Source organism: Acipenser ruthenus, chromosome 6, assembly GCF_902713425.1.
Source record: "Acipenser ruthenus chromosome 6, fAciRut3.2 maternal haplotype, whole genome shotgun sequence".
Lineage (NCBI taxonomy): Eukaryota > Metazoa > Chordata > Actinopteri > Acipenseriformes > Acipenseridae > Acipenser > Acipenser ruthenus.
The window spans coordinates 28,705,656-28,766,652 of record NC_081194.1 but is presented as its reverse complement, the minus strand read 5'-3'; the positions used below and the strand labels follow the sequence as shown (position 1 = coordinate 28,766,652).

At 39.1% G+C, this 60,997-nt stretch overlaps 1 protein-coding gene across 1 annotated transcript; it reads right to left on the bottom strand.

Annotated features, from left to right (window-relative positions):
* Positions 1-8,358: 8,358 nt before the first annotated feature.
* LOC117410600 (N-lysine methyltransferase SMYD2-like) lies at positions 8,359-36,576 on the bottom strand. The gene is made up of 12 exons (XM_034017268.3): positions 36,151-36,576; positions 33,014-33,077; positions 23,391-23,501; positions 22,190-22,250; positions 19,850-19,974; positions 17,940-18,007; positions 16,495-16,597; positions 13,403-13,513; positions 13,078-13,198; positions 12,387-12,561; positions 11,087-11,195; positions 8,359-9,255 (listed from the first exon to the last, which is right to left on the bottom strand). The coding sequence occupies exons 1-12, from the start codon at positions 36,324-36,326 to the stop codon at positions 9,175-9,177; spliced, it is 1,305 nt and encodes a 434-aa protein (XP_033873159.2). The 5' UTR covers positions 36,327-36,576; the 3' UTR covers positions 8,359-9,174.
* Positions 36,577-60,997: the final 24,421 nt, after the last annotated feature.

The following is a 60,997-nucleotide window of genomic DNA, read 5'->3' as shown; positions in this document are numbered from 1 at the left end:
CTCTGAATAATTGTACTGGAGATGAGCGATCTTTAAAACAGAGTAGTGTTGACAAATTTGCCAAATTGACACAAAGCGAGACGCTATCTATCCTCTTTTATTTTAGTTTATTCATGGTTATCTGTGTTAACATCCTATTTAAAAATATTTGCATTGCGTATTTAAGAATAAGCGCAGCACGCAAAATTACTGTCTGAGACTTGGCCTTATCAGAGTGAACCAAGAATAACTCTTAACACTAAAACTCTATATATAACATTATACTCTCTGTGATATGTGTATATGTGTATATATATATATATATATATATATATATATATATATATATATATACACACACACATACATATTGCATATACAGTGCCTTGCATAAGTATTCACCCCCCCTTGGACTTTTCCACATTTTGTAGTGTTACAACCAGGAATTGAAATGGATTTAATTGGGATTTTTACCATTTGATTTACACAACATACTTAACACTTTGAAGGTGCAAAATATTTTTTATTGTGACACAAAAGGTAATTAAACAAAAAAAAGACATTTGTTGGTTGCATAAGTATTCACCCCCTGAGTCAATACTTGGTAGAAGCACCTTTGGCAGCAATTACAGCTGTGAGTCTTTTTGGGTAAGACTCTACCAGCTTTGCACATCTGGATCCTGCAATTTTTGCCCATTCTTCTTGGCAAAATTGCTCAAGCTCTGTCAAGTTGGATGGGGACCGTTGGTGAACAGCAATTTTCAAGTCTTGCCACAGATTCTCAATCGGATTGAGGTCTGGGCTTTGACTAGGCCATTCTAAGACATTCAGGTTCTTTTTTTTAAACCAGTGTAGCTTTGGCTGTGTGTTTAGGGTCATTGTCCTGCTGGAAGGTGAACCTCCGCCCCAGTCCCAGGTCTCTTGCAGACTGAAACAGGTTTTCCTCTAGAATTTCCCTGTATTTGGCTCCATCCTTCTTGCCCTCAATCCTGACCAGTTTCCCAGTCCCTGCCGATGAAAAGCATCCCCATATCATGATGCTGCCACCACCATGCTTCACTGTGGGAATGGTGTTCTCAGGGTGATGAGCAGTGTTGGCTTTGCTCCACACATAGCGTTTTGCGCAAAGGCCAAAAAGTTCAATTTTGGTCTCATCAGACCAGAGAACCTTTTTCCACATGTTTGCTATGTCTCCCACATGCCTTTTGGCAAAATCCAAATGGGATTTGATATGGGTTTTTTTCAGCAATGGCTTTCTTCTCGCAACTCTTCCATAAAGCCCAGCTTTGTGCAGCGTCCAGATTATAGTTGTCCCATGGATGGTTTCTCCCATCTCTGCTGTGGATCTCTCCAGCTCCTTCAGAGTTACCATTGGCCTCTTGGTTGCTTCTCTGACTAATGCCCTCCTTACCTGGTCACTGGGTTTTGGGGGACGGCCTTCTCTACGCAGAGTCGCGGTTGTGCCATATTCTTTCCATTTTTTAATAATGGATTAAACGGTGCTCCGGGGGATGTTCAAAGTTTGAGATATTTTTTTATAACCCAACCCTGATTGGTGCTTCTCCAGAACTTTATCCCGGACTTGTTTTGATAGCTCCTTGGTCTTCATGATGCTGTGTTTTTAGATATGCTCTCTAACAAACTCTGGGGCCTTCCAGAAACACGTGTATTTAATTTGAGATCATGTGACACTTTAATTGCACACAGGTGGACTCCATTCAACTAATTATGTGACTTCTGAAGGCAATTGGTTGCACCAGAGCTTATTTAGGGGTGTCACAGCAAAGGGGGTGAATACTTATACAATCAAGACTTTTCAGTTTTTTATTTGTAAATAATTTTGAAAAATATATAGATTTTTTCTCCACTTCGACATTATGGACTATTTTGTGTAGCTCAGTGACAAAAAATCCTAATTAAATCCATTTTAATTCCAGGTTGTAACACTACAAAATGTGGAAAAGTCCAAGGGGGGTGAATACTTATGCAAGGCACTGTGTATATATATATATATATATATATATATATATATATATATATATATATATATATATATATATATATATATATACTGTATATGTCATGGGAAGGCAGTGTTTAAGATAAGAACCTATGCAATAGTCAGTGTGCCCACAAACAGCCAAGTAAGATCAATTTATGCCCATGCCCAAATTACTTTGAGGACCGCTGCTATTGACCAAGCCCACAAGCAAAATAACAAATCTGTTAAAGGAGATGGGGGAGCAGTTGGTCTCACTGAAAACACATCTCAGCTGCTATGTTGGATGGTGTCTGGGACAGAGATGGCCGGAGTTATCAATGAGTTTGAGTCATCCAAAGAGCTCATCAAACACAAGCAGAGCAAAGGGCCGGACATTCGCCATCATGAACAAGTGAAAGGAGTCCAGGTCACATTCAGGAAGCAAGTGAAAGCTTTGCGTGACACAGTTGAAGAAATTGGCAACCCATTTATGGAACACAGTGAAGGCCTATTGGTGTTGGACACATGTGATATAGTAGATTGTCATGTGGCAGAAACGGTTTGACACATTAAGAAAATGGATCAGGAACAGTATAAGAAGCTTTGTGGATGAGCGACTTGACAAGAGAACCAAGTCTCTCTTTGTTTCAATAAAAAGAAACAAGTTCCCCCTATTCAGTTCCTCTCCACCTAGAACAGTGTCTAAAAAGAAACACCAGATTGCTTCACTGAAGCAAAATTGCTCTTTGTTCTCATAGCTTTATGTGTCCTGCCAGGTTCGTGATGGAGATTTGAACTAATTTTTTCGTCATGAAAACCAAACTTTTCCACCTTCACTGTCACAGTTTGGAAAACTATGCTCTGGATGCAAGTCAGACTTGTTGCAATGCCTAGAAAAGCTGTCTCCTGCTCCAACAGAGGCCCCCGTTGTTGATGTTCTGCTTCTTGATGGTGCTGCCATTATCAACATGTTGAAGACTGGTGCCTCCAAGACATTTCAGGAATATGCCCAAAAGGTCTTCCTGCCATATGTAAAAAAAAAACAACTACAACATGTGAGCAGAGTAGACATTATCTGGGATGAATATGTACCTGACAGCCTCAAAGCTATGACACGTAGCAAACGAGGTAAAAGGTGTGCAGAGGCGTGTCCAGCCTAATACCAGACTACAAGGCAATTGGGAAGCATTCCTCAGAGTTCATGAGAACAAGTCTGAGCTCTTCAACTACCTGGCTGAGCAAACAGTCACAACTGAATGTGAGCAACAGCAGCAGGTGATTTCAAGTAAAGGACAAGAGGTGCTCTGCAGCAAATCAAGGGATGATACAAGTGACCTATCACCATGCAGTCATGAAGAAGCTGACACCAGACTCCTCCTTCATGTGGCTGATGCTGCCAAGCAAGGCTACAAAAGTGATGGTGCGCACAGTTGACACAGATGTGTTGGTGTTAGCCATTGCAATGATCCGACAGATGAACCTGATTGAACTGTAGATTGCATTTGGAGTTGGTAAGCACTTTAGGTACTTCCCTGTACATGCCATTTCCCATTGGGCCCAGAGAAAGCAAGATCTCTACTTGCATTTCATGCCTTCACTGGGTGTGACCAGACATCTGCTTTTGCAAGCAGAGGAAAGAAAACTGCATGGGAGACATGGAATGTGTTTGAAGATGTTACACCAGCTTTTGAAGCTCTGAGCAATGTCCCCAGGCAATATACCATAAATGAAGTGATGCCTTTGATAGAAAGGTATGTCATAGTTATGTATAACAGATGAAGCACATGCACAAGTGTAAATGAGGCTTGCAAAGAGGTCTTTACATACAAAGGCAGGTCAATTGATGCAATTCCTCCAACTGCTGCGGCTTTACTTTAGCACACTAAAGAGCTGCATACCAGGCTGGACACTGTTGGGGACAGACATTGGTGCCTTCTCCTCAGATGCCTTGCCCAGATGGATGGGGATGGATGAGAGGACCAACACAGATGTGGAAGCCTTTTTGGACTACACTTCCACAAGCATCCAAATCCTGTCTCGAACTTTTAAAGTGTGGATGCAAAGTGGATAAGGGATGTAGGGGGCACTGCAAATGTGTAAGAGCACAGGTGTTGTGTACAACACTGTGCAAATGTCGAGGACATTGTGAAAGCAAATAAGCATTGGAAGAACAAAACAGAATTACATCTGAAATATTGTACATAAAGACAAACTCTGTTCTTGAATAAAAACACTGTTTATCAATCAGTCACAATGGTCAGTCAAGTACATTATGTTAAAAAGCAAGGGGTATAAGACAAAGGGGATAATTACCATAGGGTCACATGTGAGATTTTGAGATTTTCAAGAGAGTCAAAGTGGAAGAAAGATACACTGTAGCTTTTTATTTACTTTGTGTAATTCTGGAGCAATAATTATATGAAATATGGAAAGTGCTCACTAATTATTGACCATAATCATTTTTTTTCAGATCTGCGGCAGCCATATTGAAAATAGTAACCATTAAAAAAAAAAAAAATATATATATATATATATATATATATATATATATATATATATATATATATATATATATATATAATCTCAATATCAGATTTTAATCAGTAGTTCATTGTCTATCTATGTGCACATTTTAACCAAAAACAGTGATCTATATGTAAAAGTAAACCAAACATCTGTAAAAGCTAAAAAACGCATAGTGACCATCTTGAAAATAGTGGCCATTTTGAACATTTCCAATTGGGTCCATATCTAATATTGTTAAGTAGGTCAAACTCTATATAAGTGCAAAATGTGGTGCTTTTAGCATCAAACCCACAATGTTTCACTATTTTGCTGGACTACCAGTCTTAGGGCTGTATTGGCTAGCCAGAAGCTATATAGGTGGGCATTCCTATATATTGATTCTTCGGTAACTGTAGGTGACAGACCTACCTTCATTCCTAGTGAACGAGGTTACCGTACCATGCCGTGTGCAACGTATCGTGTCTGCAGTACTAGGTGCATTGCACCACAGTGCTGTGTGAACCATACAAATTATACCGTATCGTACTGTACCATACTAGTGCATAGGCACTGTGCAGGTACTTAAGAGGACATTGTGGCATCCCGACCCGTCGAGCTTGCGGTTCTGGGTCTGGACCCTGAACGGCAACATTTGAGCCATCTGGGGTTATCTAATAGGGTCATTGACACCTTGCAGAATGCCACAATGTCGAGATGTTCCCAGTATGGGTACAAGTGGGGCGTTTTGCAGACATTGTGCCTGCCTAAGGGTTTTGACACCATGACCTGTCCCATTGCAGTTATACTGCAATTTTTACAGGACCTATTTGATGAGGGGAAATCCCCCTCTACATTAAAGGTCTATTTAGGTCTATTTATATTTAATTGATTCAGTCTCCCCAGGAGCTCATTTCCTAGCAGGGCAATTTTTAAAAGGGAGCTCGGTGGCTTCAGCCGGCTATGAAGGACATTGTCCCTCGTTGGAGGCTTGACGTGGTGCTGGAAGCGCTTATGAAGCCCCCCTTGAGTCCTTGCATTCAGCTGAGCTGAAATACTTATCACTGAAAGCGGCTTTCTTGCTTGCAATCACATCTGCTAAGCGGGTGGGTGAGATGCAGGCATGTTTGATTGTGAAAGCCTGCTTAATTTTTGCAGAAGCCAGGACAAAAGTTATGCTTCGTACCAATCCTGCTTTTTTGCTGAAAACCATCTCGGCATTCCACATTATCCAGACTGTGGAATTGGAGGCTTTCCATCTGCCTGCTTTCTAGTCTGACAGGGAGTGCTTTGTCTGGTGCAGGCATTAACACTGCCCATTCCACCAGGGGCATGGCAACTTCATGGGCTTTGTTCCAGGGTGCATCTGTCAGGGACATTTGTAATGCAGCGGTGTGGGCCACTCCCCATACCTTTACGCGGTTCTATCAGCTGAATGTCATAGATCCACAAAACCCAGGCTTTGGACCAAGAGTGTTTAGGGGGCCTCAGGGTCGACCCTTACAACATAAACATTTTAGCCCTAGCTACTTGTACTGGGGTTCCTAATGGTAACGTGCAAGGTGGCCTTTTGTTTAGCCTTGTAGCACACCAGGTGGTCTGCAATATTGCTTTGCGACAGCTTTGATAGGGAACGTTAGGTTGTTAGCATAACCCTGTTTACCTGAAATAGAAATGTAACCATTACCATTCAAGGTCACTGCGTCAATGATTGCAGCAGTCTTGAAGGAAAAATGATGACGATGTTTGTGTCTGCAGTCCTTTTATACCCTTGGGACGGGCACGACCGCGTCACAGGCACTACATCACAGTCTTTAGGTTAAATACACATTAAGTAATGGTTACATTTCTATTTCAGGGAACCAGGGTTAGGATAATAACCTATCATATAATTTTATGACAAGACATGTTAGGTTTGAAACATTCCAAATGTTTTAAGAAGCAGAAGTGCTTTCCATGTCCTGAGTTTGTTGCCATTTTTCTTTAATCTTCATGTGCGTTTCCCAAAAATATTTCAATTTGTTTGAAGAGAATCGCTTCAAGAATCACTTACATGTGTGTTATAAGAAGGATTAGTACATGACTACGTTATTGAGCTCAAATAGAATTTCAAGAGACCCTGGAGGCACAAGAGTTTGTGAAACAGTAGTTTGCAAAAGTTACTAAGCACTCCCGTTTACCTTTACATAAGTTTTTGGCAAAGGGCTTATTACGCTTAGCCAGCCTAGATAGCTTATTCTTCACTTGCTATGACTTTACAATACTGAGTCTTCCACTTTTGTGTCTAATAATGAGTTAGCAGCTATCATCCTTTTGGAGGAGTGTCTTTTGTTCCATTCTATACTGCTTCGTTAGTGTGTTGCATTGGTAAACTACTATGGATAAGTTAACTAAATAAAAATGTCATAATAATATAATGAATCAGAACTGCAAAAACTGGTATATTACTGGATGTGTAAACCACATTTTTTCATGCAGTAATGCTGGAAGTACCTTCGAGATTCTGCAGTTCATCAAAGCTGTAAGTTCTGTATATGGGTGCATGGCGGGCTTGCAGGGCGAAAAAAAGTGGATGGCTGACGGCACTCATTTCGGAGGACGTGAGTGCTCATCTTCGTCTCTTCCGAGTTAGTTTGGGGATTGCAGCGGTGAGCCAGGTTGAATAATAATTGGACATTCCAAAATTTGGATAAAATTGGAAAAAAAAAAATTATATAGATAGATAGATAGATAGATAGATAGATAGATAGATAGATAGATATAATGTTCTGTCTTTTTTCATGTACAAATATACCTATTTAGAAACACTTCCTGTAAATATTATATAAAAGAGTATAGACCATTTTAAATAGGTTATTTATCTTTAAGCTTGAATGCATAGTTGGTTAACAACTTTTTCAGTAACTGAAATATTAGTCTTGCACTGATAAATAGAAAATAATTATGGTCATAGATATGGCATTGTAGTTTCCTAGGTCACTCTTCTTATTGTAGTTATGGTAGGTTTCCTATACTACAATAGCACATAAAGATTTTGGACAAGTTATCTTGCCTGTACCTGTATGTTTCTGTCCCCTTATATGATGGTGACTACATATATTTTTGACATTATTTTTACAAACTATCCCATCAAAGATGCCATTTCCCTTACATTATGGTTATGTATTTTTTTACTATGGTAGGTATGGTACAGTCGGTCTTCTTTATGGGGATGCCTCAGGAGAAGTAAAAATATCCAGAATAAGCAGCTGTCCCAATTAAACAAGAAGCATTTGAGACAACATTAGTCACACTTTTTAGTTTTTTAAGAATACAAGCACATCACATTATGATTAAATGTTAAATACATAATTTAAAATACAAGTCAATTGTATATTCCTAAACAAAATGAAATCGTTGTTTTTTATTTCTACATGAAATGAAAAAGAATGAAATCACATAGTAATCACAAGGCGAGGCATCTGCAATGTTGACAAGCCAACTTCAGCAGCCTGAGAAACCACAGGAGACTCTTCCTTCTTCAAGAGTTCAATGTGGTTTACGCAATTTACGCAAGTCACAGCGTAATTAAGTACTCACTGCACTGTGCTATGCGAAACTGTCTTGCTCTGAAAAGCGATCTTCGTTCATCATTTGAAAATATTGTATAACAATTAAACGAAATGACGTCCCAATTAAACAACATAAATAGCATTGGGAAGAACCGTCTCCCAGCGTTGTATACATTTATATCCCGATTATCAGGATCCCGATTAGGCAGCGCCAACTGTATTGTTTCAGGAAATTGATTGGACTTACTAAGATTAGCGCAATAAACAAATATACAATTCAAGAAACTACACTATTGTAATATTGTGAAAGGTTGCTTTTAAAACATAGCAAATACAAAAACTTGTTTTTTGTTTTTCATTCCAATTTTTTTATTGTTGTAGTGCACATACATACAAATAAAAACAACAACAATCAAACATAACTACTGTATGCATCCACTAACCTTCATGCCATATAGCCAGTACAAAAAATACATTAACAGCATTACTGTGAATATGCTGCCTGCCATTGTTAACCCTTTGCCTTCTATCAAACCAACCTGCAGCAAGAACAGGTCACTAAAGTTTTGGCTGGTTTAGCTTGTCTCCTGAATTCAAGAGAACTGTATCTTTTGTGATTTAAAATAATCCATCTGCACTATCTTGGTAATGTACACTGCTGCCCACCTCTTCATCACAGGCCTTCCAGCATATGGGACTTATCTGGGCCAGAAGGTCATTCCACAATTATACTATTGTCCTTTTTGTTTTTAGACCAAAACAGGGAAGGGGTCAACTAGCCATTCAAAACAGCAGACTGATCACCATTGGCAGTGTTAGCATTTTACATGACTGTCATGCCAAGGTTAACAAAAATTAGCCCTGTGGTAAAAAAAAAAAGAAAAAAATGTTGAATTTACAAAAAAAAAGAAAAGAAAAAAGGGTCCATTTACTGGTTAAAACAAACTGGAAGTTTCCCACAAAAATGTTACAAAGTTACTTTCCTCATAACAAATAAATATAGTAACAATTTACAAAGGCCTTGTTTTAGTAACATCACCACACCAGTCTAAAGTGAAATCTTTGACAAATAAAGCAATTGGCATTACAAGGAAAAAGGTTAACAAGTTACCAGGCCATAATTGTATTTTTAATTTGAAAAAAAAAGGAAGTTATTTTTATTTAGTGATCTTCAAGCTCTTTCTTGATCTCTGCTATGTAATGATGGTCCTTTCCATGGGCCACCTCCATAATCGCTATGGCCTAAAAGAAAAGGAAAACAAATACATCCTTTTTTCCACTTTACATTCACAAACATACATTAAAAAAGAAATAAAACACAGCTAGGTGGTGCTATTATAACTTTGGTAAGGTATTAAACTGTACTGCAGTGGTCCGCAAATGACATGCGGGCAGCCGCAGAGCAGGCCACTTGCAATACCCCCTCCCCCCGCCTAAAAAATGTGTTGCAGCATGACACAAGGCATACCGGCTCATCAATAAAAAAAAAAAGCTGGTCAAGCCAGTTGAAAACAAACCAAAAAGGAAAAAAGAAATAACAATTGTGATAGTATGTCTTTGTACCCTCCAAATAAATATTAGTAAAATAACATAGTACCTGTGTTGTATCTATTGAGGCAAATTAGTTTAGTTTAACATTCTGATATGTTGTAAGTGAAATGTTACTCAAAATGGCTCTTAATGATGACAGACTTTATTGTGCAGCTGAAAGACAATTTAAGAGCTCACGTCAACATTCCCAGGTACATAATCGTTTTTGTCCGTAAACCGTTTTCAATCAACCCCGATGGTGATTTCTTGTCCCATGCAAAGCAAGTGCCTGCAATCGACGAAGCAGCAACTAAAACTATATTTGCAGGCATCGTCGTTGCTGAAAACTGAATTCATTAACAAAGCAAATCTGGAATCATTGTGGTCTGCCTATATAGCAGATAACGACCGCTGGCTCTGTTTGTGCTCTCCGTGTTTGGATCTACTTACACATGCGAAGCGGCTTATTCCACAATTAATGCAATATTAAAAACAGATGCACGAAACAGGCTGACAAGAATCTTTGGAGGACTGCCTACGTATCGCCGTCACGTCTATCACACCTTGTACGAAAGTGCCATTTTTCTCATTAAATCTGTCATAACTGTAAAATGTATGCTACTTTTGAATTGTGTTTTATGTTATTCTGCGTTCCTGTCTATGTAGAAAAGTGCCATTTCTCATTGAATTTGTCATAACGCAAAGAAGCATTAAAAAAATAAAAATATGCTTCTTTTTAATTGTGTTTTATGTTATTATTATTATTATTTGTTTATTTAGCAGACACCTTTTATTCAAGGTGACTTACAGAGACTAGGGTGTGTGAACTATGCATCAGCTGCAGAGTCACTTACAATTACGTCTCACCCGAAAGACGGAGCACAAGGAGGTTAAGTGACTTGCTCAGGGTCACACAATGAGTCAGTGGCTGAGGTGGGATTTGAACCGGGGACCTCCTGGTTACAAGCCCTTTTTTTTAACCACTGGACCACACAGCCTCCTCTGCGTGCCTGTCTACCATAGCGAGGCATAAATGTATCATCACAATCAGCAAGTACTGTACTTTGGAATCAATATTGCAAAACTTACTCGCAAGAAATATATAAAGGTCATACGGAGAATCCCCCATGACAGCCCCCTTGCGGTAATATTAAAATGAAGTTCTGCTCTCGCTCAGCCCTTGATACAGCCCTGCAATGTCTGCAGGATTTGGCCCACGGGCTGCCATTTGCTGACCACTGCTGTATTGTGCTGTTCAAAAATCACTTGACCAGTTTACATGTGCCAGGGAAAAAGTATGAACCTGCAATAAAATGTCTCAAGTATCTTCAGTAGACCATGAGGGTGGTATGGGCATCACATTGCGTTAAAGTGGTTCTGTATCAGCATGACTACATAAGGTAACCACCATTTGACATAACCAAGACAATACACAGAAAAAGTTTCAATTTCTCACCTAGACCTTTGTGTTCTCAAAATGTAGTGTATTTTATATACATATTCAGCTGATCCTAGCACTGACGTGATTTTTTAATGACCTCACCTTTTTTAATGCTTTGACTCCCAGAGACTTCTTTTCCAATCCTATATACAGCCTTCCTAACTTCAGCCACATGGAGGCCACATTTAGAGAGTAGGGAGGATAATGCTTGCTATATATGAGAAACAAACAAAAAATAAATAAATAAAATCTTGTGTTTAAAACAATCTGGTTCACTTTCCAGTAATATGGCCATTAAAGACTGCTTACAAAAGTCCTATTTTTTGTCTAGGTTTCATTTAATAAAATACTCTTATTGGAAGAGTCCTTATCCCTTTAAGGGACATATATATCCCACAAATAAAATGATGCCAATGTTCTTATTTTACACTTAGGTGGACAAAACGGGTTTCAAATTTACTGATAGGTTGGATCTGGTTATCCAAATTGCAGAGTCACTCAAAACAAGCGCTCAATTCCTTGTGTACCTCAAGGGGTTAAGGAAACATTTTGGGGAAATACTAGATCATTCCTCCTTACAAGTCCCAAAAAACAGGAAAGCTTTAGTGGTGGCAATGTCATACTAAGATAGAAATATCATTAACATTGTTCATTTTGGTAGATGTTCAAACCACACTGTCTTGCATAGTCACCCGCATGCTACAATTATCTTTCCTGATTAGCAATTTTTTTTACTGAAACACAGAATTATTTACAAAATAAAACGTCTTGTTGTTTTTGATCATTTAAGCAAACCATGGCAATTGTATCCTTAACACAAAAAATCCACATAAACAAACTTCACTTAGGCAGGGATCCTGAGACTCCCTGCAATTAGAGCAGGTCCTGAAAATCCAAGGTCCTGTATATGCAATACATACAGGGCTATTCAGAGGTCACACAAATTACTGACTCCTCGAGCAATTGAAAGCAAATATCCACAGTGAAATCCTGCATGCAAATATCCAGTGCAATCATCCATGGACAGACTGTGGCACTTGGAACCAGGAGATTATTTCTCCATTTAATTTGCACTATGACATCAACTGAGTTTCTATTCACGGCTTTTTTTAAATTATTTTCCAGGAGACAATTAACAATTGTATGCCCTGTTATGCCCTACTTACTCTAATAAACAGAACAGCATTTTTACTTTGTCTTGTGTAAGTTATTGGCAATGACCTTGTCATTGACTACTGCCTAGGCATTGTCTCAGCCTTGGAACCAGCACTGCCTTCTCCATATGGTATGTGTATGTTTAAATGCAGATAGATATGTAGATCTGGTTGTACACTATTTTAGGTAATACACAGTTGCACAGACTAATGCTATTAAAAATAAGTTGAATTGAGAGTGCTTGTACCTGTAGGGTTTGATGATCTTCTCCCCATAACGCAATGCTCCCTCCCAGTCCTGCATGTAAAGGCACACCCCCATTGCCTGGTACATCATGTGCAGCATGTACACGTTTGTGTCCTCAAACGCATCACCCATCTTATCCAGACTCAGCTCGCAGATCTCCAGAAGATCACTAGGAGGTGCCAAAGAGTCAAGAAATAACAGCAATGGAAAGAGGCTGCAGCTGGGGTACAGGAGGCAATGCGGACTAGTACGGTACTAGTAGTGAACAGAAACAATGGGTTCCTAGTTTCAAAGCTAACATTCTTCAGAGGGGTTCACTCCACCTTACAGTGCAACAGCACCAACCAGCTCCAAGATTGTCGAACCTGCATCTTAAATGGGTTACAAACCGCATTAGCATTCGTCCCCCTACTGCTGCTTAATAATGCAAGGGTCAAAGAATGTTGACTAAAATGGGGAATTGAACTGTTGACTAGAGACCCACGGTATGAGAAAAAAAATCCATATCAAAACAATATTGATAATTTCGAAGATAGTGAGAATATATACAGCAAAAGAGTAACGGGGAGTAATACTGTTTTATACATTACATGGTGGTAGGTAAAGCTTTAGGTTTTGTTAATGTATTGATTTGTTGCATTCTAACCCTTACTATACCAAACACAATTGTATTGAGTTAAAGAAAAGGATATTTTTATAGTGCTTGGCTCTCCGGAACTCCTCGATCACATTCCTGGCATACTTCACCATGTCCCGGATGGTCTCAGGTTGTGGAGGCTCATTCATTTTCCTTGTTTCCATTTTTGCCTTATCCTACACAAAGTGGGAACCCATTAAAACACGTGTAGTAACAGTTCCACTACAAGTTGATTCTAAATATAGAAGCATTTTTTAAAATAATTGAAGCAATAAATCGATAGACAGATTTTATAATTTGGCCCATGCTGCACTATACAAGAGACTCAAGAACTATAGAAGATCTCAATAGTGAGCCTTAGGTCTTGCTTTAAATCTTACTTTTCCTTTGGTGGCACACTCCTTGCACTCGCAGTTGAAAAAGTATGAATCCTTCAATCTGTCATTCCTGTCGTCGGTGGGGTACAGCAGATCAATATAGCTGGTAAAGACCTACAAGTGATTAAAAAAAATCTATTATCAAGCATTCAAGGCATGACAAGAATACTTTTTTTAAAGCAGTGATTCATCTTAGAAATGTGCAGGTTTATCAGTTAAAACAAGAGAACAAATACATACAGACGTGCTCAAATTTGTTGGTACCCCTCCACAAAAACGAAGAATGCACAATTTTCTCTGAAATAACTTGAAACTGACAAAAGTAATTGGCATCCACCATTGTTTATTCCATATTTAATAGAAATCAGACTTTGCTTTTGATTTTTTATTCAACATAATATTGTAAATAATAAAACAAATGAAAATGGCATGGACAAAAATGATGGGACCACTAACCTAATATTTTGTTGCACAACCTTTAGAGGCAATCACTGCAATCAAACGTTTTCTGTAGCTCTCAGTGAGACTTCTGCACCTGTTAACAGGTAGTTTGGCCCACTCTTCCTGAGAAAACTGCTCCAGCTGTCTCAGGTTTGATGGGTGCCTTCTCCAGACTGCAAGTTTCAGCTCTTTCCATAGATGTTTGATAGGATTCAGATCAGGACTCAGAAGGCCACTTCAGAATAGTCCAATGTTTTGTTCTTATCCATTCTTGGGTGCTTTTAGCTGTGTGTTTTGGGTCATTATCCTGTTGGAGGACCCATGACCTGCGACTGAGACAGAGCTTTCTGACACTGGGCAGTACGTTTCGCTCCAGAATGCCTTGATAGTCTTGAGATTTCATTGTGCCCTGCACAGATTCAAGGCACCCTGTGTCAGGCGCAGCAAAGCAGCCCCAAAACATAACCGAGCCTCCTCCATGTTTCACTGTAGGTATGGTGTTCTTTTCTTTGAAAGCTTCATTTTTTCGTCTGTGAACATAGAGCTGATGTGACTTGCCAAAAAGCTCCAGTTTTGACTCACCTGTCCAAAGGACATTCTCCCAGAAGGATCCCATATGTCAATATGCATTTTAGCAAATTCCAGTCTGGCTTTTTTATGTTTTTCTTTCAAAAGTGGAGTCCTCCTGGGTCTTCTTCCATGGAGCCCACTTTCGCTCAAAAAGCGACGGATGGTCCGATCAGAAACTGACGTACCTTCACCTTGGAGTTCAGCTTGTATCTCTTTAGCAGTTATCCTTGGTTCGTTTTCTACCATTCGCACTATCCTTCTGTTCACTCTGGGGTCGATTTTCCTCTTGTGGCCAAGCCCAGGGAGGTTGGCTACAGTTCCATGGACCTTACACTTCTTAATAATATTTGCAACTGTTGTCACAGGAACATCAAGCTGCTTGGAGATGGTCTTGTAGCCTTTACCTTTACCATGCTTGTCTATTATTTTCTTTCTGATCTCCTCAGACAACTCTCTCCTTTGCTTTTTCTGGTCCATGTTCAGTGTGGTGCACACAATGATACCAAACAGCACAGTGACTACTTTTCTCCATTTAAATAGGCTGAATGACTGATTACAAGATTGGAGACATGTGTGATACTAATTAAAGAAACTAATTAGTTTGAAATATCACTATAATCCAATTATTTATTATCTTTTCTAAGGGGTACCAACAAATGTGTCCAGGCCATTTTAGAATATCTTTGTAGAATAAGCAATAATTCATCTCTTTTCACAGCTTCTTTGCTTTATTCTATGACATACCAAAGGCATGCAAGTATACATGATAAAATAGCTTTTAATTTCATCACTTTTCAGGAGGAATGAAGCATTATTTCAATGAGCTGTAAGGGTACCAACAAATTTGAGCACGTCTGTATTTACTAAAACATTTTAAACAACACTTCAAAAGTTAAAATTGACCACATAAAGGAAAAAGGTAAGGAAGGAACACACACTGTTCAGTATCAGTTTAAAATACTGCTATTACAATGAAGGAATGCCAAGCATTCAAATGTATTGACAGTTTGTACGTTTTGCTGCAATTTTAGCAATGGTAAACTTTTACAAGGGAGCTCAATGAATATATTTCATTAGCTTTTTATAGACTTTTAGGTTGTCTAAAAGCAGTTCCTTGGGTGCAGATACTATTAATATACTTTCGCCAATTTTGAAATTTGAGACATTTATTTGTAAAATGTTCACTCTGATAACATTCCTCTGGGCTATGTTTGCTAGGTTAATCTGCCACCATGGCCTACATTTTTTAAATATATAAATGAAGTCAGTGTTCTATAGATTCATCATAATGATAGAGGCACAATACAAAGATGATTAGCTTTTATATCCTTAATTACTAGGTGACTGTGCCTGACAGTTATATTACAGACAATGAAGTGCTGTATTTATGAACAATGAAGTTTGCTTTATCTATTCACATCTCAAAAAGCTCGAAACATGCTCACGGTCTGTCCTGTTTTAACAAAATGTTTGTGGCATAAATCCCACCCCAAGATATGTTGCCCCAGTCCCCATCCGGAAACAAATGGTAAGGGATCTACTGTAAAAGGCAGTGCAGGCACACTTAATGTGACCTCTGCAGGCAATACAAGGTAATAGGACATATGTTCCAAATAACAAAGGTTTCTGTGTTTAAGACACTAGCTTGGAAACCTTTGCCCTGTACAGTTGCACTCAAATGGGAAAAACAGACTCATCAGTTCATACACTGCTTGGACATTTTTTTTAGGACCTGTACTTAACATCAGGTTGGGCCAATGTTTGCCCCGATCACAGCCTTGACATGACAGGGCATGGACTCCACAAGGTGCTGGAAGGTGTTTGAGGCATGTTAATCCATTCTGTCATTAATATTTCAGACTGGACAGTCTGTCAGTCACAACTGTTTGCCACAGCTGTCTCTTAGTGACCACTTTCCCATCTTTTTGCTATTGCCGATACACTCTTATGACTGATGTCTTGAAGCAGAATATCAACATTACTGTTCTTGCTACTGTGGCACCTGCTTGACGTGCACCCAGAACTCTAATTTAGGGCTCTAACGAAGTGGCCAGGCAGTGTAGGTCAAAAGAGATGGTTCTTACCTCATCTCCAGCATTGATCTCCTGAATAGCCCTGACCTCTGCAAGGGTCCCTTTGTAAGTGACAATCACGTTGGGGCAACAGCTGTGGTTCATCAGGGCAACACTAGAGCACAGAGAAATTATAGGTCAACTCTCAATCATAGAGAAAACAAGAGAATTTCAAACACCATTAGAAGATGAATGAGTGCCCAGGTTTCAAATAATATTATACATAAAAGCTTCTGTCATGATGAAATATAAAAAGATAAAGGGTTTTAAAATGCATGTTAAGTGCTCCTCTAGTAGACCCTATAAATTATGTTGTCACATGAAGGATACTTCTTTTTTTTATGCAGAAGCAACTACCGGATTATAGATTCTCCAAAAGTAATATGTTATCAAAAAAGCCCCGAGGCATCTGGATAAATGGGATTGTCAGCATTAGGATAGATGTACAGGGGGAAGCTTTGAGAATATCAATTCCTGCAGAAGTGTCAAGATTTTGTTTTATCAAAGGAAAGGATTCAAAGTTCCTTATATTTCTTCCACAAATGCAATACATTTGAGATCCAACAATAAATTCGATTTTTGGGCTCTATATGTTGTTTTATAGCCTCTACAGTCTATAGCTTCAAGTTATTAATATATTGGTTCAGGATCCCTGTTGAGAAAAATGGGTACTGCAAACTTTACCAGAACTTATGCGTATTGGCACTGTAGTTCTAAATAACACTGAGGAGGTGAATATTTTCCTTACCAAAATGAATCCCCCCGCCCCAATATCTTTCTAAAAAAAAAAAAAGCACTGAAATGTTTTGAGAAAACTAAGCGTTCACCTTGGAGTGTTGCATAAGATGTTAACATTTGATTCTATGTTTTCAGATCTTTCCAAAAAACTTATGCCGTGCGTCTCTGGCAACACAAAAGTTACACAAAATTGTTATAAAATCTATAGAAGTCAGATGTTTCTGAATACGGAGGAAGAGGAGGTTAAACTCTGTTCAGTTATGGATAGGGCGGTATTTCATGGTAAAAAATTGCTTATTTCACGATTAAACATAGCCAACTATGTATTAAAGCCCCTGGTTCTTTCTGAACATAAACACTTATTATTCACATAGAAACAAACATAAATCCAATAAACCTGGAAATGGTTACTATTTAAATCTATTAAACAAATCCAAAGACAATTAAAAAATGGTGGAGAAGGGTTCCAAATAGTTTTGCAGAAAGAAAAGTTGGAACAAATCAAAGATTAAAATGGGAATTAAAAGCACTAGTTTTTGATTATTTGTCATACTGTATATAAATTACAAAGTTTTTGGTGGTTTCACAGACCCAGATTAGCATTAATTGGATTACATAAAGTAATATTAGGCAGTTCAAGTTTAGAGCTAATTAGAGTTTGTGAAACTAGGAATAAAATGTAATCCTAAAAGAAAGGGAAAAAAAATATCTGAACTTACTCTGGGAAAACAGCAGAGCCCAAATGGGAGAGTTCTTCATCCTCTATTGTAAAGCCATTGCAATTGACCTGGGAGGGAGGGAGGACAAGGGGCAAATATTTTGCACTGGGTTATGTACCTGTTGCTTGAGACTACAGTATCTCACTAGCTATATCCTAATGTAGACATGCTGTTCAGCTGTATTCTAATGTAGACATGCTGTTCATCTGTATTCTAATGTAGACATGCTGTTCAGCTGTATTCTAATGTAGACATGCTGTTCAGCTGTATTCTAATGTAGACGTGCTGTTCTTCAATACTTCCTGATGGGTTGTTTAGGTGTGACCAATTAGGCTGATGGTAAAACTGGAAGAGCTAAAACTGCAATGCAATTCATGTTTTTTCCCCTGGGTGTTCAAAAACTCCATTCCAAATACCAAATTATTTAAACACAGGATAAGGGTAGGGTTTAAACATGCTTTTCCATTTTACTAGAGAAATAAGCACAGCAGATCGTTTCTCTAAAACATTAAAGCCAACAACCGATGCTCCTTGGATCCCAACAACTGGGCTAAATGATTAGAAAACTAATTGAATTTCCTTTTTAAAACCAGCTCCCTAGTGAGGACTAACAATTGCAGGGTGGAAAATTACAAAAAAGAACTCTAACAGAACTAGAAAAAGAGGTCACTATTTCCAGACTATATAGCATACCAGCAATAACAATTTGTTCAATGGTTGGCGCTCTTGGGAGACAACACAGATTTACCAGACTGGACTGGTGAATGTCAATGTAGTTGTAAAATTGCATTGGTAGTTGCAAAGAAATATATAGCATGTGAATGCAAAAATGAAAAACAACCCTCTCGGGAGATGGTTAAGAGAGATGAAAAGCTGCATTCTCTGGAAAAAATACCATATAGTCTTAAGAACATCCCTTTTTTTTAAGGCATGGTCGTCTTTTCTGGATCATTTGCAAAACCTAGATCCAAAATTATTAAATAACGATCTAAGACTTCACTATAAAATAATTTATTATCATCACCAGTCTGTGATATAATAATTCCAGATGCCTGTAATGATTTAAAAAAAAAAATTCAAACAAACAATCTCAGAATGAAGTACATGAAATGTATGTATGAAACTTGTATACTCATCTGATGTTTTGGATAAGTACTGGCTGCTCTATATGGTTTAAAAACTATCCAGCTGCACAAGGGGCAAGGAGATGTTAAGCACCAACTGTCTCTCTTGAGGAGAACATTTCCTTTTATGGGTAAAAGACATGGCATCACTTCAGTCAACACAGTTGATTCCCCTAGAGTGAACCCAATCCCAACAGGCAGAGAAGATCGGAATGGTCCCTTCCCTGGAATGTCTCTTTAGCCCATGGCAGAGAAAACTAAAACTCAACTTTAATTAAACAAGTTAAGGGCTGCCTGTAATACACACTTATAAAAGTTAATATAATGTGTGTAGGGTGTCTCTTATTGTACATCTTGTGCAGTTTGGGTGCGAGAACAGCAAAGCAAAGCAAAGCCTGAATGGTTCTCGCTTCTCAAGCTGTGTGAAAGGACATTGTATACAGTATCTTTGTGCTGTAATGTTTAATGTGCAGAGTGACATTGCCTATACACCACATAAGTAGTAGTGGAACTTTGACAAATCCATTATTGTTATTGGTTGATTTCTTATTTATATTTCTATGTATAAAAGCTTCCCCTTGAAAAGTAGCTCAGTTAGGACACTTCAATCCTAACCTGAACTTACTCCTGCCATTCCGTCTTGAGTGGTGGTTATATGACATGAACTGGGCCTGGGGGCTGAGGGCAGACCACCAAACTCAAAAGGCATCAACAATGGGGGAATCAACCCACATCAGAGGCTCAGTTCCAACATTTAAAGCTGAAACTAAAAAGTATCCCCTGTACCTGTGCAAAGAGCACCACCAGAGCTGCATTATCTGGGTATTCCAAGTGCTTGGAGTAGAAGTGATGAAGGGCATCAATGTCACTCTGAATCAGCTCTCTCTTCTCATTATCCAGCTTCTCCAGATCTAAATAAAACAGGAGAAGTGTTACAGTACTGGATACCGTGATACCACTAATGTAATAGTATTCTCCATATGCAATCATTTACAGCACCCAGGATTTATGTGGATCTATGTGTCGGATTTACAAAGCAACCTAGTGCTTTGTTAACTTGTTATCTTATTGAGTGGCTTTGTTTAATATTGTAAGCATCCAGTATAAAACGTGTATTGCCTCGTTTCCACTGCGGGTCGGGCTGGTGCTGACCGGCCCAGGCCAACAGACACGCGTTTCTGTGTTTTTTCCAAACGTGGCCTAATTCGGAAGTTCCATTTTTTTGGGGGGAATGTATTGTGCTTTGTTTTAAAGAAACCCGTAGTAGTTAAAGTTCAGGAAGAAAAAAAAATGCCCGAGCCATGGATTTGCAAAAAACCTTGTTAATGCATCAGTTAGGGTTGATATTAAAATGACAAAAGTACGGAACTATGATGTTAGGGTTTTTAACCCTAACTCTGCATTCCCTCCCACCCCCTTACAAGAAGTGGAAGGGGCACGACAGCACAAGCAATCATAGATAGCCATCATCAGTTAAGACGAACAACATACAACTCTCTGTAGTTAACACAAGACATCATCATGGTCCACTAGGTGTATGACCTGTAAGTGCTCCCTAGAGACCTGCTAGGAGGCTGCTGAGGTTGTCGGGGAAGGCGCACTGCATAAGGATGGATATTTAAAGAACGCTTGTGTGTGCTACTGTGAGAAATCGAATGATTCTTGGTGTTAGATCTCCCTCCCAACCTGCAAGGGTGCTGTGTAAAGGGAACAGAGTACCCTGGACTAAATGGCATGACAGTTTATTCCCAGGGTTAAGTGGAAGTCGGCCATCTAGAAAAAGGGCGGAGCTACGGTACCCGAACTCAATGACCCGGACGGGAAACGGCGTGGCATCCACGGATTGGAGGAGTGGATGCGCTCGTTAACCAAGGGGTCATGAGGGAGGGTATAAATAAGGGTCGTAGTGAAAGTAATCTATTACTTTGTAAATGGTTAGAATAACCTAAAAGGAGAACTGGTGATAAAAACGTGAGTGTTGTGTTTGTTCGTTTGTCTAGTAAACTGTTTGTTTTGTTTGTTTTCCAAGACTATTAACTAACACGATCCGGAGCTGTAGCCAAAGGCCAGCATCAAACACAGACACCAGCACTTCCCTTATCACAACCAATTGTGAAGCATAAGGAACACAAATAAGGTATGACAGTAACATTAATAATCTTCAGACATTACCGGTGTCAGTACAATGAAAAAGTAGATCTTTGTGACCTACAGCCACAGAATGAATAATAGCATCTCATAAGAATTCCCAAACGCACAGACAAGCAGTTCCTTAGCCCAAACAATCAAAAGCTATAACTTGTCAGCTACATTCCGTAATCCACAAGTTTGTCTATAGAAATTAGCCAAAAAACAAGTTTCATCACAATTCAGAAAAGCAGTTCTCAAGACACATGTAAAACATGTGACACACTGATATACTGTATATATATATATATATATATATATATTACAGTATATGTATTTTTTTTCAGTCCCAAGTCTAAGACTAGACTTCATTCAAGGCAACCCAATGCAGGTTGACTGTGATTAAGAAACTTACTGTGTTTTTTCATCATAGCAAAGTCCCCCCTATGATTCCTAATGGCCTTTGTTCTTAAATGCAATGGGCTACTGCAGTACCAAATTGATCTCTTTTAAACATTAAAGCAGATACTTAAAAGCACCAGGGGGCATGGAGTGTACTGTACCCCAAGTATGCATCACAAAAAGGGGTTCTTAGTAATTCACCTTTGAAGCTTTCTAAAAGAAATACACTGCTACAGGACACCATTTGTGATCTATATTCAGTTTTATTACACCTTCCTCAGTGTCAGGTGGCAAGGTGTTTCTTCCAGGTGTAATTTGCTCTGGCCAGCAAAGACAAAGTACTGCTGTCAGATCTGCTTATTATCTCTCACTGGGGATATATGTATGCATGTCATAAGTCACATGATTCCATATATCTGGAGAACCACTTTTCAAATTGCCATTTTTGCATCTATCTGTAGAACTGCAATTAAACATTACTGACTCGTTCTTATTCTATGAGTGGGAGGTGGACTACTTAAACAAAGTAGTACAGAGAACCCCCCCAGACCAGCCTTTCACCCTCTGCTGGCAAAAAACATTTATTAGAATACTTACGTGATTCAAACTCGATCACCTTTAGAAGTTTCTCTGATGCTGTTTTTTCCATCTGTGTTTTCTACCATGCAAAAAAATAGGAAAAAATGTGAAAGCTTAGCAAAGACCTAGGCAAAAGACAAAAAAAACTCAATTTCTTTCCCAGCAACGTATTTAGCACGAGACATAATCCTGTTAATTTACTTACAGATGTTTCTTTAATCCTTTAAACTGTATCGATTTGAAATGCTTTTAAATTGTGTACTCAATCCAAGATATTAAACAAGCTTTTCAGAGTCGTTTTCCTCTTGTATACACATTATACATTAGCAATTAGTAAATGTAATTCAGAAATAGTGCTTTGTGGTTCAAAACATTTAATTGGTCTTTCGCCTTAATCGGTTTAAATCAATCTAATATGGGGAGATAAAATAGGGGAATAAAATTAGTTTAGCTCAGTCTTTAGCACCTAGTAGTTGACAGAGCAAAACAGCAACAATCTATCTAGCTTTGCACAAAAAGCTTGTGGTTGATTAAGCAGGGATACCGAGTTGACCTCAAGATCTACAACAACGTTATAAGGGCAGAACCAGTCTCAGGTGCCCTGAGATACTGCACAGTATGTACAGAAAGTATCATTTTGGATTCTTTTCCTGTGTTCAAATGAATATTTATAACCTAAAATTACAGACTTTCAAAACAATTACTTAGCAATATTGCTTTATGTACTTCAGGAGGTCATATTCAATTGAAAACATTCAACAAGTTCTACCAATACTGTAAAGAGGAAAATAAAATGTGCCATGAAAGGAGGCTATAAGAAAAAAGTCTGATTGTTCTTAGCCCAGTTTCTACTGGAGAAAACCTGAAGAAACCTGTTCTTTGAGTAACTGGAGGGCATCAGCCTCCAATTCCAGAAGCAATGTTTCATGTGTTCCTGTCAATGTTCTTCAAAACCAAATGACTAATAGGGCCTTACATATAGCTGTCTGATGTCTACTTAAAGCACTGAAAAAAAACACATTCCTAAGCTTCTTCACTCGATTCTTCCTGCAATAAGAAAATGAATCCCGACCCCTTTTGAAACAGAAGAAATTGTCTTTGAAACTGCACAAAGGAAGGTGTAATTTTCTCAAACTGGCAAAGTCAGCCTCCTCCACTGTGTCCATGACTGCTGGAGAGTACTGTTGGCAGCTCTCTCAACACCCCCATCTCCCCTCACCTGCTTGGCAATGATTCTGGCTGTAAGCCGGACGGTCTCTGAGGGATCCCAATTCTCCTTGAAAATGCACATGGATGAACATTCTAGCTTGTGCATCGGCCAGTCCCCTCTCTGCAAACGAAAAAAATTAAAAATAAAAACACTTTATTTGGCTAGAAAAAGAACAGATTATGATTTCTGGACAATTCAAGTTAACTTACAACCTACACATAATTGTCAGCAATCTTGACAGTAATTGTTTTCCTTATAAACATAGTAAGACACAAATCCTTTCTGTTAATGGTTATCAATGCTTTAATATATTGGTGCATATCAACACCAAAGCTGAGGCCTGATCTTTCAGTCATTGTTTCAAATGCAACACTGAGACCTGAATAAAGAGTATACAAAAGTATAATGCTATAAAACAAAATGCTCTCAAAAAATAATTTACTACAGGTGTGATGGTGCAAGCCCCCAGCCAAACAAAATAAAAACTACAGCCTTGGACATTAAAAAAGGACTTTTGTTTTAAACAATTATTGTATACCTATTGTGGATGTAAATTGTGATTTTCACCAGTGTAAATCTCTGGCATAAACAAAAGAGAAAAATGTAAACAAAACAAAAATATGCACTTGCCTGTAAATGTGGAGGGGTGGTGAAGCAGGTTGAAATATATAAGAAAAAGGAAAAACGAAAATGGTTAGTAATTTAAAAAGAACTGTACTGAATGCTGAAAGCTGTTCTCTTTAAAAAGGTGCACATTTTACAACAGTATTTCGGTACCTGAAGTGGATATAAAGGAAGACAAACAGAGAACTACAAAATGTTTTAAAGAAAAGAAAACCTTTTGTTTGTAAAGGTTTGTTAATGGCGATTACACCAGCAGCACTGTGTGGGGACATTGCTGCTGCTGCTGCTGCAGAGAGATGCCATTTTGTAGAGGGGCTTAATATAACCTTTGTGTTACCGTAAGTCCTGTATAGATGCTGCAGGTGGAATTATTATTATTATTTTTATTATTTATTTCTTAGCAGACGCCCTTATCCAGGGCGACTTACAATTGTTACAAGATATCACATTATTTTTACATACAATTACATTATTTTTAAGTTGGGTTTTTACTGGAGCGATCTAGGTAAAATACCTTGCTCAAGGGTACAGCAGCAGTGTCCCCCACCCGGGATTGAACCCACGACCCTCCGGTCAATAGTCCAGAGCCCTAACCACCACTCCACACTGCTCCACTCATTAGTTTACTGTATGTCTTGTTGTAGAAGGTAGATTGGGCTACCTAACTAAGGCAGGGTTTCTTTGTTTTTTTTTTTGAAAATCTAAGTTTTAGTTTTTGGATTTATTTTTGTTTTGCATTATAATTTAGGATTGTTTATTTAAGTGTTTACTCTTTATTTGCATTTAAATTTGAGTAGTTTAGTAGATATTTTAAATTCTTTGTTGGTTCCAAGGGAAGGAGTTACCTGAGTTCAGATATAAAAGGGGGGAGGTTGGAGAGAAGAGGAGCTCATTTTTGTAGAGAGGCTAGAGAAGTGTGTTCTTGACTAAGCCTACATGCTGGTTTTGTTTAAAGAAGATATAATTAATCCTGCACTCTGGAGTATTTTTTTCTTCTTAGCTGTACATAACTATATTTGTTTTCTTTAAAAGTTTAGAGTTTGAGTTGTACTGTTCTATTCTGTTTGCTTAAAAAATATATATTTTCAGGTTGCAAATCTAACTTCTGTTGTCAGCCTGCTTTCCCGCATTGAACATCTACAAGACCTCTTGGCTAACTCTACATTTGGTGGCAGTAGTGGGATCAGCCATTGACTAGCAGGAGGCATACAACTGACCATCTTGACCAGAAGTGACGTTTGGAGAGTGGCAGTTGTCAGTGGCATGCTAGCAAAACATCCCCCGGAAGGTGAAGGAGAATGAAGGCGGGGCGATGGCAGCAATCAACGTGACGGAAGAGGCCCAAGCTCCAGAGCAATCCACATCCGGCAGCAGAGATCCATGGATGACAGAGCTTTCTGGTAAGTTTAAAGTAGAGAGGTCAAGCAAGGCAGGAGGAAGAGAGGACAGCAGAGCTAGCACTTCCAGTGGCATCAAGCAGTTTGTTGAACCAGGGAGAGAACCAATATTTGGTTGGAGAAGGCCTGTGTTGCCAAGATTGGAAGACAAAGATGACATTAAACAGTATTTGACTACCTTTGAACAAATGGCTACAACTTGTTCATGGAAAAAGGGAAACTGGGCCATACGGCTAGTGCCTCTACTCACTGGAAAGGCTCGAAGTGCATTTGTAGCCATGAACACAATGGATTATAAAAAAGTGAAGAGGCCATGTTGAAAACATATGTGATTAACTATCAGCGGTTCTGGTCCATGGAGGTATTGCAGGGAGAAACATCTCAGGAGCTTTATGCTTGTTTAAAAGAACTGTATAAGAAGTAGACCCAGCCAAAGAAATGCAAAAAGCAAGACATAGGAGAGCTACTCATCTTGGAGCAGTTTCTGTGCATGGTCAACTTGGAAGTGCGGGTTTGGATAAAGGAGCATGATCCCTCTACAGCCTTGGAGGCTGCTCGGCTGGCGGAAGTTTTCGTCTTGGTGCGTAGAGGTTACAAGATCTACCCATACACCCGAGGGACTAGCACGCCAGGGCAGGAGCTGGGAAGAGGTGTTGGTCCTGTTGGTAAAGTTCATACATCTCCCATGCATACTGGTAAATTTGAGAAGAACAGGGTAATGTGTTATAATTGTGGACAGTAAAGCCATATTAAGCAGACAGCACAGTATGGTGGCTGTTATTTTGCAAGACATGCCACTTTGTGGGGAAGAGCTGGAGAAGAGCAGCGTTAAGAAACGCAAAAGCAAGAGTCAGCGATGAACTGAAAAGTTGAAAGGTAGTGTTGAAAGGTCAGGAGCTAGAGTCGCCCAAGGAGTCCTTGGCAGTTAATAATTCTGAAGTACCTGATAACCTGGTAGAGTTACAGAAGGCAGATAGTACCTTGCAGCCTCTCTATCAGAGGGTAGTGGAGAGTAAGGGGGCAATGGAGAAAAAAAAAGAGTGAGTTTGAAAGGGAAATACTATGTGTTCGAAGGCGGTCTTCTGAACAGACAGGTAGAGGGGTCTATTATTGGTACCTCAAGGCTTAAGAAAAAACATTTTAGCACTGGCTCATACTGTACTATGGGCAGGACATTGCTTGTAGATTTTTTTGGTCAGGCTTGTATACAGAGGTGCGCGAGTATATTAGATTGTGCCCAGTGTCACTTAGCCGATGCAGGGGGAAAGGCAGGTAAAGCTCTGCTGACACCCTCCCTGTAACTGAGATTCAATTTGAAAGGGTTGTCATGGATGTAGTAGTACCTTTAGAAAGGAGTAGGTCAGGCAACAGGTTTATGTTAGTAATCTGTGACTATGCTACACGATATCCAGAGGCTTTCTCATTGAGGAATGTGGAAGCAAGGCAGGTTGCTTCTGTGCTATTGCAGTTATTTTCCAGAGTAGGAAAACCAAGGGAAATACTCACAGACCAGTATACCAACTTAAGGTCCAATCAGTTAAAGCAGGTTTACCAGTTGCTGGGAATTAAGGCTACAAAGACCACACAACATTTTAACCCAACATTGAAGAGTATACTGTGCAAGTTTGTGACGGGTACTGGTTCGGATTGGGATCAATGGATACACTAGTTATTGTTTGCATATCGCAAAGTCTCCCAGGCATCAACAGGATTTTCTCCATTTGAGTTATGTTCTTAAGATGAGGGATCATCTGGCACAGATGTCAGCCTTGTCTAAAGATAACCTGATGGAAGCACAGAGAAGACAAAAGACCTGGTATGATAAGACCACCAGATCATGGTCCTTTGCTCCAGGACAGCAAGTTTACCAACTAAGGAGAGTAAACTGCTAGGCCGATGGCAGGGTCCCAATATGAAATTGAGATGCTGGATCGTCGAAAGCCCAGGAAAACTTTCCATGTTAACTTGCTGAAAGACTGGTGCCCAAGACAGGAGGTGATCCAGCAACTATTGATTAGAGATGTGGATGATATGGAGGAGTGACCGAGTAATAGGCAACATGGGAAAGAGCAATTATATATCTTTTGCATATCAAAAATTGTTGCTGGTGAGTAAAAGATATTATATCTTTGTTTTTCAGGATAGAAACTGAAAATCATATACATTTTGGATAAATAATGGCCAGATACACCACTGCAGAAACACTAAGTCTAACTTTAGCCAGTGACACAGAATCATCTAGCGATGAAGGTATATTCAGAAGCAGTGATGACAGCTACTTGGATGGCAAGGAAACAACATCTGAAGAGGAGGATCATCTCTCTGAACAGTCAGATTCAGAGGCAGAAAATATTGTTCCAATCAGGGACCAGAGGGCTGGTGTAGTAGATCATGTTAGGGGGCAGAGCAACGACCGCAAAGCTGAACAACAGGCAGGGGGTCATGGAAGGGGAAATGAGGACTTAAGAATGATGGACAGTTATCAAGACGATGATCCAGAATCAGAACATGAAGACCTTGAACAAGACAGAAGAAGAGAAATACTTGCTAGATTTTTCTTCGATTTTTCTTTCTCCTAGAGCACTGCAAAAGAATGTTAGGAGTGCAATGGAGGATCTTGGGCTGCTTGATGTTCTCCAGCATGCTGCACGGAGGAAGCCTGCAGCCAAGCGCAGATGCTTCCTATGTCCTCGGCAAGCAGACAGGAAAGTACGTCAAACCTGCACATCCTGTGGAAACCATGCATGTGCAGACCACTCTACACAAAGTGTTGTATGTGATGAGCGTCTGTAAACCCCAATGAAACACTGAAATGTTCTAATATTTTTTACATCATAGTAGCGTTTGAAGCACTGATTTTCCTTTATCATAGGATCAGACATTTTGAATCACTGGCTGTAAAAGTGGAAGCCATCGACATATTTTGTTAATTTTAATCATCTGTAAGTTTAACAGTTAAACTTCACAAACGTTTGGTAGAGGACCTTTAATTCACACTGAGCAGGACGCCTCAGCACTGTAATTTGTGTTTGCATTTAGATGTAACCAGCTGTAACTAGAGATGTAGATGTAACTTGTAAAAGGTGTTGTGCATGTTTTTAAGTGTTCAAATAAAATGTTCATTCATTCATTTACTCCAGTTGTTAGTTCTATGTTGTTTTATTGCTGGGGTGCGGGTGGAGCCCAGGTTACCAGGAAAGTCAGTTTTCTAACATGTCCTATGATGGTTAATATGTTACCTTCTCATAGGGAAGTCTTTTCAGGGCTCCAGACAAACTTTTTGCCTTAGGAGCTAATGGCTCCTATGCCAAAAATTTGGGGCACCAAATCCAATTGCTGGGCACCACTTTAAGAGCAAGTTAGTTACTTTCATATTCAACTGCTTAAAATACAAGAAAAATACTAAAATTATACAAAAACAGAAATGTAATCTTTGTACTCAGTAGTTTGCTGCCTCGTTGTTCATCTATGTTCCCTGACACTGCCTTGCTCTGCCTTGCCTGTCCTCCATGTGATCTGCTGTTCTGACACTGCACCTGTCCTCCATGTGATCTGCTGTTCTGACACTGCACCTGTCCTCAAATGCTGCTGCTGTAACCGTTTTCTTCCTTATGCTGTCATTTTATATCTTTGATTCTATAAAAGTGAACTTAAAATTGCATGCAATTCTGCCTTTTGTTCTTTAGTGTGTTCTTTAACTCTGAACTAATTGGAATTTGGCCTTAACATAAGGCTGTGAACTATATACAACTATAAAATCTTTCTTATTATTCACAATCTGAGTCAGTGTCACCAACAGTTAAAACATCTACATCACTTGGCCAGGATGTGCAATTTGGTCTTTGTTTCCTTTTACCTGAGGAAAGCCAGCGCTTAATACAAGGCCCTGGATCAAACTTTTCAAGGGAACGGCCCTCTGCACTGATTCTCACAAGAGCTTCAACAGTTGGCACATTAAGTGAGTTGCAAAGCTTGGGTTTAATTCTGTTTTGTTCAGAAAATCCACGTTCACCTTGGGCAACTGATATTTGCAGCACAGGCATGATTTTCACTAAATGTAAAAGATTTTTAAAATCTGTGCAAAAGGGTTATTTTGTTAGCATGACCTCCCATAAACCAATGCAGGATTTATCCATAAACTGACCTTTGACCATTGTTTTAAGCATTCTCGATTCTGGGTGAACTGCATCCATTCCTTGCTAAAAGGTCACTATACCAGTTCAGTGACTTCTAACTGTTCATCACCGGTCCACAAGATCCCCAAGCCATGCATCATGGCAGAAAATTGAAAAACAATAATTTGGGGTCCTCCTGAAACCCTCTCCTCAGTGGAAAGCTTAATCACGTCGCCAAACTTGTACTCAAACCCCCTAACTGTGATTTCAACAGTTTTTTCAATATGTGGGGCCCTTAAGTTTAACATCCTGAAATGTAATGCTGGTAAATCTGTTGCTGGTGGCTCTGCCCCTGCTGCTTTGGATCTGGCTCTAGTTGGGAAGCCACTTGCTGTAAAAATGTCTAGTTTGCAATTTTTAATTGCTTTTCCCCCTCATACTTAATTGTCAAGACACAATTCTGAATTGCTGCAACATCTTGGGGAAGAATTAGACTATTCTTTTGGAGTGTAAGGCTAAGCTTTGACACTGAGAAGAGACCATGTAAAAAATGACAAAACCCTACAAAAACAAGTTTTTCCATTTCCTGTACAACATGTTTTGCTCTTCCTCTAATGTCTGTGTTTTTGGAAGTGGAAGAGAGGTGCTCCATGTGGTGATGCACAGCAGTATATTGTCCCTGTCCAGTAGCAAGATTCTCATCATTTGGTTGCAAAGAAACAGACAACGCCCGATAAACATGAGGCAGCCAGCGCAGTCTTTACAGCTGAAGGTGTCCTAATTGTACAGCCTAACTCAGCACCAATTGCTTTCAACTCACACTTACTTTTTGGACTGAAATGGTATGTTTTCCACACCAACTGCAGAAGGTCACATACTTTAATTGAAACTGATCTTTGAGTACTTAACATTGATATAATATGCTGTCCAATCTCCCTACCTCCCCCTACCAATCTCTCAGTTCTGCTCCACATTCCTCACACTGACGTTTAGTCTTTTATATTTGATCAGGTCAGCCTTCTCACACTAGCTTAAAAGACGTGCACTGGCATCATAGCTTACGCACATGATTTTGCCACAGAGGTCACGGAAATAGTGTAAATCGTGATTTTGAATAAAGTCTGTGAAATCTTGGAAATGGATGTAAAAATACAAAACAATTCTCAGTGAGCTGTTTTCTGTAAAGACAGAAGAACAAATGCATCGGAGAATAGAAGTTTACCGACTTACAGAGGCTTTCTTTACAACACGCAGTTTCAGAATCGTGGAAAACTCTAAAGCCTGGTTCATACTTCTGTCGCAGATGAATGTGCTGCATCAGGCGCACACAGCTATAAAAGCTGTGCAGCTTCAATATTTGCTGAATGAAAGACTCATCGTGTCGCAGCCCTTTTGACTGTGCAAAGTTGTCGCCGCTGTTATGCATACTTTACATACAGACTGCATTTGCGAAATTGGATAAATTGACATTTAAGTACATGTGCTGAGTTGGTACCTCTTATACAAGAGGTTTAAAAAAGATCAAAAGCGACGCCCTTGGTACATCCGTCCTCTCAACCGACAGAGAACCCGAAAGGGAGAATTTCTAACATTAATTAGAGATGCGGGTATGTGACAGTGAGAGATATTTTACATGTTTTAGAATGACAGGTGAAAGGTTTGATGATCTGTTAAGGCTGTACAGCTTTCCAAAAAAGACTCAAGATTATAGATGAAGTCATTACGACTTGTCCACAGTGTCAGAGATCCTCGAGTCCGACCAGAAATTATGTCGGAGTCTGAAGTATGTGTTGTATACTCAAAAGTAATATTTAAATTTATCTATTGGTTTTGATGTACTATTTAAAAGCTTGTGTATGCTGATGTAGCTAAAACTACATTATTTGGTGACCTTTCCGTGAATTATTGCTTTTTTGCCGCACCTCGTCTGTGAAATGTATTAAAAATTACTGTGCCAAAATCGTAGCCTTAATCATTGCGCATTCAAACATATTGCATTCATACATATTGCACATAACATTTTAAACAATTAAATAAAAAAATAAAGTGGGAGATTGCACTTTTGGTGTTCTCGCTAGGCGCCTATCCCCAAAAAGACAGCCCTACTTTCAGTGTAAATAATCCCTTCTTGGTCTTTTGGCCAAGTCATAATACAATTCCATTCGGTACTGGTTCAAATTCTTGCCATTTTGATATTCTGTACACTTATTAAAGATGTCAAGTTGACCATTAAGTTTAAATTAAACAAGTTGTATTTGGTAGTGACTGGAGATACTGCCACACCCACCAACTTATTCATTACCAATTTTGTACACAAATATAGGCAACATTTTGCATCATAATGATTCAGATTAAAAACAGTTAGGTATTCTTTTTTATTTTAATTCCTTAATGCCTGTAGGCATGTAATAAACTATTTCATGCCCAAATAATGGTTAGTTAGTCGATTAATCGTTAAGTTGTTCCCATTAAACGTTCTTAGTACAGCTATCTTATATGTAACGTAATACTATCTTACTTTTCAATTTCCAGTGTATGATTAGTTTACTCTGGTAAAAATGATATCACGAAGCATGAACATCTTTACCTTTATATGACTGCAGTTCTAGTATTTTGTTGAGTATTTATAATGTATTTAATAGTGAGCAGATACGTGCCTTTACTTGTAATTCTCGTCATCATTGTTGACATTGTTAATTAAAACAGAAGAAACCTTTTAAACTTGTTAATTACACATCATGAAACAGTGTCTTGTACTGTACCGGAATTTGTAATCTAGACATTGAGTACCAATCAATATAAAACAGCATCTACTAAATTCCAATAGCCTATCATGACTTACTGTAACCTATTAAACCCACTTGCATTAGATCTGCAATTTGTCTGACCTTTTTTCTTGGCTGACATAGAAAATACTCTAATAATAAAGTTCCCTACCCACCTCTTCTACGGAGTGTCTAATAATTCAGCAGTTTTTGTGACACATATCCAATAGCAACCACATTCTTGGATTATGAGGCAATCACTCAAACTGAGGTGTTGCATACTAGGAGATGTACTTTTTTCTCCACACAATTCTTTTTTTTAATCTTGCCCAGGATAAAAATCCCCAGATGCAATGCAGAGATCTTGCACACATAGGGAGGCTGAAATGTTGCCATGGACACAAGCAATCCAATCTTACTACTACCAAAGCAAATAGATATAATGAGGGCTAGGCATTGTTTCTTGTTGTGTAATTCAGACACATTTAACAAGATGAATTCAGTTGTAATTAATACCTGCTGAATTGTTGCACATCCAAGCATAATAAACTCTCAAATTAAGAAACACTGCTCTTTTAGATGAATGTCACATCTGTGTGGTCTACATGCAAGGTCAATAGTGGAGCTCAACTGCAATATTATTTTCAAAAAAAGAATGCAAATTCCACAAAACCATAGTTAGTGAGATGGTGAAATGCATTTTGCAGAAGCCAAAATGCTGGTTCTCTTACCTGGCAGTCAACGTTGCAGTAGAACGCTTGTTTGCACTTCCCACACTTGGAAAGCCCCTCTTTCCTGCAGTGCACAAAAACAAAGACATGCTGGGAGTTCAGGCTATGTGGTTTGATACTGCAAAACAACATGTATTCAGGGAAACCATATCCTCAGTAATGACACATTTTCATTTATTTCAAACGCAAAAGTGAAAACAACCTTTTTAATTTCCCTCAAGGAAGAAAACAATAAATATGTTGAGTTAGTTAGCTGGCAGCAGTGTCTGTCTTTTATCACATGTTACAGCATTTTGTTTAATTAGCCCTTAGATACGGGATAAAAGGAGAAAACGGGCCTCGAGACAAGTATGAAGGGTATGAGTGCCCCCACGCCGTCAGAGGGTGTCCTTTCATATCAGTGGTCTGCAAAGGCTTCTTCAGTAGTATAATGAATGATATCCCAGGGGTAATTGTATAGCTGTTCTGTAAGTATGAGGGAATTCAGACTCACGGTACTGAAAACTGAAAAATAAACTTCCACATATATTCCAAGAAGAGACATCAGAAACTAGCCTAAATACCTTATACAATGGCCACAGAGAGCTGGGTTGTGCAAAATATTGTAAAGTCATCCACCAACCAACTCTTTTAAAACCTGTGGAATGTTTACAGTTTGCAGTGCGCCAGTGTCCTCTTTCAGAATAATTTACTGGCTTTAAAACGAACATATTATCTACAGCATCAGCTCAACCTTGAATACACTCACGTCCCCTGAGGGCTGTAATGCAACTATATTATAAAACTATTAATAGTGAAATTTTCCATCATTGGATATTTCACAACACAAAAGTCACACAATTATCATTGGGCCTCTTCAAACATATTTGGTGGACATGAAGGCAGAACTGCTACACACACAAGTGTAGCTTCTCTAGGTCAGGCTTGAGACACACATTCAGGGAACTGTGGGAAAGCTTACATTGCAACTGCCACTGGATAAATAAAAGGGCTCTAGTGGCGATAATCCAAACCCTTTCATGAGCATTTATTGCATCAAATAATTTTCCTATTGCATGGCAATAATATTGTGTTATTTCTTGAACTGTTAACTTCCTAAAAGTCTCAGAATGACTAACAAATAGCAATATTCTCAAGGCTTATTATCCTAAATTGTTATTAGCACATTTCTTTCAGAAAAACAAAACACACATAACATTTACAAAACCATAAATAAACATCTCAGGTCAGATTACCAATACTTTAAAGTAGATTTTGAACTGGGTCATTCCAGCACAAGTGTACCAAAATATGTGGAGTTTCCTTCTTTTGTGCTTGATGATACATAAACCACAACTGTGATGGAGAAAATTGTGCCAGATGCCTGCAAGAGTGGAATAACTCATGCCCCGCATGATGAGAAAATTTCTGAAGGTGGTAATAATGGCCTGCATAAAACAGGAGGCTGTGTGGTCTAGTGGTTAAAGAAAAGGGCTTGTAACCAGGAGGTCCCCGGTTCAAATCCCACCTCAGCCACTGACTCATTGTGTGACCCTGAGCAAGTCACTTAACCTCCTTGTGCTCCGTCTTTCGGGTGAGACGTAGTTGTAAGTGACTCTGCAGCTGATGCATAGTTCACATACCCTAGTCTCTGTAAGTCGCCTTGGATAAAGGCGTCTGCTAAATAAACAAATAATAATAATAAATAATGTTATCATTTCAGAAAAAAATATTTTACTATATCAACAAAATAAGGTGAACAAAATAACCAGTAACACTGTTGCAACCATAACAAAGGCGTTGTTATTTGTTAATAACAAAGTATAAAAGTTGTATCAATGTCCAATTAGTGTCAAACACCCAAGTCAAGTAAACACAGTCACTTGGAAATGCTCTACACAATTATAATGATCTTGCCTACGTCTTTCTGCGAATATTCTACTATAAAATACCAAAATAGTTTTACTATCATTTCACGCAATTATATACTTAGTCTTAAGTTACACTGTTAGTTCAGTCTACACATATGTTTCAATCACTGCACTAGAAATCCGAGACTGATAGGAAGTGACATTGCTGGTGTGTTCAGACCTGTGCAGTCAGCTGTTGAATTTGTGAATCTGAACTGTACTTGCCTACCAATGCCTTGCCCAGACTGCACCCAGCTACCCCCAGACCCTCATCTCTCCATACACCCCCACCCGACCTCTCCGCTCCACCTGCACTAAAAGACTGGCTGTACCTCCTCTACGCTCCCCTGCCTCCAGAGCCCGCTCCTTCTCCACCCTCGCCCCGCAGTGGTGTAACGACCTTCCTATGGATGTCAGGACTGCCCAGTCCCTGACCACCTTCCAGCGCCTCCTCAAGACACACCTCTTCAGACAACACCTGTAAAACTCAACTCTTCCCTTCTGGACAATATAGCACTCTGCCTTTAATGTACTTGCACTTATCTGCTCCCTATTTTACTGTATTTAATCCTGCACTTAACCCAATCTGTAGTATATTGTATTTCACCTGTACTCGTACCTAACCCTGATGTAACTATCAGCACTGGTATCTACTCTTGAACTGCCCTGATATCAAATCATACTTTGTTTTGTATTTGCTCTTATTAGGTCTGAAGTCATTGTATTTGTATCTTTCTCTTATTTGTACTGTAATTGTTGATATGTATTTTTTGTATACAACTGTAAATCGCCCTGCTACACGTTTCCTGCTTAAAAACGTTTTCTTAATATATACTCTACAGCTAATATTATAAATAATACACCCACCACTACATATATGATTACTTTGTTTTGAGGATTTTCTACTGCTAGTTGTCTTCAAGAAAAATGACAGTACGATTTCATAAAACCGCATGGTTCCGATTCATTAAGCATAACATCATGATGCATTTAATTTTATATCAGGACATTGTATCACAGTGAGTTTTTTTTAAGTGAGTTGAAGAAAAACTCATGCTTGGCTTAATCTTGCAGGGGAATTAATTTGGAATTCATTTTTTTATTGCAAAACAGAAAGTGTGTTAGGACCAACAGGAAGCCTTTCCCCGTCACTACCTAATGACTTCCGTCCAGCGTGCAATCTTTCTTCAGAAAACACGCTAAGCAACATAACATTAAGAGCAACTGAGTATAGTCACAGCCACGTACCTTGCAAAGCAGAACTCACAATGATTCCCCCTCTCACTGACAGTTAACACATAAGTATACGCCGGGCACGTAAACAGCAAATCTCCAACTTTATAGTGTGTTAATGCCCTCAGTCCCCTGCCTTTGCCAGGGCTTGAGAACCTTTCGATTCCTTCTGCCGTGCCCTCCGTTTTCATTTTGTTGATGTAGTTGTCTGTTTCCCCTTTTTGACTTGTGGTGCTTTCACGGGGTTTCTGCTGCACCCAGTTGATTTTTGCTTTTGTTGGGGAAAGATCAGGTTCAGTGTCCGTTAGAATTAGACTTACTAGTTTTGCTTTAATACAGCAGCGTCAGGCGTAGAACTACATACGGTAGTAGAGGTTCAAACAGCCCAGGCAACTGCTGCAGGATCCCGTTGGGTCCTAAAGTTAGTCAAGTTCACTGCACACAATGCCAGTACGTAATCTTACTGAGGACAATTCTCATAAGGTGAAAGTCCGTTTATTCAGATTCTAGAAATAGACACTGCGACCAGTTATTGTTAGTTATTTTTTTTTTTAATTGTTTTACCATTTTTGTATATATCTTGTGGTTGATAATTTTGAGGTTACAACGCATGTGTGTTTTTTACCATGCAGTATATTATAGCACTGGATGAAATTGCTATCAGAAAAAGAAGGCACTTGACAACAGAGCAAGGGTAAATAGCTGCCAGGCTCTTTATTTGCAGCACCAGGTTTACAGCAAGTAACACAGCTCACAGCACATGATTCTCCACTCCCTCAGACCCAGACACAGAAAACCCAAAGTTACAAGTATGTGAGGCTTTGACTAATAAGCGCGCACTGACCTTTAACTAAGGTAACCATATGGCTCCGTGTTCAGAGGGACAGTTTGGGACAGTTCAGGCTTTTCAACTCACAAGCCAATGCATTCTGGTATGTTTTACCTGTCTCAGGTACCATTCTATCCTTTAAGAGAAGCAGGACTACGCTTACCAGAATGCATTGGGTTGTGAGTTGAAAGCCTGAACTGTCCCAAACTGTCTCGCTGAACACGGAGCCATATGGTCACCTTACCTTTAACTAACAACAATGTAATAGATTATCATGTTCCTCACCCAATCAGAGTTCTGTAAAACCGCATGGGGTTCACGTGAACAGCACCTGGTGACCCCCGTGTAGACTGGCTGATCCAGCGCCAAGTCCCTGCACTCTGCATAGTGCAATCAAATCCTGCAAGTTAACAGTTCCGGAATGCAATACAGTCACAGACAAAGCTAGTCCGCCTGAACCCGCCACTACATAACCCCCCAGTCCACGAGGAGACAAACAAAGTCCTGGAGGCGGTGAGGCTGACATCTGTGGCGTTGTGGCTGACGAAAATGGACTCACTCTGGCAGGCTGCTGGTGTCAGAGCCAGCTGCTGATGTGGAAGTCCCAGGCAAAGGTGAGCCTGAGGGTCACCTTTGCCCTTCGGTAATTGAAGGGCCGGAGCTGCTCGATCCAGCACACTACCTGCCTCTCTGGTTGTCAAATGACAGCAGCCACTGCAACGCAGCATGATCCATGCGGAAGAGGAAGGGTAATCCACACAGATAGTGATGGAAATGGCAGACCGCCGCCACTACTGCAAGAAACTCTTGTTGGGTGATGCAATACCGCCGCTCTGCCTTGTTCAGGGACCGTCTGAAATAAGCCACTACCTGTTCTCTGTCTGTGTCCTGCTGTGACAACACGGCTCTGATCCCTTCATTGCTGGCATCCGTGTCAAGTAGGAATGGAAGAGTTGGATCAGTGGGAAGCAGTACAGGTGTCTGAGTCAGCACCACTCGCAGGCTGTCAAAGGCACTCTGACAAGCCGCAGTCCAGTCATATGGCTCTTCAACATGGGGATATGGCAAAAGTCCCCCACAGTCGTCCTCTCCACGACTATGGCTGGGCCTGACAGGCTGGTGTCGGTTGCGGGCACATCGTCAACTACTTCTGGGGGGAGATGGCCACTCCCCTGGCTATATTGCTGGGCCCCTCCTGGTTGCGGTGTCTGGATGCAGTATGCAGGTCTGCTGTCAGCTGTTTCTTGGGTGTGCTGTAGACGGGTCTGCAGTCCCCATCTATGCAGACCCGGAGTCACTTCCTGACGGCTGGCGGGGCCCTGGGACCAGAGGCGGGGAGGCTGCTGCCGGGCACTGCACCTGTAGGTGATCAGGCTGGCCGCATTTCCAGCAGAGCTGGACCCGAGAGCTGGAGTGCTAGTGGCCACTGGTGGTAAGCATCTGCACAAGGGCGACGACTTCGGGGAGCCACGACGGTGTAGACGCGCACTGACAGGTTCCTCTTCACTAAGCTGAGCTTGGAGCACTGCAGGTCGGTTCCTTGTTGATTCCTCCTCCGCCATCACCTCCTCCCACTCCTGTGCCAGTCAGAGTGCAGCCTGCTAGAGCCTGAGGGTGTTGCGGTTGCAGGGAATTTTGTGCAGTTGTCCGGTCCCAAGTGCCTCTATGAATTGTAGCCTGGCTTGTTCTCCTTGTTTAGCGAGGGAAGACTCTGCGTATGCCCACTGGCTCTCCCTCTCAAGCTCCATCCCAAGACTGGCCAGACTCTCCTTCAGCCGCTGCAGATGGCATCACAGCCTCAACTTAAGCCCCTTTGGATCAACCAGGCTCCCGAGCTGTTTATTTTCCCAGGCTGTCCAGTACCAAGTCCCAGCACCCTGCCGCATGGTGCAAGCAATCAAGTCCCGCAACAATATATTTAAATGAGAAAATCATATTCTGATATCAGTTATGTGTCGCCACTACACAATGAATCACGATCAGCAAAGGACAGCTGTGGCACAGCGAGAGCTCTGCCCATGTGTATTTATTGGTGTTTGGTGGTGGTTGACAGGGATGGGGTTAATTCCTCCAGGCAGGAGACTGTAGCTTCAGTCCGGAATGGCAATTCTTTATTAAGCACACAGCACACACAGCAAGTTTTCCCACACTATGCATCAAGGAGCTCACAGGCTCCCCTTAAATAACAGAATGCCTTCCAAGAGAAAAACAACATTGTATAAACATTTTCCACCACTGGCCCCCGTCCCTTCTTTCAGTCCAGGTGCGTTCCCCTGAATCCTTTGAATCCCCTGCCAAGGGGTCACCTCTGGTGTAAAGATGCACCAATCTTAGCTTATGGGGCCTTTTTGCAGCAGCTCCTGCAGGCTCTGTTCCTCATGAGCACCACTCGGGAGTGACCGCAAGCAGCCTTTCTGTGCCGTATTAAAACAAAGGAGATTAATTATAAGTTCATTAATAGAATTTATATAACACCAATGCATCTTCATAGACTGTCTGCCGATAACTCACAAATGTGCTTTAAATGCCATTCTGCCTTTCTGAAATAGTTCAAATTCAAATTTTCTGGCGTACGACATTCTGTCATTCAGAAATTGTGAACCAAAACTTTGAAATGTCAGCAGACTTTGCATTTGATCCTGATTGAGAAAGATTATTTGATAGGCTTAAATATTTACCTAAGAAATGCATATTATTGCTATGGGCTTCAAATGCTGTGCCATCAGTTAAAATGTGGCTTACGCAGGATTCAGAAATTCTACCCCTCAAGAAAGTCACATGAACTTCATTAGAAATCTGTTTTGACAGATATGGTCACCTTTGTGGGCATATATTGAGAGCGGTGGGGTACATAAATATTTGCTTATGAATTAATTATGTACCACTTGACTTTCATGTTTTGTCATACTTGCAGAATATGTATACTGTATATAGACAGGATGTTGGGGACCTACGAGGGCCTTTATGCATATGTTGTATAATTTGTTAACTTTGGCAAGTGGACTTGTACACCTTTGATAAAAAAAAAAGTGCTAAAAGGAAATCATGTTAATATAGGTTGTGCCTAGCATAGCAACCAGGGTGTTGGTCTCTAAACCTGGAGACTGGGGCTTAGCAGTCAATACCTATATTACATTGAAGGACATTATGGACATTGGTGGTGTACAGTCTTTAGTCAGTACTCAATTACAGCTGAAAAATTACATGTTCACATGTCAACTTCCTAACAGTGTGGTGCCATATATGTAGAGTGTTGTTGCTTGGTTGTGTTAATTTTACCACGGCTCTGGAGACCTCCTATGTACTTGTTCTGAAGATAGATAAGGCCAAAAAGCCTCACACCATTCCTGGGGAACTGCTGCTTCCATACACCAAGGACATCATTTGGCTAATGCTGGGAACAGATTGTGTGAAAAGATTAAAATCTGTGATGAGATTAAAGCAGATTAAAACATTTGGTTTATTCAGCTTACAACCTGATGAATCTATAGGTGTTATGAATTGTGGTCAACTGCTTGTTTCCGTACGATATGTGAAAGATGTGAAAGGACTTCAAGGACAAATCACATTTTTACAAATCCCTGGAAACAACTACTGAAGCGCAAGATGTATTCCAAAAAGTTGGGTCCTTTTTTAAAGAGCATGATACTGAGTGTTGAAAAGTGTCTGTACTGATAGAGCTCCTGCAATGCAGATCCGGCTTTCAGTTTGGTGGATGATGTGTCACTGACTGCCATTGGAACGCATTGCATTAGAAACCTTGAAAATGTAGAGATATCTGTAAATCATTTGTAGATATCTTTAAATGAATATGAGGAATCTGTAAATAAACCATTTTGAAGATATCTTAATTTCATCTTGCGATATCTAAAAATGAAATAAAGATATCTAAAATTGATTTACAGATATCATTAAATAATGTTTTGCTAGCACGGTATAACAAACTGTCATTCAGATTCTCTCGAAATCATTTTAAAATATATTGAAATAACTTCCTGTTCATTTAGAGATAGCTCTAAATAACTTCCTAAATCATTGTATGGATTGATTGTTTGTAACAACTAAGGATACTCTATTAGACACAGATTATTTAGAGACTGTTGTGTGGTCACACTTCCTGTTTTTTTCGACACAGCATTTTAACTTAGTATTAGAATTGTAGTGATTCAAAATGGGTTATTTTTGTTAAAGTTCTGATGCCACCTTTGAATGTAAACATCACTCTCATTTTCCTACTTTCACCTGAAGAGGAGACCTCTGAGGTTTGAAAGCTTGTGATTAATTATTGATTGGTTAGTCTAATAAAAGGTATCACCTCTCCTTCTCTTTGTCAATCATCTCTGTAATATCAATGCTATTTGAAATATATTGTCACCAAATATTTTAGACAGTTTTAAAAGAGAATAATGAGAATAAATTAAAAATAACAATTCAGAGTTATTTTAGAGAAACTTTAGGTGTGTAATGCTGTTGCGGACAGGGCAAAAGAACTCTGTGAAATTTCATTTACTGACCTACTGACAGTAGGTAAACTACCTAGGGGAATGATTCATTTTGTTGGATCAAAGTTCTGTAAGTGTGGACTGTTTGAGGAAAAACAAGTGTCCTGTCCTTGGCATGGGTAATTATAGAGTTTTAGGTATTTTCTTTGAAAGAGGGGGAATTACAAAAATCTACAGACTTCTACTTTCCAAGTGATAGACAGAATGTGCTGGTAGAACGTATTTGCATTTTTGACACCTGAGGCTCAAGTTATCGTGCTGTTAACCAAATTATTATTATCAAATGATCATTTTTACATGGGGTCTTAAATAAGAACATAAGAAAGTTTACAAACGAGAGGAGGCCATTCAGCCCATCTTGCTTGTTTGGTTGTTAGTAGCTTATTGATCCCAGAATCTCATCAAGCAGCTTCTTGAAGGATCCCAGGGTGTCAGCTTCAACAACATTACTGGGGAGTTGGTTCCAGACCCTCACAATTCTCTGTGTAAAAAAGTGCCTCCTATTTTCTGTTCTGAATGCCCCTTTATCTAATCTCCATTTGTGACCCCTGGTCCTTGTTTATTTTTTCAGGTTTAAAAAGGTCCCCTGGGTCAACATTGTCTATACCTTTTAGGATTTTGAATGTTTGAATCAGATCGCTGCGTAGTCTTCTTTGTTCAAGACTGAATTGATTCAATTCTTTTAGCCTGTCTGCATACAACATGCCTTTTAAACCCGGGATAATTCTGGTTGCTCTTCTTTGCACTCTTTCTAGAGCAGCAATATCCTTTTTATAACGAGGTGACCAGAACTGAACACAATATTCTAGGTGAGGTCTTACTAATGCATTGTAAAGTTTTACCATTACTTCCCTTGATTTAAATTCAACACTTCTCACAATATATCCGAGCATCTTGTCGGCCTTTTTTATAGCTTCCCCACATTGTCTAGATGAAGACATTTCTGAGTCAACATAAACTCCTAGGTCTTTTTCATAGATTCCTTCTACAATTTCAGTATCTCCCATATGATATTTATAATGCACATTTTTATTGCCTGCATGCAATACTTTACACTTTCTCTATTAAATGTCATTTGCCATGTGTCTGCCCAGTTCTGAATGCTGTCTAGATCATTTTGAATGACCTTTGCTGCTGCAACAGTGTTTGCCACTCCTCCTATTTTTGTGTTGTCTGCAAATTTAACAAGTTTGCTTACTATACCAGAATCTAAATCATTAATGTAGATTAGGAATAGCAGATGACCTAAAACTGATCCCTGTGGTACACCACTGGTTACCTCGCTCCATTTTGAGGTTTCTCCTCTAATCAGTACTTTCTGTTTTCTACATGTTAACCACTCCCTAATCCATGTGCATGCATTTCCTTGAATCCCTACTGCGTTCAGTTTGAGAATTAATCTTTTATGCGGGACTTTGTCAAAAGCTTTCTGGAAATCTAAATAAACCATGTCGTATGCTTTGCAATTATCCATTGTCAATGTTGCATCCTCAAAAAAGTCAAGCAGGTTAGTTAGACACGATCTCCCTTTCCTAAAACCATGCTGACTGTCTCCCAGGATATTGTTACCTTATAGGTAATTTTCCATTTTAGATCTTATTATAGTTTCCATAAGTTTACATATAATAGAAGTCAGGCTTATTGGTCTGTAGTTACCTGGTTCGGTTTTTTCTTCCTTTTTGTGGATCGGTATTACATTTGCAATTTTCCAGTCTGTCGGTACAACCCCTATGTCAAGAGACTGTTGCATGATCTTGGTTAGCGGTTTGTAAATAACTTCTTTCATTTCTTTGAGTACTATTGGGAGGATCTCATCTGGCCCAGGGGATTTGTTTATTTTAAGAGCTCCTAGTCCCTTTAACACTTCTGCCTCTGTTATGCTAAAGTTATTTAAAACTGGATAGGAAAAGGTTGACATGTGGGGCATGTTGTCCATGTCCTCCTTTGTAAAAACCTGTGAAAAGTAATCATTTAATATATTTGCTATTTTTTTTTCTTCATCTATGATTTCGCCATCTGTGTCTCTTAGACATTTAACCTCCTCTTTGAATGTTCTCTTGCTGTTATAATATTGGAAAAACATTTTGGAATTGGTTTTAGCCCCCTTAGCAATATTGATTTCTATCTCTCTCTTGGCCTTTCTAACTTCCTTTTTGACTCGTGTTTGCAGTTCCAAGTACTCTTTCTGTGTACTTTGTTCTTGGTCCCTTTTAAACACTCTGAAAAGTGCCTTTTTTACTGTATTTATGAAGTTTTGAAGGTTATCATTAATTAGCAACACTTAAACTTGATTTGGCTAGGAGATCACACATTGTTTTAGAATATATTTCCATGCTTCTCATAATTAATTTTAAAATACTTTTTTTCTTACAGTAAAGGACTTTTACCTTTGCCAGAGTTAAATCAGGAATAAAAAATGCTAACTGCTTCCTTTTGCCTAATTCTGCCATCCAAACAGATTGTGAATTACAGAATATTCCACAAAAGCTGAAATAAAACTGAAGGTACTGCAGGGATGCTAACTAGGGAGACACAGCAGCAGATTGGTGCTAGGGGTCAATTTAACTCCTTATACTGCACCTGCACTTCAACTGCACTGTAATGGGGATGGGAAATGCCTGCAGTGGTGTCTCATCTCAGAATGGTGTGCACTGCATCGATTACAGACCTGTTCCTGCTGTCCAATTCATTAGCACTGACCCAAGGACTACATTTTAATTATTGCATTGCTGCCCTTACAACTACTAAGTAACAAATAGCAAAACAGACTTCAACTGTGACAACTGATGCTTTTGTAATTTGAAGCAGTGTTAGTATTTTTAAATAATTGCACACAAATATCATATTTACTTTGTTATTCAGTACGTTTTAAATAAGGCTAGTGGCACCATAATTAAAATATATAATCCTTGGATTAGTTTGTATATACAGTATACAGTCATTGTAAGTGTCATTTTTACAGGATCTGGTTTTAAAAAGCAGTCTATTAGCACTGGTAAGCTCTCTTAACTGTGGCTCTGCCCTTATAATAAGTTTGCCACTATGGTTTTTTACACGTTGCTATGCTTTTACTAGGGTAAACATTTATGTGAGTGACTACTGTGTTATAAAGGGAAAGCAGTTGTATGAAGTTTGCGGATGTTTATTTTAAATAACAGCAGCTCCATTTTGACCTGCCGGTGGTGTCGTTGTAGACTGCTACTATGTATATATTATGGTGCTGTAACAGTTTGTCATTATAGAGATTCCAGTAAACTGAAAGTGTCTACAGAAATCACTGCAGCTGAAATAAATAAGATCCTGTACCCCTGCAGTTTTATACCTGTAATTAAGAAGAGCAATTTAAGTTACTATCTATATATAGATGCAATTTGCACTTACTGTAGGCCTACTTGCTGTGTGTGTGGTGCTAATGTGGCTCTCTAGTGCCTTCAGCTGTTATGTAGCTGGAATTGTCTCTCACACTGGAGTCACCAGCTGACACTGCCTCTCCTTTGAGGGTGATGTACATCTCCAAAAGAACAGAGTAAAGACTTAAAAGTTAGTAGAATGTGACCACAAATGACCTTTAATTTTTTGTTTAAAATATTTATTGAATGCTCAAAAGTGAGAGAAAATGGCACAAGCTACAGTTGCTTTCCCTTCGTAACATTCTAACCTAAGCTCCCTTTTTATTATTATTATTTGTTTATTTAGCAGACGCCTTTATCCAAGGTGACTTACAGAGACTAGGGTGTGTGAACTATGCATCAGCTGCAGAGTCACTTACAACAACGTCTCACCCGAAAGACGGAGCACAAGGAGGTTAAGTGACTTGCTCAGGGTCACACAATGAGTCAGTGGCTGAGGTGGGATTTGAACCGGGGACCTCCTGGTTACAAACCCTTTTTTGTAACCACTTGACCACACAGCCTCCCTTCAATTGAGTTAGGCCTCTCTCAAGGTGAAACTGGCAGTTGTACTTTGTGTGTGAAGAGCTAGTTTAAGACCAAAATATATATATTATGACCTGAGCCACTTTCAATCTGGTTAAACAGAAATGAGAAGCTTGAGAAACCATCAATTCCCCAGAAGTGTGTTAACTTTTGAAATGTATTATTTCAGTACTGTGACTCAAGCCCCACAAAAAAGTTAATTAGCAAGTAATTGATTTGTTGAATTGCCTGCACATATAGAAACCCTTTGGTCTGAAAAACAAAAAGTCAGAGAACTGGTAATAGTGTTAGATTCTCATGAATTCGAAATTAAATGTTTGAGTTGTTTATTTATGGTTTGGTATCTTTATTTGCTGCATTTTTCCTTTCTGAAAATGTTGAGCTAATGAAGACTTGGAGTAAAGAGGTTTGATAATTTAGCCCATATTTTATATTCTGTGTAGTTGATATATTCTAAAAAAAACCTAATACCTATAAAATGAATTTCATTTTTTGTGTGCTGGGGGGATTTTCCCCCTATGCTGCAGCCAATGGGGGGATTCCAAAATTTTAGGGGGGAATGGCAAAAAAAGGCACTTTTGCATATAAAAAACTATATATATTTTAATGCATCGTCATTCACACTGGTGTTGCTTTAAAATAAGCTGCTTTCAGGAGACCTAACAGCTGTTCATCCCTGTGAGACAGAGCACTCTCCATTGCTTTTGCCATTGCCTGACGTGAAGTTTTTGCTGCAGCAGAAGAAAAAGGTGCTTTTCTTTTAAACCAGAGCTCCATTTCTTTTTTTTTTTTTTTAACTCTTTACACACACCCCTATTTCCGCCTGTTTTTCACTGTTTTTATTTATGTATGTTTAACTACTGGATAGTTTGTACTGCATGCATGTAACATATCAAATAAAAGACCACAAAATGTCCTTTCATATTCTGTAAGTTGCAACAGGATCAGGCATACTATATGTGGTAGAGATGAGAATATATGTAAAAAAAAAAAATAAATAGAAACGCTTTTCCAAAAAAATCAAGTTATATATATATTGTAATCATAGATGGCTAAAAATAAAACACTGCACCATTGAACCTCAATATGAAATGAACATGGGGGGACGGGGGGGACAGGGGAATGAGCTTCTAAGCTTTCTAACAATACTGCCCCTTTCAGTCTAGCTGCTATAATGACAGAGCAATAGACTCAAAACGAAACCTAAGCTGTGAACTCTGTCACATAATGAGAGGCTTAACTTCAGGCAGTTGTAGTTCTGGCTAGGAATACCGCATACACACACCGAATACATATTGGAAAGCCCCGAGTCTACTTTTAAACAAGCCAGGTAGGTGGCTTTTACGGTGCCTGAGTAATATGTGAGTAACCTTCAGTGCCCTGTTGCCCCAAAATGAATGGGGCTGAGTTTTAAGAGTTAAAGGAAAAGTCACCGCTTGCAAAACAACACCTAGATATACTTAATATCGTATTTTTATTTTCAAAACTGTTTACTTACTGCAGTGTACTGAGTTTCTATAATGCTTAAAGATAGCGGCCGAGAATCACGTATGAGAGAATAGTCTTGCGACACTTAAAATATCCAGCAGTACTTTATTTATTTATTTATTTCAATTAGAACTACTCAGAATGCGGCTCATAGTGGTTTCGTCACTGACACCCACTTCCTTATAGAGTGTTGTAGCGTTTCAGGCATTCTAAATTGGGTGGAAAATACAGTAGCTTGGTATCTTAAAATATCTCTGCAGGATTTTCCCACACTGAAAGTTGCAGATATGTGGGAGCAATCTGGAAAATGTACGATTCCCACTATCCTGCGCTGAAATTCAAGCCCTAATATATATATATATATATATATAGATATATATATATATATATATAATTCGAATGAATATATTGTAACATTTCTGTTTGTGAAAGGAAAAGGAAGATTGGTTGGTTTAAGTTGTTTTTGGGACAACTTTTCTCAACTGCGGACTCCGGAAACATGGACTTCAAAATGTGTTTCTCATCCATGTCTCTTTCACTTCGCTGAGAAATGCTTGAGAATATGTTTTTATTGTTTGTTTGTTTGTTTTTTTCTTATTTAAATCTGATATTTGTCTCAAATCTTTCTCCTAAAACTACTACTTGAAAAACAAACTGGGAAACAAATAAGATATATTTTAAAAGTGAAATGAATACACAGGTCAAACAAACAAGGCTCAAAATTATATTTGATCTGCTCAGTTGAACTTTAATTCCACACTGTACTGGAATATGTTGGAAGATGTTCATATCCATCTCAAGCATTTCTCAGAGAAGTGAAAGAAACTCAGATGAACAGTACTGTACATTTTCCTTCTGGGATATTTTGAAACAAGTACATAAGAAAGGCAACATTTCAGCAAAAAAAAAAGCCAAAGTAAATTTTCAGCAAGTTCAACTTATAGTAAGTTGTTTTTTGCTAGTTTATAACAAAGTTTTTACTGTATTCCTCCTGTATTTGCACTGACTTCTTAATGTACTAGAGACCATGTGAGCTGCTGACATGCAGAATTAAAGACTCCTGTCTTTCAACATGTCCCAGTACTGTAGGTATTTTGTGACCACAGATGTCACATTTTATTGTGTCAGCTATTTGTTGACAATCTTAGAGCTGTTTACCCATTTGTTGAAATGTCAACAGATATTGTGAAAATAATGCCAACTGTGTCAACATCTAGAGTGACATCTGATGTCTTCAATGTAAAGTAACCATTGACACCACAGTGTTTAACCCTTAAAAGTAATCTCCACTGTATTACTTGTACTGTAACACTTGAAATGTGTTTGCTTACGATTGTAAATCGCCCTGGATAAGTGCGTCTGCTAAGAAATAAATAATAATAATAATAATAATAATAATAATAATAATAATAATAATAATAATAATAATAATAATAATATGGAATGGATTACCTAGCCATGTTGTTGATTCTGAATCATTTGGCTCCTTTAAGACCCAACTAGACAAAGTGTTGAGATCAATCAGCTACCAGGAAATGGATAAGCATTAATGGGCTGAATGTCTTTATCTTATTCATACATTTTCTTACATTTATTATGTTTTTTGTTTTCTAACAAATGTTATCACAACATTTAATTTTCACTTATATGCATGTTTTAAGTGTTAGAGGGGTTTGAATGACTGTCAGTCAATCTGTCCTATATTTATACTGTTTTCAGATTTTATTCTGTGTATTTGTTAAGTATGCGATAGTAACTTTTACCATGTGTGAGGATGGCTTGACAAAAAAGGAAATCATGCCTTGTGTGATAACAGTTGTTAGCGCATGCTGAGCCATGCATTATTTGCTATATAGGTTCTTGCAGTATTTAAAAAAAAAGAAAAGAGATATCACCACTAGCTTGTGCTCATATATTGCCATCTGCTGGCCATAGTCGAAGTTTCAGCTCAAATAAAAACCTTTTGACAAGAAGCCAACAGCATCAAGAAAGTTAGTGAAACAAGGATTTTTAAAGTCAAGTAACGTAATGAGGGAGTTTAATGTCCCCTCAGTACAGTTTGTGAAATTGCTAGAATCCATTTGGCTCCACATTACTAATGTAGTGGATGTTATGCAAAATGTGCTTCATTTTCTAAACAAAAAACAACAACAAAAAAAAAATAGGTTTCAAATCGAGTTTCAAATATTAGATTCAGGAATGGGTGCTTAAATTAACCTTAATTAGATTTACACTGAGGTAATGTTTCAAATTAGACCCACTTATTGTGATATCAACCCTCCACTAGAGTGTCCATCTTGGTTTTGACCATTATTATTATTATTATTTGTTTATTTAGCAGACGCCTTTATCCAAGGCGACTTACAGAGACTAGGGTGTGTGAACTAAGCATCAGCTGTAGAGTCACGTACAACTACGTCTCACCCGAAAGATGGAGCACAAGGAGGTTAAGTGACTTGCTCAGGGTCACACAATGAGTCAGTGGCTGAGGTGGGATTTGAACCGGGGACCTCCTGGTTACAAGCCCTTTTCTTTAACGACTGGACCACACAGCCTCTGACCATTAAAATCAGAAATACATACTGTAAATAAATTAGCAGTGTCACACAATTCAATTTTACACAGAATTCATTGACATCAACACTTCAAAAAGTACTACTAAATCAGTGCTTATTTGGTACCTATTTGTACAAAGTTGTATAATAGCACCTTGTAACAGACTTGGTGTAATAAACCAATGCTTTAAAAAAACAAGCCTGTCAATGTATAGTTAACATTGTGTTACTAAATCCATAAACATGACATTTTTGATGTATTCTGCCATTTTTATTCAGCTATTACAGTAACAAAACAGGTTTGAATTGGAAGTGGAACAAATCAGACCCCAAAATACCTTTTCAGATTTCCCCATGTTTTTATTTGTACTCATGCTACCGAGCTCCCAGATCCAGAACCCTGTGAGGCTTTGTCCTCCACAACACAAAGAAAAGACAAGACTAATACCAGGAGTAAAGGGTACAAAGATATAAAGAGAGGCAAAGGGATTATTGCAGCATTTGTATTTAAATAGCTCCACCTAGTGATTAAATCTGTGGTTAACCTCTGATACAACTCTACAAAACCTTTTGTTATGATTTCCACTACATGACAGTAGGTGTTAAAACTTCATGCTGATATTGGACTCAGCTCTTGCCAAGATAAGCACCAACTAAGACATAGCTTCTTTTACTATAAACTAATGTGATCCATCTGCGTTTCCTTCCATCTGATGATGTAGAAATCCTTCTGTCTGGTGTTGATGGCTGAAGTGTAACGCTGGCTCCAGGGATCAGCCTATTTTGCCTCCCTGGCACATCAGCACACACAACGGACGCAATGCTGGCTCCAGGGATCAACCAAGGTACGGCCTCCCTAGTGCATCAGCAAGACAACTGTCTGGACTGAGCTGAGTGGGGTACTTCTCTGGGGTCTTCAAGCAGGCACCTTCTATCCTTGGTGTTTTGTCGACTAGCCCACGACACCTTAAGAGGGCTCGACAGTGATTCTGGCATCCCAGGATCACCCCCTCTGTCCCCCACTCAGATAAGCCCAGATTACCTTCCTTTCCGTCAACATTGCTTTCTTTCTACTGTACTTGAGGTCCCCAACCAGAATCTTTTCGTCTCAACCAGAGCCAGTTGCTGCTCCTCTCTGCTACTTCAGATAAGTTCTTCATTATGCGTTGCAACTCTTGACCACTGAATCCGATGTCTCTGAGAAACCGGGTTGTGGAGTCCTCGACAACCCACATCCACTGGATAAACCAGGAATCTTCATCCTCGCTGTTCCGCTTTAGCAGCCTTATCCACAGTATCCTCCCATGGCACTGTTGATCCAGACCACAAGACAATATCAGGTTGAAGGTTAGTAGTGGCAGTCTCAAGTGGGAAAATAAGCCATTGTCCAACATCTGCCAGCATTTTCCAGTCTCTAGCAGCTTCCAGTTGTCCTAGACGAGTTTTGATTTTAATACCTTTTCTTGGAGGTTGCTCCCCTGGATGGAGGAATGTTATTATTATTATTATTATTATTATTATTTATTTCTTAGCAGACGCTCTTATCCAGGGCGACTTACAATTGTTACAAGATATCACATTATTTTTACATACAATTACCCATTTATACAGTTGGGTTTTTTTACTGGAGCAATCTAGGTAAAGTACCTTGCTCAAGGGTACAGCAGCAGTGTCCTCCACTGGGGATTGAACCCACAACCCTTCGGTCAAGAGTCCAGAGCCCTAACCACTACTCCACACTCCATATGTTGTTCTGGAATTGCTGGAATTGGTGGCAACCTGTTGGTCATCCTGTGCTTGTCTTACAATGCTAAGGCCAAACATCGCAGCACCTGGTCATGACGCCAAGTAAACCATCCTTGGTTAAGACCCACCTTACATCCTGTCAAAATGTGTCTTAATGTAGCTGCCAATGAAAACAAAAGACACCACGGATCCTCTCCTACCCATAGATTAAGGTTCTGTGGTGATGGGAGAACATCATATGTTGACCGGATGAGGAAACTGATCCTGCTCTCTTCCAGTGTCCATAGATCTCACCAGCCAATCTTGCGTTGTTCCACACTTTCCCATCTCGTCCATTCTCCCTACTTGGCCTGGGAAACTGCCTTTACGCACCTCATCCTCTCCTGTTTTTGCACCTCATTGACTACCAGCTTCCTCCGTTGAGCTGGGGCTGCTTTGTGCCATGTAGGAGGAGCTGAACTGAGACCAAGGCCTCCTCTTCCATGCTGGACTTGCCCCATGACATCACTGATACGAAGGGCAGCCTTTGCATCTTCCACAGCATCCTTTACTGCAACTGCAGTATCCCTTTACCATACAGTCCCACTCTGCTGAGGCAGCTTGGAACTCCTAACCATTTCCTGACGTATGAACTGATTAACATTTCCAGCTTCTCTATTGTTGTCAAGGAAACCTCATACACAGTAAGTGGCCACAGAAGTCTTGGCAGTAGACTAAACTGAAAGCACCAGAGTTTAAATTTACCTGGTAAAGTGCAGCTGTCTATGCTCTTCAACCCTTGCACTGCTTGTTGTCTCGCTTCTCCCACATGAACTGTGTCCTTTAGGGCCCCATCATACCATCTCCCAAGACCTCTCACAGGCTTCTCAGACACTGTTGGTATTGCCTCACCGTTAATATAGAACCTTTTATCCACTATTTTACCTTTAATTATAGAGATGCGCCTTGACTTAGTGGGCTTGAATTGCATTCGTGCCCATTCAATGTCATTGATTAGTTTGCCCAATAACTGATTAGCGCAGGCTACTGTTGCAGTCATGATTGTCATGTCATCCATGTATGCTCTAATTGGTGGCAGTCGCATTCCAGAAGCCAAGCTTTCTCCTTCCACTACCCATTTTGACGCCCTAATAATTACTTCCATTGCCATGGTAAAAGCCAGTGGAGAAATGGTGCATCCTGCCATTATTCCAATTTCTAGACATTGCCATGTTGTGATGAATTCTGAAGTTGAAAAACAAAATTACAAATCTCCTTAGTAGGCTTTCACTAAGTCATGTTATTGTCCTCGGTACAATGAACAAATCAAATGCTGTCCAGTGAAGTTCATGTGGTACTGAACCATATGCATTAGCTAAATCCAAGAATGTCACATAGAGCTCCTTCCTCTCCTTTTTGGTGTTTGAATTTGCTGTAGAATCACACTGATGTGCTCTAAGCATAATGGGAAACCTGGAATACCGGCTTTCTGTACTGAAGTGTCAATGGGTAAGCTGACAATCTCTGCGCAACAATGCTGAAGAAAATCTTGCCTTCCACTTTTAACAGGGAAATAGGGTGAAACTGACTGATACTCATAGAATCTTTTTCTTTGGGTATAAAGACCCCCAACTGCTCGGCGCCATGCTCTTGGTACAATCTGTTTTTCCCATGCCACTTTCATCAATTTCCACTGGATTCGTTTAACACCAGGGTCACTCTTGAACACTCTCTACGCAACTCCATTAGGCCCAAGAGATGATGACACCCTTGCCTTTTTCACAGCTTGCTCTACTTCTTTCCACTTAGGTGTGCAGTCCTCCATTTGGTATTCTGGTGGATTGACAGGTGGAAATTGTCATAAGCTCTTGTCTTTTTGAATCTGTGTGCATTTCCTCGCGATATCTCTCCAGCTCAAACTTTGCTTTTAGTGTGCCATTTTTCTCCCTGGTGAATAACTTCTTTGCAAATTTTAATGGGTCTTTATAAAAGTTAGTTCTCGCACGCTCCTTCTTTTTGCAGTGTTTCTGTAGGCGCTCAGAATGACAGCAAGGTAAGCGTTAGTGATAACTTGCAATTCCCTAAGTTTAAGGTTAATTTCCTAATTATCTTTTAAAATTATTATTATTATTATTATTATTATTATTATTATTATTATTATTATTATTATTATTATTATTATTATTATTATTATTTCTAATACATTTAATAAAATAATGCAACCCCTCACTTCGATTTCTGAAAAGAGTTTGGAGTTTATTTTTGCGTTTTCTTTTGGTGAAAAGTTAACATTTTATGACTTAGACTTATCTTGGAATACTATATGCTATAGTCTATTTATCCTTGTCCTATTTATTCAGAAGGGTGTTAACATTCCAAGGTCATCCTGGTGTTGGAAATTTCTTATAATTGGTGGACAATGTTGGACAGCAGGCTCAAATGAGGCAAGTGACATGAGTTTGTTGGTCTCCATTTAGCTCCCAGTGGACTTTAGCCAACCTGACATAACACAATTGAGAGAAAGATTTACTCAGTACACAATGGGCAGGGGGTGTTCAGGATTGAAGTGTACTCATCTCTGAGATTTAAGGGGAAGCTCATATGGTGTTGCCAGCGCTGGACCCTTATGTTTCATGAGCACTAAATTCACAAATCACAAAGATTCCCTTATAAATTACATTGCTTTTTATTTCTGTTGAAATGTATCATACTGTAGACCTGCTGGAAATTGCAGCAACTGCTGGTGAGCTGGTGACCATCTAATATTTACTGGCCTCTGGAAATCCACTAGGTACTGTATATAAAAACCCAGGCAAGGTTTACAGCAAAGAGATTAATTTACAAGTGCACCCTTATAAAGATTTAAACAGCCATTTTGCAGTTGTCCCATGCATTTATAGTTTACCATGGTTTGCTGTGTTTTTAATATGCTTTACCATACCTCTCTGGGCTTTACACTGATTTCACTATGCTTTATTACAGTTTGCATTTACTCTGGGAACTTTTATAAGGGTGGACAACAAGCATCTGTCTTTAAACCTTTTTTTTAATGGATGAGATTTATTTATACCTAGTTTTCCTTGGACCAGCTTAACTAACTCCTTAACCAAAACCAAGTCTTCTGAACCCGCACAACCAGTTGAAAACCAGCTGTATCTGTGCTAGTCATTGGTGGAATTCTGTTTAAATGTGTAATGTGTTTTAAAAAATATAATACAGCAAATTAAGTATATTTGGGGGATGTGGCAGAGAGCGAATGAATCCGAGTCAACAATCTCCCTCCGGTATAACAGGAACAGTGTTGTTTGGCAGTTAATTCCAGGGTCAGTCGGAAGTCGGCCATCCAAAAAGGGGACGAAGCCACAATAGTAGAAGTCAGTGACTTACTGCGATAGGTGATGTGTCAGTCATGGATTGGAGGAGACGTGATTGCACTCGCTACTAAAGGGGGCGTGATTGAAGGTATATCAGGGAATGTGGCAGAGCGATCTGTTCCTTGTGTTATGGTTACGCATCGACCTGCAAGGAGTACTGTGTAGAAAACCATGAGTTTTTATGTGTGTTATTTGCCAGTCTTGTAACCTGTGTAATTTGTCATTTGTAGATGGCTAACTAATTGCTAAAAGCCACCATCCACCCTGGATCACTCTGCACCATTATTGTCACGAATAAACTGTATTGAATCACCACTTGCACTTGGAGCACTCACTGTTGGACCTGTGATTGTGTGTGTTTAAAGGTGTGTGTCTACTTCTATTATTATGGGACTGAACCTTGTGACAAACCTGAGCGATACACATCATTGTGTAGAGCCAGGTATTATTATTTATCAGCAAATAAAGAGCTGCTTTTTTCACCATAAAATGTCTTGGGTCTATCATTACTGAGCACCGCATCACCACTGCACCTGTGCACTACAAACCACTTTGCCACAGGGGACTAAAATATTTCCAGTTGAAAATAAGCAATTTATAATAAACATAAAAAAATCACTTATTGAAATGAACCCTAAGTTATATTGAAAGATCTGCAGTCTAGCTCCACCCCAAGGCCAAATTTAATGAGCTTTCGCTACATTTAAGCTGCAGTTCTTTGTCATACAGGGAGACTTAACTGTACTGAAATACACTCAACAAGGATGTCATCTGCACAGATTGCAATGTTTTATCATAACCGAGTCTCCTTCAAAACTTAATCTACTTAGCTTTTTGATTCCTTATCATTTTCTTTCATTCGAAATGACAATCTGGAGCTTAGCAATATTTCATATTTGTACTACTCATTCAACTGTGTCTTCAAAAACGGATTTAAGGGGGCAACATGCAGGTATGAAAACAGATTACTAGCAGGTAATTTTCTCCAGAGCCACAGTTCACTAATTACTTATGAATGAAAAAATAATAACAGTAATAATAAATACAACTACCACCCTTCTTTAGCCTGAGAGTATTAAAATATCAGAGATAAATCTTCAGATTGGAAAGATTGAAAAAATTGAATTAAATAGTGCATCTAGGGCAAGTGGTGGGATAAAGCCTTCAGATATAGCTGGGAGTCAAATCTTTGCCCTATATGGAGAAAGCATTATGAAAAATAATACTGGATGAAGAAATGCAGGAGATTGCAGCATTCACTTTTATTATTGAAGAAATACCCCAAATGTACTACTACAGTGTTCCTGATTACAAATTGATTAAAATAGGATTACTGGCAATACTATAGATAATTAAACCCTTTATACAAGTCTTTGGATAAACTTGATCGATTATAGAACTGGCTATACCCTAGATTTACTTAGTAATAATGAATTATGTCCCTCAGTGAGACCAATGTTATTATTTGTTTATTTAGCAGACGCCTTTATCCAAGGCGACTTACAGAGATTCGGGTATGTGAACTATGCATCAACTGCAAAGTCACTTACAATTACATCTCACCCGAAAGACAGAGCACAAGGAGGTTAAGTGACTTGCTCAGGGTCACACAATGAGTCAGTGGCTGAGCCAGGATTTGAACCAGGGACCTTCTGGTTACTAGCCCTTTTCTTTATCCACTGGACCACACAGCCTCTATTTGATGACAAATAGAATATACATAAATTAAAACTTTAAATGAAAATATGCTATTGTATACAGGGCATGACCATTTAATTAGTAATACTGTTTTCTATTAAAGTGGCCACATCCACATACATAGTAACAAGCCAACATTCTCATTCATGTTTTGTACATGCTTCTACCCTGCCAACTAGATAACAGCTACCGGTACTACTCTAAGGCCTGTTCCACTTTGGGCAAGTTGAGATCGATTGGACTCGGGAAATAACTCCCACATGCATGTCAACCATCAATCAATTGGTGGTTGGTTGTCGAGTGCTTACCTGACCCTCATCGCTGGACAATTTCCGCTTTGTGACAGCACACATACCTGGAAATGCAAGGCCAAACCCCAAAACCAGGCAAAGTCAAAATGCTGTAGTACATGTGAAATGTCTGTATGTCTATAACAAAATGATGTTTTTAAAAAGTTATTGTATTTCTTGCTCTTATTGTATTACTTGTATTGTAACACTTGAAATGTATTTGCTTACGATTGTAAGTCGCCCTGGATAAGGGTGTCTGCTAAGAAATAAATAATATTAATAATAATAATAATAATTTTAAATTGCAAGAGTTGTCCTGACTGAAATGCAGAGGGGTTTGACACTTTGACACATGAAATTTCAATTTGATGCCTGTAATTTAAACAATGTAACTACAAGACAAGGTAACTTTAGATAACATATACTTGCACCGATAATGGCTTCAATATTTGTCAGTAATATGAATGAAATAGTTTCCCTATTTAATTCTTGTTAAATATAAGGAGGTTGTGTGGTCCAGTGGTTAAAAAAACAGGCTTGTAACCAGGAGATCCCTGGTTCAAATCCCACCTCAGCCACTGACTCATTGTGTGACCTTGAGCACACTTAACCTCCTTGTGTTCCCTCTTTCAGGTGAGATGTAATTGTATGTGACTCTGCAGCTGATGCATAATTCACACACCCTAGTCTCTGTAAGTCACCTTGGATAAAGGTGTCTGCTAAATAAACAAATAATGATAATATAACAGTAATAGGTAATCAATTCCACATTTTTACATATTGAACCCTTAATCAATATTAATAAAAAATGAACAGACATTCATTGTAAAATTTCTATATTCACAGCTTAAAAACTTAAGAGAAGGATATGGCTTCAGTTAGGTTTTTTGATATGTGTGGCAACATTTTTGTAATTGTAGTCCATAAATCTCATGTTGCTGGAACAAATGAACTTGTAACTAACTAATATAACCTTCGGAAAGTCAAATGTTACCCCATTGATGAGCTCTTACAAATACATACTGCACCCATAGTGAATAGAATCATTTCACCATTTTCACCATAAGGACACCATTGTAATTGGTTTACCATTATATTTAGGGCTCCTGATTTTTGGTTTTAACTGAGAAGAACTGATAAAACACCCCCAATACAAAAAAAATAAAATTGGTGTATAGCCAATTGTGACAGGAATGGCATTGAGGTGACATCAGGCCAGATGCAGGAACAGAAACAAAGACACCAGTACGGCAGGGCAAAAGCACTGCGGCGCCGTTTATTCAAACATTAATAAAATTAATTTTTTTAACAAAAACTGGGCTCACAGAGTAAAATAAATAGTTTAAACAAAATAATCACGAACACAAACAATACAACAAAACCCAGGTCAGGCTGGGCAATCGCCTTCACTGATCCTATACTGTTTTGTTTTTTAAGTTCCGTTTCTAATCGCCTCGCTCACTCTCGTTCCTCCTCTGAACACCCACCTCGAGTGCAGAGAGCTGCAGGTTTATATACAGGTGACCATCTCCCGATTAGCAAGAAATTAATCATCTAATTAATTCAGGAGATGGCCACCTTCTGCACAAGTTTTTTTTAATAGTGGATGGGGCCTCCCATCCACACTACCAAACAGTACATATTTACACATAAATAAATCATAATAGAAACAAATACAAAACAATAAATTGCACAGGGGCGGAAGGGAGACACTGTTCTAAACATAAATACTAAATCAAAACAAAACAATAACGTGGCAGACGGCACCTCGCTCGTCCTCCACATATAAAAATATTTTATAGCAGGGCTTTGCCCTGCCCCCTTTTTAATAATGTGCAGGCCTCTCTACCGCCCTGCTACACCAATAAACACCGGAAAAACACTGGAAATGGTCACTGAATTCACGTTTACTCAACGACTTTCCCGGTGAAAAAAATAAAATAACCTACAAAAAATTTTAAAAAAAACGTTCCCAGTGCAGTTGGGCAATGTCCCTCCTTTCTGACATATCTCGCATTGATTTGTTCTGAATACTTTAAATCCGCCGCAACTACTGAGAGACAGCAAATCTCTACATGTCTATTGGAGGATTGTAACAAGCTTGAGAGATTTAAAAGCTTACAGTTCAATTGGGAGTATTTACACGCTCGTGGAATTTAAAACAAAATTGCAAATTGTGGCAAAATGTAAAGAAATGCCTAAACACACAAAAAACCCCAGAAGAATATACCTGTGACCATAAGGGTTTAATTGTGGAAGACAGCAAAGGAAAAAGAGTACAATTGAAGTGTGCAAGTACTGTTGAGTTACTGTACATATTGTGACAGAAAAAAATGCCCAAGAATTTTGGAAAGTAACCAAAACAATAAATTTGTACATCATATAAAAATCGATCAATGTTACACTATGTTTTTATGAGAATAAACTTTTGAGAATTTTTTTTTTTTTTTTTTTTAAAAGGCTCTATAACAGGGGAGATCTGTGCTGACTGTCTGACATATGCATGGTGCTGCAGGAAGAGGGCAGCAGCCTCGTAAGATCCGCCTGTCAGTCATGGCGATGACACGGAGAGGTGGGGAAGAGCGTGTGTTGGAGTTCCCTCTCTCTGAGTGGCTGAGAGGCGGGCCTTGGGGGATTGCTGGACCTATAAAATAATGCTCTGTTGTTCCCTCAGATCTGCCCCTATAGGAAGTAAACGAGCCAGCAGAAGCTTTGTGGCCTGATGGAGAACAGCACAGCCACATAGAACACAACAAAAACAAGATAAGAACAGAAATATAGCAGTAGCGGGGAAACCTTGGGCAGCTCCCCAAAAGTAAATTTTTAAGCTACGCAGTTGAGGGAACTGTGGAGTGTAGGACGGAGTCTCGGGCTGTGTGGGTTGCGACGGTCGGAGAAACGCTGCAGAGTGCAGCACCTTTATTTTGTAGTTTTGTTAAAAGTGTTTTATTTTTTATTTTTCTTTGTGCCTTCTGTTTTGATTATTGTTTCGTGCACCTGCGTGTGTACCCAAGGTAATCTGTGAAGCCTTATACCATTGCTGGTAATAACAGGACAACAGTGCCACATTGTGGACATGAATAAATAGTGCACCGAGTGGTGTTTAGCACTACAAATTTCTGTCTCCTGTGTCAGTGAATTCCTCACCCTTCCACAGGCTCCTAGATTTTCAAGTGTCCTTGCACTGTGGCAGCATTTAGTTTTTTCTTTCCATTCACCTTTTGTCTGGCTTTCAGAAAATGCCCTACAAGTGGCCTGGGCTTCCCCTGTAAGCTTTGCTTTCACTGAAGAGCTTTACACCTAATGTGAGCACTGTGTGCAGAGACAGCTGCAAAATGATTTTCTAAAATTAGATATGACAACAGTTGCAGAATGAATCTAAAACTAAAACCAGCAACTATAACATCACAGGCAGAAGCCTGGAATTGTGTTTATGGTGTTTATTGATTTTATTATCTATGTTAATGACTCATTTTTATGTATGTGTTTGTTTGACTAAGAGACCCAAGACTTGCATCATTTTTTTATTACTCTGTTACTAGTGAGTCTGAATACTAAGTTTCATTCATTGTGTTGAGTTTGAAAAATAGTCCGAATGACGGACACAAATAAAAGCTTTAAACCGGATTCATTCTCCTGCGTCTTTTTGAGAACTTGTACTGTATAATAATTTATAGCACAAAACAGACCCCGAAACCACTCAGGGATGCTACATGCAGTATATATTTGCCTTTTTTTTTTTTTTTTTTTTACGTAAGGCGGCCAAATAAATGAAGTTAAACATAGCACTAGCTTGTACTTTAAAACACGTTATGCCTATTTAAGCAAATTAGAAAAACAGTAAGGATAACAAGCTGCACTGTTTTTTAAAACACACCAATACCATTTCTGAATAGATTTCTTCAATAGAAATAGCGGTTAAAAAATATTAATGAACAAAGATATGATGGATTTTGTGTGGTGTATGGCCACACCCACTCAAAAATCACGCTGGCCAGAATAAAACCTGAAGGTACGTACGAAAAGGTAAACAAACGTGGCAACTGCCGCTGAAAACATAGAAGATGAAGTCGAAGACCCAATTAATTTTATGGAACAGGTGCCACAACCCTACATTTTTTAACTAGTGGCGAGGCAGTGGGATCCCACTGATCAACAGAGGCAGCGACTAAATGTGGATCGACAAGAAATAGAGTTGTGGACAATCCAAAATCTGTGGCGGATCGGCAACACTCCATGGTGAGTGTAATTTCCAAAATTGTAATGTGTTTGATTACCAATAATATATGCTTCAGTATCTATCCTCTGTAATAAGTTTAGAGATGGTCTGTTATGGCCTGTAATACCAATTTTTGTCATTTTATCTGTGATCACAGGGCATAGACTGTCACAGAGCAGCAGACCACTGACAGTGACACTGTGAAGTATTTTCAAAGACGATAAATTACAAACATTAAAATAATGTA

Bases quoted from the DNA above. Each gene is read 5' to 3' on its own strand.
- LOC117410600 (XM_034017268.3), bottom strand. From the start codon at position 36,326: ATGAAAACGGAGGGCACGGCAGAAGGAATCGAAAGGTTCTCAAGCCCT. The intron at 22,251-23,390 runs GTGAGGGGAGAT...TTTGCATGGTAG, and splicing joins CCAGAATCATTGCCAAGCAG to AAAACACAGATGGAAAAAAC. The intron at 9,256-11,086 runs GTGAGGTCATTA...CTTTTCTTTTAG, and splicing joins GAGTCAAAGCATTAAAAAAG to GCCATAGCGATTATGGAGGT.